General features: G+C 34.4%; 6 protein-coding genes and 2 non-coding genes across 8 annotated transcripts in view; 5 read left to right on the forward strand and 3 right to left on the reverse strand.

Moving 5' to 3' along the window:
- Positions 1–13,513: 13,513 nt before the first annotated feature.
- On the forward strand, positions 13,514–18,486 carry LOC113495452 (cytochrome P450 4d8-like). Its single transcript, XM_026874176.1, has 10 exons — positions 13,514–13,982; positions 14,409–14,498; positions 14,712–14,822; positions 15,236–15,421; positions 15,956–16,152; positions 16,339–16,399; positions 16,507–16,702; positions 17,043–17,194; positions 17,567–17,746; positions 18,236–18,486. The coding sequence occupies exons 1-10, from the start codon at positions 13,820–13,822 to the stop codon at positions 18,403–18,405; spliced, it is 1,506 nt and encodes a 501-aa protein (XP_026729977.1). The 5' UTR covers positions 13,514–13,819; the 3' UTR covers positions 18,406–18,486.
- Positions 18,487–19,639: 1,153 nt separating this feature from the next.
- LOC113495414 lies at positions 19,640–21,771 on the forward strand. The gene is made up of 2 exons (XM_026874120.1): positions 19,640–20,029; positions 20,881–21,771. The coding sequence occupies exons 1-2, from the start codon at positions 19,880–19,882 to the stop codon at positions 21,769–21,771; spliced, it is 1,041 nt and encodes a 346-aa protein (XP_026729921.1). The 5' UTR covers positions 19,640–19,879.
- Positions 21,772–27,928: 6,157 nt separating this feature from the next.
- LOC113495327 lies at positions 27,929–39,022 on the forward strand. Its single transcript, XM_026873999.1, has 7 exons — positions 27,929–28,111; positions 34,440–34,492; positions 35,149–36,349; positions 36,527–36,804; positions 37,548–37,953; positions 38,179–38,284; positions 38,639–39,022. Exons 1-7 carry the CDS (start codon positions 28,082–28,084, stop codon positions 38,815–38,817), a joined length of 2,253 nt encoding a protein of 750 aa, XP_026729800.1. The 5' UTR covers positions 27,929–28,081; the 3' UTR covers positions 38,818–39,022.
- Positions 39,023–45,025: 6,003 nt separating this feature from the next.
- Trnam-cau lies at positions 45,026–45,097 on the reverse strand. Its single transcript has one exon. It is a non-coding gene; the product is annotated as a tRNA-Met (tRNA).
- A 553-nt stretch (positions 45,098–45,650) lies between these two features.
- Positions 45,651–56,806, forward strand: LOC113495318. The gene is made up of 9 exons (XM_026873990.1): positions 45,651–45,735; positions 52,961–53,052; positions 53,336–53,397; positions 54,024–54,124; positions 54,760–54,839; positions 54,953–55,032; positions 55,544–55,706; positions 56,200–56,363; positions 56,477–56,806. The coding sequence occupies exons 1-9, from the start codon at positions 45,721–45,723 to the stop codon at positions 56,578–56,580; spliced, it is 861 nt and encodes a 286-aa protein (XP_026729791.1). The 5' UTR covers positions 45,651–45,720; the 3' UTR covers positions 56,581–56,806.
- Trnam-cau lies at positions 46,759–46,830 on the reverse strand. Its single transcript has one exon. It is a non-coding gene; the product is annotated as a tRNA-Met (tRNA).
- Positions 56,807–66,153: 9,347 nt separating the features above from the next.
- On the forward strand, positions 66,154–68,175 carry LOC113495319. The gene is made up of 2 exons (XM_026873991.1): positions 66,154–66,513; positions 67,626–68,175. Exons 1-2 carry the CDS (start codon positions 66,344–66,346, stop codon positions 68,053–68,055), a joined length of 600 nt encoding a protein of 199 aa, XP_026729792.1. The 5' UTR covers positions 66,154–66,343; the 3' UTR covers positions 68,056–68,175.
- An 883-nt stretch (positions 68,176–69,058) lies between these two features.
- LOC113495188 (RNA polymerase II degradation factor 1-like) overlaps positions 69,059–72,089 on the reverse strand; it is a 4,678-nt gene continuing 1,647 nt past the window's right edge. Inside the window, exons 2-7 of the mRNA XM_026873797.1 lie at positions 71,779–71,915; positions 71,328–71,435; positions 70,933–71,091; positions 70,216–70,412; positions 69,549–69,840; positions 69,059–69,250 (exon numbers count right to left, since the gene is read on the reverse strand). Of these exons, the coding sequence (XP_026729598.1) occupies positions 69,128–69,250; positions 69,549–69,840; positions 70,216–70,412; positions 70,933–71,091; positions 71,328–71,435; positions 71,779–71,915 (1,016 nt within the window). The 3' untranslated portion in view covers positions 69,059–69,127. The remainder of the gene's footprint in view (positions 69,251–69,548; positions 69,841–70,215; positions 70,413–70,932; positions 71,092–71,327; positions 71,436–71,778; positions 71,916–72,089) is intronic.

The raw sequence follows: 72,089 nt of genomic DNA on the forward strand, positions 1-72,089 counted from the left end.
ATAAGTGTAGATTTAATCACTTCACTGGTTCTAAGGTAAGCATCCAACGTATCTCTCCGATTACCGTGAAACAGGGAAAGTCCAAGAATGTTTCTCCAGGTAAAAAAGGGACAAGAGCTGATTGTTCAACTTCTAGAAGCAGACATCATTCAGGAAAAAGTTCTCTCTAGTCCAGACACAAAAAAAAACACATACCCAGGTTTGGTCTACTACAATAAAGACTGGTATTTTAGATGTCTCCTAATATTTACATAGTATATCCTATATCCCTTTAAACAAGGAATGGTGACAATGCAGGAATAATAGATGCAGCCATTATCCGATTATAAATATGATTTAGATAATTACCAGCCATAATGCTATAACACTATTCACAAAGTATTAACGCCAAAACCATTTTCATGAAAATAGCCTTTAAAACAATTGCTTTATGATCTATAATACTAGATCTCACATTAGCTACATATTATATTTAGTTGACTCGTTAAATATATAACATGGCTCGTTAAGTTTGAGATGCACTTAGTAAGAAAAGTTTTTATTATGATTGGTCAAAATGGTCCCTAGTGATGAAATGCTGACATAATATTTATTATGACTATATTTCAGTTACAGAGGACAGTCATTACGGCTTAAAGTATCGTTGTCTGTAACGATAAACGTGAAACACATTCCGCAACCACTTCAGACATACTGGCAAGCAGGCAGACACCCGAACTTGCTTGCAAGCAATAGTAATGATGGACGAAATTGAGTTTTATACTGGTTGTTTTTCATCTCTACTAATATTATAAATGCGAAAGTAACTCTGTCTGTCGGTCTGTCTTTCTGTCTGTCCGTCTGTTACGCTTTCACGTCTGAACCACTGAACTGATTTTAATGAAGTTTGGTACAGAGATTGAGCTGACCTTGAGAAAGAACATAGGATAGTTTTTAGCCCGGACTTTTGAAGGGTTCTCTTAAAAACACGATATAACTGACATCGACGCGAGCGAAGCCGCGGGTGAAAAACTAGTAGGAGATAAACCCCTTAACCGAGCCTCCGATTGATGTGGATATTTTAGGTTTTTGCTGTATAATAAATTAAAATATTCTGTTCGTTTTTTTTATCGTGTATATTCGTATCGAACTAATTAGTTTTGTCATAATGGGGGTGAAACGCAAGGTATCAAGTGATTTAATAGCAGATTTTGTTTATCCAGAGTTTTTTGTTACGCGGTAAACTGATATTTTCAGGTACTAAATCAATATTTTCCTATCAAAGTAATACAAACCGATCCAGTACGAATCAGACTCGTGACACTTCTTATCCGACAAATGAGCTATTGAAAAACGATAGGGTGACAAGTACTTGACAACTTTCACCTTAACAAATTTCAACTGTCTTTATCTACCTTTCTATCGCTATCACGATTCATCAGATACAACTTGACATACAAACAGATAGTGGTGCTTCAGTAATGAGGTTCTGTTTTTACCCAATGAAGAACGGACTTAATAATTTTCTACATAAGACCTAAAAAAATACTAAAATGTATAAATCCGTTATAACTTTTCAAACATTCCAAAATATAGAGATTGTACGCATCAATAATTCTTTTTACATGTTTAACACAATCCATTAGACAATTTTTGATGCCTAACGCCATACATGACGTGTGTAGGTAATGTTTTTGAATATTAACACGGATTTATCTTGTACCTGTCTAATGTGCCTGGATATTTTTTGCTTCAGCATATTTTGAGCCACAGATTTCTGTATAAAGGTATTTTTTTAAGCAAATACTCTTTTTCCGCAAGTCAACATAGTAGTACGGTTTGGAATTACTGGTATTAATAAGTGATCGATAACTCTCTAAATCGCACGCTCTTGCGCATGTTTTTGATATCGAAATGGTTAAAAGAATCCTTTTCGCTGCTACAACTTTATCTCATAACTAGCTGTTGCCCGCGACTTCGTTCCCGTGGGTAGAAGATATATGTTATGACCAGTAATTCCAGAGATTAGCGCGTTCAAACAAACAAACTCTTCAGCTTTATATATTAGTATAGATAAGTATAGAGTATAGATTTCATCTCTAAAATAACATGATGTGGTAACACTAAGGGGTTAAGGGAGCAACTTATACTGAGTATCGTTTTTTAATATCATACACCATAATAATCCACAGCCTCGACGCAACGCCAACTAGCAAAGTGAAACTTAGCAAAGCTTGAATTATGAATACTAGACAACTGAAAAGTACACTCGCATATTCCTGCATACGGTGTATAAGTAAATTACATCCAGACACAAATTATATCATTATGATTATAACACAAACACTTTGATGTATAACCGCTATCGCTAGTCTGACCAGTCTCATAATCATGGTGAACTAAATTTAATAAAACAAAAGAATATCGAAAATATTCCTGTTGTGTACCACACCTAATGCTTAATAACGTGAGTGCATTATATTCGCCACAATACTGATGTTTGCCAGTCTTTGGCCACTCGAAACATACGTCCAAACAGTTCGGCGCGGCTACGGCTAATGTTTTGTTAAGTCCGTTCTTGTAGTTCCCATTTAATTGTTTGAAAACTAATTGAAACGCGTTATTTGTGCCTACAATGTTTTATGTACACGTATGTAGAGTATGGACAGAAATGAAATGATTATTGAATGTTTCGTGAAATTTAAACGCTCGTTTATGCTAAGCTGTTAATTGGGGAAATAGAATATTGTAGGGCTGTTGCTAATAATTTTAGAGTTGAATTGTTTCACCTCTAAAACTGGTGTGATGGTGTTTTTTTTTCATTCGATAAATGCAAAGAACTACGTATGTCTATAAAAACAGCAAAGTGTTTGAGGCACATTGAGCGCGACGCGTCGCAAGTTCGATCCCCGCGTAGAACGAGCGTTTGTGTGGTCCACGACAAATTCTCCTGGGTCCCCTTGGTCTGGGTGTCTTTGTGTACCTAAATGACTTGAATGTTTGTGGAACCTCCCGCGACACACGGATTAAACCCTTCGTGGGAGACGTTTCTAGCAATAAAAAAAAAACAAAAGAAGTAGCATGCAGAAAGTACATAGTTGCTTACTACAAGAAAGATAATTTCGATTTATTTAGTTCAATTTCACTGCTAACTGTAGATCTGTTCCTATGAGGCTACGAATTGTATGAAAAGGACAACAAAACATTTAAAATTTTAGGAAGGCTATGAATTGTCGGCCTTCGTTAAGTTATAGAGTAACTAAAGTTTGTTCATAATTGATTTTGTCCTGTTTCAGTACATTCGAGAGCCAAATAATTTTGGTAAAATATTCGTTTTGAACAATGCTTTTATTATCATTTAAAGTGAAAGAGACAACAAAATAAATCAATAGTTATTGAAAATTGTGTTAAAGATGATAATAGATTGAAGGTGAATCCTTGGGGTTTATTATTATTACCGACAATAACACACCAGGGTACGGATACTTCTTAGGCACACTTTTGAAATCAAACAAAGAATTTAATACAAAGAAATTTTCCAATTTATTTGAAAAGCATTTATTGTATAAAGTGTAAATAAATAAATCTCATAAATCTCAAACATATTTCGGCTTTGTGGACGACCGAACACGTTGAAAAAAAATCCAATCCATTTTATCAGTTATATCAAAAATTCATTGTCTAATCCGAACCGACAAAAACCACACACTAAAGCATCGTAACGACAGTCCACAAATTTCATAACGCACAGGGAACATGCATATTTCAACAGCATTACATCAAGTGGTTTTTCATCCCTAGAAACTTTAACCGTTTCAAATTTCCGTGACCAAAGAGCGCCAAATTCCCGTCCGTTTTGGGACACAGCTCCATATTTTATTAGTTCACTGGTTTTGATTTAAATATTTTAGTACCCTAAAAATGGACTAGTTTTCTAAATGTTGAACATGTGTGGGGTGTTGCTTTGTTATTTTATATTTTTAAATTTTATATAGTTTTGAAATTTGAAGCTGTTTAACGAGAAAAATATTGGATTCTTGTCTCGTACGTAGCACAGCATTGTCATTTTGGACACAAGAGGAAAGCTACAGCTTACCTTATTGTATTTCACATCCCTACATACCCAATTCATTTTCTCTAATTTATTACAACTACTGTCCAATTGTCATACATATCAAAATTCAGTATTTAGATCTCCCTTTCATCTTACAGTGAGTTATCGTCTCCGAGATAGGTTCCTGATACTTCCGCCGCATTGTATCGTATGTCACAGCAGCTATTACTCCTGGATGCAAGGCAGTTCTCAGGTATTCGAGCCTGTATGTAGATAACTGTCGCTTCCGAGCGTTAGTATGCCGTATGTCAGGCTAGTGTTGGTACTGAAGTTACAGCAGGACATCAATCAAGACGCAATGATAAGGCTCCGATCTCCAAAATGGCAGGAACTTCGTAGTGCCTAACAATACATTAGTGTTCCACAGCAAGAGTAAACCGAAACCCTATTATTAAGGCACCGTTGGCTATCAGTCCGCCTAACCATGATAGACAGACTATGCAGTTGAAATTTTTACAGTTAATGTTTATGTAGCGGCTATAACAAAAAATTATGAAAACAAACGTGGAGGTTGAGCGGTGAGTATGGTTATAAATTGAATAGGTAATCAAAGTAAAGGGTATTTCATATCGGGAAATTTCATAATTTGTGAGTAAAATAAATTAAAGCACTTAACTTTCAAAATTCAAAACTATGATGGAAGTAAGTAGTCAGGTATCAAGAACTGTTGAAACCATTTCTGCAATTCTTGACATTCCATCTTCTTCAATAAATACCTGTATTTACAATCACAAACCACAGTCAGCTACAAACCAAAGTCCCTCAACTAAGACATCAGTGCAAGCAGACAGAAGCATTTAATTGGAGTTCCAACCGAGACGCCAGCACAACTCCCACGACATATTGACGTATAAACAGACTAATTTTAGACATGTTCTAGAATGTTAAGATACCCTTGGACTATTTATTGCATGAGTATTTTGGAAGTTACTAATACATTTCCGGTTGTGTCTCGCGATGATTTCAGTTGTCTTATACGTAAGGAGACTTGGTTGTGAATTTATTTAAAGCTAACGCTTAGCTGCTTTATGAATTGTACTATTTAATATTAATTTATACATTTAATGTATCTTTGTTTCCAATTTTTAGGTAAAAGGATTTACAAAGGTACGGTAAGGTACTTTCTGTAAGAGTAAAAGTTGTTGTCCAAGAAAGCATTTCAAGTAATTCGGATAACGATGTCTAGAACACTTAAGCAAGTAAAACCGAGTCACGTTTCCATTTTATATAAATTTTGTTGTTGCCACACTCCCAGAGGTGACAATTTACGTAATTCCCTCGTGCCCAATTAATTCATTGCGTGAACTGAATTGTTTGAAGATAAGAAACGACTGGAAATTTTAATTTTGGTTTTAAACTCTTGATTATGGAAGATAATTGCTTGGAGGTCGAGAAGGGTTGAATAAAGGAAAAGGAATCCGAAAAATATCTATTGCATAAATTATAAAGAATAAAATATAGTGTAACAGATCTAAGCGTTTGTGTTTAAGAATTGTAAAACAACATGCAAAAGAGAACAAAAGAGCAGAAATGCGAAAACAGAATTTCAAATTCTCCTTAGATAAGTATGTTTAGTTTAAACAGGTTTATTGGAAACCACACATTTACCGGGATAAACTCGACACAGTAGGGCTACGTATAGACAATAAAACCCTGTGGGCGAGTGTACGGAACCGTTGGGAAATCACTAATAAACGCTCTTGTGCGTTCTAGATAATAAGGTCAGTTGCAGGTTGGCGGTGCTAACGTTTTCAATTTCAGGTTTTTTATTGATTTGTATATTTTTTTTGACAACTACATCATCATTTGTGATAATAATATAATGTATTTAAAAATATATTTCGTCATTTTACCGACTTTAGTAGCTATGTGATAAGCTTTGCAATCTAGCCTATGTAATATGGACTTACGTTCTTTATTAGATAAATACTGTATGTATTTCATCCATTTTTGTCACGTCGTATCTATTATATGAGAAGTCGACAGAAATTACTAATAAAATCATCGATAGCTATTTATGTACAGATAACACTCAGCGGTAACTTATCCCTGATAATTATGGCATGATTCCCTCAAGATCAACCCTTGTAGTGGTTTAGGGGGAAACCCGTCTTCCGTAGATTTACGACCCATTACGTGAGCATGTAATACCAATTAGATGGAAATCATTTCGTGAAACGAATGAAAATGGAATAGTTTGGTGTAAAATTCTCGGTAACGGAATGAGCTAAATTAGGAATTGATTAATTCGGCAGAAATTTTCTCATGAGAGTAAGGATCCGAACGAAGTGTGTATTGGATCTGGAAACTTTCGTTTAGTGTTTAAACATCTTAATTAACGGGAAATCTAGATCCTGCACTCATTTATTGAAAATATATTATGTAGGCCTAAATAAAATAATTATTCAAAACTGCCAAACAAAGGGCATCGGAACGAGTTGGCGGTGTTTGCAACAATTTCGGTCTAGTGTTGGTGTGTCAAACTGGTAAATGAAGTTTGTTTGCCCGATGCGCATCGAAATGACGTCACGTCAAAGCGAATATTACATCCATGATACAATCATCCAGGGACTGGAATCACAGTTAACGTGCACATTTCTAGCAACAAAATTCATGTATTTTCAAAATATGTCAACAATTAGTAAAATTACAGCTCTTCAGTTTATTGAGTCAAATGGATGTGTTACCTAAATGTCAAAGGTTTCTTACTGTGTATGTGTTTTGGACATAATTTGAATTGTTTAGTATACGCCTGCGTCCAAACCGTTCTTTTGAAGACGTCCTAAAATATTTCCAAAAGATAGCATCTTACGGTTTTCTGAAATAATGCTGAATATTGTATTTACTTGTTACCTTCGGTATCATAACAGAAGATTTTTCGTGTATATGTGGGAATTACCCGAGTTTTCTATGTCACGAGGGAAACAATAAGGTTGTTGCCAATATCCGAGCCGAATACAATTTGTAATATTTGAAGAAAATAGTCAATGTGTCGTAAGAGTAAGGAGATAATAGCAAATGTATAAGAATTATAGTAGACAACGGGGAAGAGTAGAAAGTTTTTCTTGAACTTTCAGAATTTATGTGACTGAAGAATTTTCAAATAAGTTCCAATGTTAATTTATTGCTAAAAAGGATAAAGAAACATACAGACAAATAAAAAAATATGCTTTCATATAGGTATCTATAGGAAAGTCACTTCCCAGAAAAACGTTTTCCTCCAGCAAGTACCAACGAGTCCATACCAGAACAATGCAATTTAACAACGCAAATAAAAATGAATACAATTTCCATGAACCATTACCGTATTGCAAACAATGTAACATTAGCTTACATCGATCGCAGGTGCGGCGAACTTAAAACAAACACACGCCACAAACAGCCCATGAAAACTCCAATTACAGGGCAACAAAAATGGCTGCGAAAAGGCTTTTAACACTAACTACTGGTTTAAAGGAAATGAGATACAGTTACTGTGTTGCGAACTCAATTATGTGTGGAAAAAAGTTGGAACTATGTTTAAGGTTTTACCTCCTTCGTGCGTTATTTTTATGGTTATGGGTTCTTTAAGTGTGTTTGATGAAAAAAGAAACAATATCTTAGTATCATGAAAATATTTCTTGAAATTTCTACACATACCAAAACATTACACTAAGATTATCAATAATATTGTAAGCTAACGACTAAAGTAGAAAGGAAATGAACTTTATATTCTTCATAATTCTTTATTCCATTCTATATTAAAAAAAAACGTAATATAAAATAAACAGCAGTAACAATCTGAAAATTAAATTTCATTACCAATATTTCAGAGCATAAGTATTATCCTCGTAAAACCGGAAGACAAACAAGTACTTTTCAAGAACATTACTCAAAATATTAAACTCCATACATCAACTAAAGTAATTGTACCTACCTACACGTTCAAGTCATTTGCTTGTAAACAAGACGTTGACGAGTGTGTGACGAGTTTCCGCTAGGCTGAGCCCGTCTAAGTACGTACTTTAAAAGCTACTTTCAGTCACTGGGGCCCTATCATTTGAAATCAGGTGATTGGTGTTTGGTATGGGCTGGTAGCGACATTTTGGGCTAAATGAGATATCTTGGTACGAGTAGAAGTGTGTTTATATGCCTTATTTCCGTTTCTAGGATTTCTTGAAATAACATGAGAACTTAGAATGTCTAAAAAATCAAGAGGTAATTGTAACCTAAGCTATTTAAAAAAAAGCTATAAACATTTGTGCCAATGTCATCCAAATAAGTTCAATTTTTTTGATAACCAGTGAGATGTAGATCATTCAATCAGCATGAACTCATTATATATTTCTGAACTTTAATAGCGGTGTTGAAGAAAGTGGAAATTTTTGAAGAGAAAACATACAAGAGATGTGTTTTCTATATTTTAGTTTAGCCGTTACTGCCCCACTGCAGGGCAAAGGACTCCCTTAATTTTTGTCCACTCTGTCCAGTCTATTTCTTTGTCTCTGAAGAGCTTTTCTTATTGATTTCTTGGAAGGAACCCAGTGAGTATACACTTTGGCCCAGGAGTTATCGGGCAAGCGACAATCTTTTAATTAAAATATTTAAATTCCATTCTTATCCCTTGGACCAAGCGCCCCAACATCTGGCGTTACCTGCAATTTTGTCAATACAACAGCTCGTTTAAAGTTGAAGGCGACGCAACGTGGCGAAGAGATTACATCGACAACTATATTGACAGACTCATCTGGCCTGAACTTGTTGCTATATTATACAACTGGTACTAATATCAGTTTTGAGCGTCAAACCTTTTGCTGTTTCCTTATGACTGTAACATGTTAGTATGTCAAGCACCAACATGAACTGAAGACAAATGTAACTTTAAATACAATACAAATAGTAACAAAACCAGCTATTTAAAGTACATTAAATTTTAGGGAAGTACTCAAATCAAATTTGTTTGTTAACAAAAAAAGGAAATTTCGGGAAAACATTCGACCGGTAGCCTTATAGATAACACAACAAAAAATTAGCTTTAGTAGGTGGTTAAAGTAATGTTATCACAATGTCATACAAAAGACTCGTTGCTTCGTTTTCAATTTAAAGATATTATACACAACTAATATTATGTTCATTCAACACCCCTACTCCAACTTCAGCACAATAATTTAAAAAAAATAAAATGTCTCTTCAATGACTAAGAAGAGAAATTAATATTACCTCCACGTAATTATAACTACCGATCCATAAAATATCACCAAAATCAAGATCAAAGACTACCCTGAGTTTCCATAATAGGAGTCCAAAAACGGCAGTAATCCCCAATTATTTATAGTTATCCCCGTAAGCAATCACGACGAGGGATCTGAGGTATTATAGACCTCAGTAGAATGATGCTGAATTCTCTTAGATCTGCTCCGTAAATTAATTGTGTTTAGACTATTTCAGACTTTACTGCTTAGGGCTTAGTGTTGGTAGAGTTTAGAGTATATTCTCGACTTTTTTTAGTTTATTTAGATGTGTGAATACAAGAGATGCGACAGGATATAAGTGAAAAAAATGACAATCCTGATAACTTATAATTATAATTCTACTCCGACTGGTGCTTTGCGTATCTTAGCACGCAAAAGTCATTCTAAAGTCTTCTACTAAGTCATAGTAAAGACACTTACTTAGACAGCAAAATAAAAAAATACGAATCCAAATCTGCGGTCTCATTCAAATACATATAAGATAAGCTCAGTATTCATAACGTCATTTCATCGGAGTCAGCCAGCAGGAATATTCTTAAAGTTATTAAGTTTTCTTCCTCCGACTGCAGACCTCATTACTCTCCGAGCATCATTCTGTTTCATTTGCAAGAAAACCAGCGTAAGTCGTACTCCCCAGAGGCTAGACCAAATGTAAACTAAAGATAACTAACAATGGAACTACACGGTAAAATCAGACGACTAACATAACACACATACACAAAGACACTTGTTTGTAACGGTCCCTAAAGATCCGTGATTGCTGTGCTGTGATCACCAACTATAAATGCTATTCAACATCACAAAAATCGACCCTCTCCCTTTGTAATAAGAGTATTTAATATGCAGATGTAAAGGTGTGTTTCAATAAGCATCAGTTCACTATTCTAGGCACGCGTCCGCTCGCGACACGGGAAATAATGGGGGGGTGGTGGGGATGTAATGACCATCGGTCTTTAAAAGCCGGTGTAAATTCCCAGAGGAAATGCGCTGTTATTTAGGATACAGCCCTAAGTGTTGCCAGCTAGGAATGCCCAAATTACCTCAGACTTTGTAAGGTGAAAACCCTGTAAACGGACGCTTAGAAACTTGTTGTAATAGTGGGTCAGTTGGGCGGGACGGATGCGGCAAACACAATCCGATTGGCGAGCAAACTGTGGCTCTTACTGAAAACGGCCAACAAATTCACTTATAATGGACGGGCTTCTTTGGAAACGGAACACATCTTTCTGTTTACTAAAACAAGTGAAGGTTTGTTGTGAGGAAGTTAATGCAATGTTTTATTCGTTTATATTATTTTTTGGTTAAGTGGCATCAGGGAAACTTTGAACTGTCTAGCTATGACGTTTCATGAGATACAACCAGGTTGGCAGACAGACATTCGGATTGGCAATCTCAGTAACAACAGTTCACAGTAACCTTTTGGATGAGCAACTCTAAAAAATGACTCTTACATTTAGACACATAAATTGCTTAAGAAACAAAGCTTTAAAAATTACAGTATCTCGATTTCATATCTGGTTATTTCGCTTTCAAAAGATTCCAAAAAATCTTGCTTATCGTTATGCTGCTGCTAAGTTAATCACTCTCTGTTATTACATCCGTTTCCAAAATCTCACCGGAGGCTGTATCAAATGGGATATCGATGCTTCAAATCTCTTCGGCTATCGCTCGTATCAGACCTATTCTATTTCAGCTATCTAATCGCTCTGCCGGTTTGTTGATCTAACGCGTGATAGAAAGTCCTGCTTATAGCATTCTTGTAAAGTAATAAAACAATATTCTCTTAAAAAATAACATCCTGTGGTTTTTTTTAATCTTTAATCACTGTCCTTTTGTCTTTCATATCTAACGTTACAAGAAACGTTCCTTCTCGAAGGAAAGCTAAAAAGTTGATGTTCTTTTTTTTTAAGTTGTTTCTTTATACACTCAGAAAAGAATCATCTTGCAAAATACGGAATACGTTTGTGTGGCCAAAGACTGGATACAATATAAGAAGATAACATTTTTTTTTAAATACTCGCTCATAATTCACGAATTTTTAACCCTGTACCCACGGAGAGCTAATAAATTAACGTGCAGAAGAAAGCTAGGGGCTAACTTAACCTGCAATCTCCCTCACGGGACTAATAGGGAATTCATTATCCTTTGTTCCCCTAGCCCTTTCAGCCTTGGCCCTCAGCATTGGCGATAAGAGCACTTTGATATAAGTACCTCAAATTTTCTTATGGGGTCGACTTCCTGAGGTACTAAATAAGAAATATAGCTCTATTTAAATTACGGCGGACATTTTAAGACTCTAGTCATGCTTGGGTTTGGAGAGGGGCTGGACCTGATCTAAAGTGAAATGATAATGGATCCAGTTGACGTTAAAAAGCTAAATCTAATACACTATTTATCAGCTTGTTACCCATAAAATATCCAAGTCGATGTATGGACTCCTTGGTTCAAATTTCTGTCAGTCAAAATCGAAAAGCATTCAAACATTGAAGAGTGAAATATTGCTAAGAAAAAATTCTTCCAACAGTAAGTACCCATAATATCACGATCCATAAACATAACACTTAGAAATTAAGTTAGCTATTACGTACACTGTTTCACCGCCTTCACCTAATTTGGCCTAGACAATGTCTGCATACAAATGGACTACTTTCGTCAACACCTACGTAAAATCAAGACAATTTCTAAAGAGGATACCTTAAAACCCATGAAACATAATAATATACGTACCTCTAAATAAAATAACAGGAAATAGAATAGAAATCGAAAAATAAAATTTTAAGAAAAAAAAATAAAAAAATCGCGTCACTCATTGAAAGCGCCATCTATTATCTCGTAGGCAAACTACATAAACTGTAAGTACTGTGACCTCAAAGTAACGATATCTCAACTGGTTTTCCAAACCTCTTAACAGTTACATGTATTGAACAGATGTCACTGTTAACAGCAAAATGAAACAAAAACTATTTTGAGAAAAATGCATTTCGGATGGACGGCCAAATTAAAACCTCTTTTTTGCGTCTTGGGTTAACCATTAACTGTATCGGTGTGCTTAATATAATCTAGTATGCCCTCTAGGTATAGTGAGCCTTTTCCCTTCTCTCAGCATTATTAGCTCAGCATAAATATTTATAATATTCCATTCGGCGCCATTAAGGCAGGTATGTTTTTATGGTAATAATTTATGGTATTATACGCATACAAATTTTTCATAAGTATTGATAATTAGAATTTGTATATTTGGCCTTCATCTTTGTCACACACGAGTATTATTAGGTAGTCTATGAATTTTACGCATCGTTTTCTTTACCTCATGACATTGATTTGCCATCTAACTGGAATTGTATGTAGACATACTTTGAACATAATTTATGTACATACGATGTACGATTTTTCACAAAAATTTAAAGCAAATTTTTAATATGAAAGTACGTTTGATTTTTGAAAATATTCAACACGGTAGGTACCCAGCTATTACCGGAGTCAAATGTAATTTATCCAATAATTTATAATCAGCAGAATTTATTACTCTTCATCCACATTTAGCTGTTGCTGTCCTGTTATAATCCTGGCGTAGATACCCTATTATTTCATCGATCTCGACATGGATTTGACCTGATTCTTTACTTTTTCCTGAAAGGCATCCAGTGTATTTCCAACCAAATCTTTCAAGGCCAGCCGGTGAACACAAACGAAATGAAAATTCACAAATTCGTAGTTAATTATAATACTTATACAATTTTTTTTATAATGCATTGCTATGGCATTGAAGTTTTCATCCAAGCTTAGCTCTACTGTCAAGTACATAACTAACATTAATTTTATAAAATTATTATGCTCGGTCTACAATCTCGTCACGCAAGTTTTTTTTTTAATAATTCAAATGAACTAGTGACTAATTTGGTGGCCAAGTATTAAGATACCCAAAATCAAAAGTCATTTATTCAGGGTACTAAGTAGTACTTTTTGAAGGTCAGATTACATTTGACAGCACTCAGTTTCGCCCACCCTTCACCGCTTCCTAAGTGCTTTTGCTGTGAGAGAAGAAACGGCGCAACAAACTCCCCATCCATAATGTTATCCCCGTTTAAGAACACTATAATATTTATAACTTCGAAAATAAAAGGTTACCAAGAAAAGGTTAGGGACCTGTAGGTATGTGATATCATTAGAATTAGATAGTACTTGAGACTAGAATAAATAGTTTTTTTGTTTATTGACGGTTCATAAAATTACGGCAGCTTATAATTTCTCGCTACGCATATTTTGTGGCCGAGTTGTTATAGTGTGGTCCTAGCCTTATAATTTTGCTACAACATTATAGAATAACCAGTATTTTTTTATTATAAATCATTATCATAATTTATTCCTTGGTTACTCATTTGAAGAATTCAACATTGTTTTAGTCAGTCATATTTTGATTTGAAAACATGATACACGGGAAGGCAAAACTTAGAAAATTGTTAAAAACAAAATAGAGTATCTTCTTCCTTTAAACATGATTTGGCAATTGATTGTGGGTGTTGTTTTTCTTTACTGTTTGGTGTTACGATGGCGAGCAAGACATTTGATAAAGTTTTCTAAATTGTATAAGAACAGCATCAAGGCACTGCCGGTGTTGGGACACTCGTATTGCTTTATTGACTGTAAATCTGATAGTGGTAAGTTATATTATGTAAAGTGTATATTAGGTATTGCAACTGGAATATAGATTTCACATTCTGACTTTCATAATAGTTGCTCTAATTGAAGTTATTGTAAAACTGTTTTTGTATAGCTTTTGATTATCAAAGCATCAGGGAGTTCACTAGCAACTCTAAAATTTATACGTTGCGGTTGTCGAAGATAAACGCTGATTTTTTCATAGAAACACAGCTCACCATAACTAATATGTTTTCCTAATCAAAATGATAATAGCATCATTTTGATTAAAATACTTAATTTGTAATCATGAATAACTATTAAAATAGTTTAATTTGTAATCATGAATTGCCTTCTGATTCATAAAATCCATTATTACGATGTAAAACTGTAAGTACCATCCAAATAATACAGTAATGTACGAGTACTTTGTTAATGATTCCCAGATCGCTGGAATGTACTGGAAAGGTTTAGTCGAGAGGCACTCAAACAAGGAGGAGTGACCACGTCATGGAACTTGCACAGACTATACTGCAGTAAGTCATAACTTCTTATTTTTTATAACGACTTCCGCATCAAGGTATTCGATCCTTCAAAGTCGAGTTGCGCAACTCGAAAATAGCGTCCTCAATAAGACGAACAATACTGAAAAACTCTTTGTAAATATAGTAAGAAACAGCAAATTATTCAATTTTTTTGTTCTTGATATTAATATGATCTTCTTTAATTCTACACCAATAAATTTTCAGTTGTAGCAGACCCTGTAATAGCAGAATGTATTATGAAGAACTGTCTTGAAAAAGATGATTCTATGAAACTGAGTCTAGCTCTTGTTGGCAATGGCAGCGCTGTGGCTGATGGTAAGATAAACATATTATTGATATACGTTGAAGATTCATCTACAGATAATAAGATAATTTTTTGACGAGCAGGACAAATGAGGTTTTTATTCCGTTGTCTTCACAATATTTTCCCAAGATATCGGGGTTGGATTTCAATCTCAGGTCTTTTAGTAACAAATAATTGATATTCATGTATCTAGAGATTCTTGATGGCTACCTGGATAGCCAGACCACATTAAAATGGTGACAGGAGACAAATGGACAGTTAATAAAATAAGATATAGGAGAAAGGCATAAACAAAGGGTATTTATTTGTACCTGCCACTCCAGTTAATTCCTCTCCTTTTTCTCATTTTCATTAAAGCCAATTAGTTTTCAGTTAGTATCCTCAATATGGAATAAAATAGCATTTATAAAAAATCTTATTCCAGTTCCAATATGGCGACCTCGTCGCAAAGTCATGGTGCCAACCTTCAGTCACAAGAACCTGTTGAACTTCGAGGACATATTCTCCAGGCAGAGCATGATCATGATCGAACAGCTGAAGAAGGTCGCGGACTACGGAAGCCTGTCGTTGTCAAAGTATATAATGGCCTACGCTATGGATTCCGTTTGCGGTATGTATTAAAATAAGTTGCAAATTCAAAACGTTAACGTCTTATGTGCATGCGCTATTCGATATTGTCGGCATGCCTGCCGCTTGCTAGGCTTTCTCAGATTGATCTGGGTCTTTCGTGTATAGACCAGTCTAGTAAAGATACTGAATTTATTTACTCACTGTGAAAAGTCTACTTTGGCTGGACCTTAAAAATCAATTTTAATTTCAATGAGTAATTATAACGCTAAATTCTCAGGTTGTAGGTTTTAATTAAAATTGATTTGACTAAATAAAACTTATCATCAATTTGATGGCAACGACTTTGAAGTCTAAGAAGGTTACTATAAAAATGGCATTGTTTTAAATTTTAAACTATCAACTCTATATAATAGGAGGTACTGTGGTGATGATAAGGACATTGCATTGCGAAAAGATGTCTTACCATATTTACAGTGCAGTTGTACCTATGTGTCAAATTCATGAACTATCACCAAACACCTTTTTAGTTTCGAAGATTCATTTATTCAATATTCTATTTTCTGTTTGATTTTAGAAACTGCACTCGGGATCTCAGCAAATTCTCAACAGAATCCGAATGAGCGTGTCTTAGAAGCATTCATTGGTTCCTGCAAACTGCTATCGGAGCGGATTACAAAGCCTTGGTTACATTTCAACCCTATTTACAAGCTGACAAGCGACTACACACAGTTCATGGGCTATGTGGACACCGTTCTTGGTTTTATTGGAGATGTAATTATATATTTTCTTTATTTATTTAAGAAGAATTAAGAAATCGTCACATTCGTTCTGTTATACAAACATGAAAATACTTTTAGATTCCATAGCGCCTTTAATTAGTGTTATAGCAATTGGAAGCGTATCTTCGTATATTTTGAGATTTAGATGTCTTTTTAATGCTTTTTTGGACCATCCTAGGTTATTCAAACTAAAAGAGAGGAGATTGCTGAAAACAACAAACTCAAGATACAGGATGGAGGTATGAATTGTTTTGGTGCAGAATTATCTAATATTGATGCAAAATTGCTCTTCTAAAGCCTTCTAACATCGTACGCCTTTTTCTTATTGGGACATGTCTTCTTTCAGATGAAGACCGCTTCAAGACATTTTTGGAGCTGATGATCGAGTCCTCAGGGGGTGACAAAGGGTTCAACAATACGGAACTTCGAGAGGAGACAGTCGTGCTGTTCACAGCTGGCACTGACACTTCAACACTTGGCTCTTCTTTCACCTGCGTGCTGCTGGCAAGACATCCTCATATACAAGAAAAGGTTTATCAAGAGTGAGTATAATAATATGAAACTACTTTTAGATACTCAAAATAGGCATACTGAATGGATCTCAATATTTGTCTCATTTTAAGCTATCATTTAGTTCGTAGTGATTCATTAAAAAAACGAGAGAAGACTTTTTATTTTTCATTAAATCCTTGTGAACTTTAACAAAAAAAAAAGCACAAGTGCCAATCTTAATAAGTACTTAGTTCCTTAAACTTATCTCTTAGCAATCTTTCACTACGCCTATAAAAAACTAAACAGTTGTTACCTCTTTGCTCAAAAACCTTCCTCCAATCATAACCAGTTGTCCTTCTGAAATAAAATTCTTATGTTCGTCGTATACAGGTTGAAGGAAGTCTTCGGTGATACGGACAGAGCAGTCACAGCTGAGGATCTTCCCCGTTTGAAGTATCTGGAGGCTGTTATCAAGGAGACGTTACGTCTGTATCCACCAGCCCCGAATCTGCTAAGAAAAGTCGATAAGGACGTTATACTTCGTAAGTAGTCATCATTTCTCGATACTTTGACTATATTGTAGGTATAGCTCAAAGTAATTTCTGAGATGGACGTCAAGGATAGTCCGTGTAGATTAAGCAACCAAGTGCACTTTGGGAAAAACCTAAATATTTTGTAATTGTGGTTGTAAATTACGAATATGCATAAGTCATGACCTCGCAGAGTTTTCATTTCACGCAATCTTTTTTTTATCGGACATATGCCATTACATTGTGATTAATAGGAGTAGAGAGTTAACTTTCATTCTACTTACATATTTATTAATCCGATTTTCAAATATTTTACCCATATCTTCATAACCAGACTTCACAATCAACCATTACTTAATTACTAACATTTTTTTTCTTTCCCAGCATCAGGCGACACGCTTCCTGAAGGAACCGGTATATTCTTAAGTCTCTTCGCGACTCATCGAAACCCGAAGTATTGGGGTGACGACGCCGAACAGTTTCGACCTGAACGGTTTATTGATGCGCCCCTCAAGCATCCAGCCGCATTCCTGGCATTTAGTTATGGACCAAGGAATTGTATTGGTAAGTTTATTTTTATCCCTTTTTCAAACGACTCCCGCATTCTTTAATCTAGACTTTAATCCTTGTGTGAAACTGGGGGTTTTCAAACATGAAGTTAGTAGAATAGTTTATGAAGATTGCATGCCTTAATCAAAAAGTAGTATGATGTGTTATTACCATCGAATCACTAACTGATTAATATTTCGGCTTTATAGTACAGATAATGAAGGAGATTTTTGTAAACAAAGGTATTTCACTAGTCCAGATTTGTAAACTATGTTTGAATAGAGAATACATAACAGATAAAACTCATACGAGATCTTTTTTTGTTCCTTAACTCTACTTCATTTGTTTAATTATAAAAAAGGTTAACAATCTTGTTGTATCTTTTTATACAAACACGTAGAAAACTAAATATTTGATTAAGTAATCAAATAAAATTTGTCGCCTTTCATGTAAATAAAAATTATGTATAATCCCTAATTCATATAAATGTTCCTCCTCCTATAGGATACAGATACGCTATGATGTCGATGAAGACAGTACTAGCAACGCTGCTCCTCCGCTACCGAGTGCTGTCAGTCTCCAAACTCGATATCGGACAGCCAATAAGTTTGAAGTTTGACATCATGCTGAGAGCATCAGATGACTTCCAAGTTATACTGGAATCTAGATCATAAGAATATAGAATAAGGTTCAAATTTAATTGTAAGGTTTAGAAAGTTTTTCTTTGTTTACTATACTGCAGAGTAGAGCAGAGTTTATAAAATAATGTCCCATTGTAGTGGTTTCTTTTCTTATTTATATAAAAGCGTTTTTCCTTACCTATTACATTAATAATATTTTTTAACAAATACACACAACTGACTTTCAATTAAAAATGACTGACCCAAACTTGGGGAAATTTTTAATGGGACAAATGACCGTTCAAGAGAATCGGTTCACCTAGTCTCCTTTTTGAGTCGGTTGAAAAAATGGTCTATTTCAATCAGAAAAATAACCCGTCATTTATTAATTGAACTAAAGCAACTCTACCTTGATTACATAACAGAATAGCATAGGAAGAAATCTGCTATTTGATGTCCTAAAACAATAAAATAAAATCCATTATAAGAAATTATCTCCCCTTTATTTTTCCAATCTATAGCCCATATTTCCACAGCTCTGGAACATCAAAACAAATAGTTTTTGCATGCCTGGATAAGCCACACACCGCACGTAAGCGGTCATTAAGTTCGATAACACGTTAATAGGATCGTCGCTATTAAAATCCTGGGAATCAGGTTTGTTTAGTAATCAATTCTATCTTCGAAGTACAGTATTATACTCTTCACGAATAGGTGAATGAACGAGACGAAATAGAGTCGAAATGTAGTAAGGATTCTTAGTCATTAAGTCTCTTACCAAAAATGATATTCCATCACTAAACGTTGGAGACTTTTTAGAAAGACAAGTGGGAAGAATTGAGTCATAAATAACGGTTTAAGAGTTGAATGGAACCTCTTGACGGACTGAGTGGAATTTGGTTAAAAATCATTAAAAAATACTTAGGTAAGTAGGGATTTTATTCTTTTGTTACTGAATATCAATACTAAATATAGTAGAACCTCTTTTTACATCAACTTGTGAACCCCGCATCATAGACGCGTGAAGCAAGTAAAAAAAGTACAAAGCTACGTCTGCGCCCTAAAAAAGCCTATTCCTATACACATAAGGTTGATTTTCGAAATACTTATCTGTTCAAGTAAAATGGTAGAATAGCCACAGTTCCGGACATCAGAAGTCTAGTAGTTCCCGACAAGACAAGTTGCTATTTTATTCCGAACAGGGGTGCTAAAACTTTGTTCCTTTTCAATGTAATATTGAATGTTCTTCTATACAAAGTTCTACTGAAGGTTTGATAAGTGCCTTTTAAGGAATAAAATGTTTTAAGTTATGTCTTGTATAGCACTTCCTAGCATCTGCTAAAAGTGGACCGGTGAATAATGTAAAGCCTGGACAAAAGATAACTCGCATTTTTAATGTACGATAGAGTTACAGTTGACTTGAAATATATGCCTAAATTGTAAACTATAAACCAAGCTGATAAAGGACTTATGACTACAAGAACCACAAGTCCTTTCCTAAGTTCAAGTAACATCCACAACAAATAAAATGTATTTACTAAATGTATCCCTATCAAGCTTGATCACCCCTGTCTCAGTTCAGTCGAGTTCAGTCAACCCTCCGCGCGCTTCCCGGTCTCGTATCGCCACTCCTGCGCAACTAGTCGCACCGCAAACTTACCCAGGGAACGCTATCAAGGTGAGTCATTATTACCATTTATACATTTCAATCGTGTTCTTTTAAAACGTTAAAAATGCTTAAAAAATATTTTATTTAAATATCGAGTGCACCCTCAATCTATTAAAGGATTAATCTTGGTTTTTTTCGTGTTTGATATGTGTAAATGTCGTTTAAATATCAATACATGATCAACTATTTGTTTATCAATGTATTTGTACATAAACTTTACAACAATAAGTTCGGTGTTAAAATAACGAACAAGTTTAAGTATCTTGATCAAGTGGATAGCATCGATGCGAGCCTTTTGTGTAACAGAAAATAATACGTTTTGTGAAGTGTGCAAACCCGTAAAACATTTTAAAAACCGTGTAGGACTATATCTTTTCACGCCATGTATAGTGTATCAGGTCATAAACTCCAAATAATTTCCAAATATAGGTAACAATAAAATTAAACTAGTTATTTAACCACCTGAACACGTGACTAGAGGCTGCACTATTTACTCGGATTTAATTGATATGTCAAATTTTTTTCTTAAACATTAGTCCATCATCAACAATAAGCCAATCTTAGTTTATGTTTTCAAGGTCGTTGAACTGACACTTGCCTATTCGACAAGAAATCTCCAAGCTATCTACACTGTACTTCAAATTCATTAAATTCGCAACCACAAACAGGCTTCTAGAATAGTAGGCCAAATTACTTTTATACTCGATGGTAGTCGTATAATAACAAATCACATTACACTACACTATCAATTTAATTAACTTTTGTTATAGCGAATATCATTAATCAAGTAGAAAGTATAAAAAGTTGAAGACCGATAATGAGTATCTGGATGTACTAATAAGATTCATTTCTAATTTCAGATGCAGTGTTTCATCTGTGTCACGTACATGATTATTTTGTTCAGCACTAATCCAACGAGACCGCGAGAAATTGATACAACACATAAAGAACGCTCGCTGTTCCGAGATGTCATAGAATCTCTTAGAATCCACTCGCAACTACCTGAAGATATCAACCAGAATGATGAAAATAATCTATCCCAAAACTTCATTCGATTTGGATATGAAAACGAACCTTCCCATTTACCAAGTGACGCTGATTACATTCCAAGAAGAAACGACAGGATTGAAATGCCGACATTAAAATATCGATTCCCAAAAAGTTTGGATGTCAATTCAAGTGAAGAAATACAACCTAGAGAAGAAGTCGTCGTGTTTATTGATACAAACAAACACAAATCCACAACTCCAAAACCTAAAAAGAAACCTACAAGGCCTCAACTGAATAAAATCCATAACCAGAACCGAATTAAAGAAAACGAAGAAGAAGAAAACACGGATAATGAAACTGACGATTATAATCCGTCGCTGAGCAATACTATGGCTGGACAAAGTCATATCGGAAACAGAGAATCACAGACAGTACTAAAACCGACTGTCATTGTAAACATTCGAGGATCTGTCAACCACAGAGATAGCGACATAAGAATTGAAAGTCGAGATGAAGACGCCAAAGCAGTGCCACTACACAACATATTCAACATCAATCAAGAAATCAAGATTGAAAAAGAAGGAAACAAGAAAAAGCCAGCGAACGTAAAGCAAGAAATTCATACGGTACCGGAAAAAGCGAATGCCAAAGTTGAAGAAGACATGATGATGTGTGAAACTGCGACCACTAAGCAGGAACTGAATCAGAACCAGGAAAATCGTAAATTCGATAACGTGTTGCAAATACTGCTTTCCATTTAGATAAGTCACTATGTTTAAGTAGAGAAGTAATTTAACTAAACTAATTAGACTAAATTTGTGATACGACTCCTTTATTTTAAAGCAAGTTTTTGTACTAAGATTAATTAGATAAACTCTGCTGTATTCAATGAATAGATTGCAATCTTAAATATCATTGTAAATCACTATCCATATAATGATGATTCTTTAAATTGATAAACGTTATAGGTTAAAGCTTTTAGCATTATTATTAAAAACAGTTATCGTTTCATCTAAACACACGAATTGCCTTTCACTCCTATAATGCTTATACCTTAATTTTCAAAGATGACTTTATGGTGCTTATGATTTATTGATGTTTGCCTTATTTTGATTTAACGTTTCACTTGGATTATTATGAGACATTCGTGACATAGAAAAAAATATGGGCAATGGAAATCCTCCTCAATTTTTTATAAGTGGTGGCTTACCTAAATGAGTTCCGTTCGTGTTTTCAAGCAATTAAGTAGAGTCGATTCAGTTTTTCATTCAAAGCTTTTAGTAAATATACTATTTTGGACAATTTAATGATGTCTTAATTGTAATGTTCAAGTTTCCTTATAATGTTTTTCGTTATCTAATATTTCTTTAGAGGCTTATTTTTGTAAATTAATTGGTTGGTATTCAAAGAAATACTGACTAGCTTCTTCATAGAGAACAGCAAATTACGTCACCTACCTTTTATTACAGCACTTTTATAAGGTCATTTACCCGTACAGGTAAGTTTTAGAATAAGCTATCCACGTATAAGAATATCATTATTCTTTAATTGATCCTTTATTTTTTAACAAACAAATTCGAAAAAAATGGATTCTTTAACGTATTGTACACCAATCTAAAGTATCTTGGTATTAATAGGTTGTCGTTGTAGACTTGGATTTCAATAGTTTATTTACAAAAATCAAGCTAGTAACAAAAGCATAGCCCGAAAATGGTAACCTACGCGTTTGCAGTCCAAACGAATCGTCATTAATTAGGCCGAATTAGAACAACAACACAAAATCGAAAATAGGTCTCCTTGCCACTAATGGATCACCTAATTAATTTTGCTTTACGGCCTTCTTAACATCAATATAACGATATTAAAAACGTTTTATCAGAAATGACCATTTGTAGAGCACATTCAAGTAGCCATACTTGCTTGATAAAGCACCTTTATTTGTCAGAATTTATGGGTCTTCACCGTTACATGCCTACGCCCTGCTGTTCAAAATGTCACGATCTATTACAATATTAGCCTTTCTTGAGAGTTCCTTATTCTTTAATTAACTTAGCAATATTATGTGATGTATTTTTTGTTCGAATTTTAATTTTGATTGATTTTTATTTTATTCATTATTATTTTAAGTTTTAATTTGTTTGTTTGTTTTAATGACATGTTTTACTTATAAAATATGTTCTACAATTGAATACCAATTAATAATCTTAACTTATTGAAGGACTCTACTGCAATTAAATAGTAGAAGCAAATTCAACTTGTTTCTATGCAGTATTCATGACATTTCTTTTTTGCTTTTACAACACATGATTTGTTTCAATTTCAGTTTAATAGATTTTATAAAATAATTTAAGATTATTTTTTCTCGTTGCTTCCCATAAAATTGTATTTTACCCTTACACAACCAGCTTTAATCATATAAGACTTAGAACTCATCTAATGGCAGTTCAATTGCAATCTTTACTGGACAATTGTCATGCTTTCGGATCCGGATATAAATTCTTTAATTCCTTGACATTTATCTTATTTGTGCTCTTTGGTCCAACCTGCTCTATTTAATGACATACAAGGAATTAGACCGGTGTTTGACGGTAACCGGCCTTGCAAAGAGACTGGTGCAATTATATCAGGAAGATATACATATTACACACGCTTGTTGACATTTGAAGCCCGAAAATATATTACACCATACAACATCGGGTGAATGAACAAATGGTTTTTGAAACGAGATTTGAACAACATGTTATAAAGAGCAAAAGAGTCGATGTTAAGTCTAAATACCGATCGAGTAAGAGTTGTTCTTGAGAAATGAAGGGTTCGCACAAATAGGCTTAGAGATGGTCATCCATCAATCCGTTGTTTAACACCGATTTTTAATTTTTATTGTTTCTTAAAGCGGCAGCAGAACACCATCTGTTAAAATGTCAACTGTCTAGCTATACGGGTTATGAGGTACAGCCTGATGCTAGACGAACAGACAGACATAAAGCGGAGAATTAGTAATAGGGTTTGTTTTTTAAGTCTTCTCTAAAACATAGCCGTATCGTGATGGATCAAATGAGAATCATAAAAAAAAATATTGGCATAGAAAAAACCTACAAATTCGGGTCATAAAGTTGGCTTAATTAAAGAGGTTGTCAACATATATATAAATTAGTTTCTCAAATATTCAACATCATAAATATAGTTTTAGTTACGTAAAATTAACAACCCGATCTATTTATTTTTATAACTTCGAATGTTATAAACTGAACGGTATCGCTAATAAAACTACAATTAAGATGCGCCGTTATGACAATTAAAATTTGATGTATGGAGAATGAATGAATACTGATTAGGTAAGGACATTTTGACAACAAAATTACGTGTGATCTTTTTAAATTTTTAACGTATATTATAGGACTTAAAATTTTCTCGTTGCGTTTTTCCTAATAATGCTCAAATAACGTATGATAATAATTTATTATTGGGCATTATTTTTAGTCATAGTGAGGATTTAAGGACGTCAACCCAATATTACTTTTAATAGGCACTATTGAAATCCCACAGAAAAAAAATCTTCCTCAAAACATCCCCAAACTCCTTGAAGCTTTCGCCAGAGCCGTAGAGGTTATGAAGATTCTGCCTTATCCCTTCTGTGTCAACAATTTTCCACATTCAATTGCAATCTTGCAACTACTAAGTTGAGGCATAAATACTGCCTTGAAATTGCGAGTTCCAAACAAGGCTTCCATGACGATATAATAAGCAGAAAATCAAAAACAAAACCTCTCTTGAAATCACAACAATAACTCATTCATGATATGAAATTTCCACAATTAGTGTTATAAACACTAATTGTTTGAAAAAAAAAATATAATGTTTAGATATTACATTATCATTTTTTTCGAAATTAAGTAGGTAATAGGCTTCTCCTTAATCTGGCTTATGCAATAAAAATAGGAGAAAGAGTGGGTGATAAATTTGTTGATAGTCAAAAGCTAAAATGATGAATAAAATATTGTTGTCATTTAAAGGACTACTAAAAACTCCAATCATTACTTCCTTGAGCAAATCAAGATTATAACTGGATCTTGATATAATTAACGTCTCGATCAAAACGCCTCACGAGTTTCGGATGTGTGAACCCATTAGAATAACATTAAATGGGTTCCATGTCAAAAAATCATACATTTTTGGCTAATGACCAACTCTGTACTATGAACTCTTCAAGCAGATCATATGCTGTTGATGAAGCGAGAGGCAACTATACGCAATGTAGAGTGCCATCTCACTTTTGCAATGGTACCAATTCTGTTTCAGGAATTCATAGTACTGGTACTGATGTAATAAAGGATGATTTATTCGTAAGTTAAAGTACCAATTTATTTATAAGTGTATCAAGTATTAATGTTATTTATTTCCTTATTATATGATGACCTCTTAAAAACAAATCAAGTATTCACAGCTCTTTTTAAATTATTAAGTAATCTATCACAATATTTTCATAATAATTTGGCAACTTCTTACCTATGGTACTATAAATGCAATGTTATAATTCCAGAACGAAGCAAATGTCTGTCGTTGTTTAGGTTATTACTACAAAAGGTTCGATGACAAATGTCAGTTTTCGATGAAAGACACAAACACAACAGTGATATCTGCCAGAAGAGGTTGTAATTCAAAGTCTGTTAAATGCATCGACAGGATTTCCATGGTAGCTCTCGTGTCGATTTTATTAGCTGTTTTCTGCAGAAGGCCTAAGAATATGACGATAATTGGTAGCGAGATTACGCATCCGGCAAGGGGCATCAAATTAAGAACTTATGTCGGTCGGGTATAAGAAATGGAATAGCGATAATTGTGCAATTTTCGCCGTTAATTGTTGTTGCTTTGCAATTGAAAGATACGAAATCTAATACCGGTCATATATAACTAGTTTATGACGTCATCGTACTTGTGTTAATAGATGTTTAAAACCTGATGATGGACATCATTCAAATGTCAAACTTACCAAGAGTTTTTCTGTACACCGAGAGAATCGTGCTTCATAATTGGCTACACTTAATTAAACACCAACATTTTAAATAGTACAGTTTACAACAATTTATAATGATTACAATATAAACAAAAACTAGACGTTGATATTTGGGTCAATCATTATTTAAATTCCAAGGTCAAGTTCAACTATAGTTAATATAAAAGTGATTGTAATACGGTATTTACTTTAGTGATGGGTAGTGTATCGATATCGATGTTTTAATAACACACGGAAAAGAGTAAAAATTGTCTAATCGGAATTACAAGATTATTTTTCATCGATGTAGTGAACAGTTGGAAATAAAATATTTTTTTGGTAAAAAATGCAAATTAAAGACGGGTTCTTGAATAATCAAAAATATTCGCATTGGAAGTAGGCATTCTCGAAAGAACCTTCATTACTTTAGTGTCTGTATTTCCATTGTCTAGAAAATACACAATGAATTTTCTTTAAAGAAAGGGGCTGATGTTCCACCGGCTGTATCTTAACTTCCGACGACAACGTTCTAAATAAACATTACAATTACAGTGGCAACCTAAATGTGTAGAAGTGTCCGCTTTCCATACGCACGTCCGAGATGAGAATCTTGTTTTATTTTCTTCGTTAAAACTCTACTAAGGAAATTGTATGATATGGACGGTAAAATATATTGTGGTCTGGAAAGGGTACCTATACCCGGGTATAAGGAGTATTTAATGGGACTTCTCCAACGCACATGCCTGTAAGCAACTCCTGAAAATTTCTACAATAAAACCAACGAATACGTGTCTCAGAGAAAAACTTTTCTTGTACTCAAAAAGTAAATAAGTATTTTAACACATTTTTTTTCAATTCTGCTCATAAATTCATGTGCAGAGACCCGGTCCTCATAGGCGTACGCTTCTACACAAATCCAAGAGATAGATGCCTTGTTGAGAACATGAATCTAAAATGTGATAAGGCATGGGATGTACAAGGGATTTTTCAAACCCTTTTGGAACAGATATAAAGAAAGCAAAGAAAATATTAGGTTACTGTTTTCTAAAATGCTATGTGAACCAGTTCCTTCTCCAGCTCATACTTCTTATTTTCGGGAAAAATCTATTAACTGATAAATTTCTTATTTCATTACAAGTTGATGCATGAAGAACATTTTTTACTTTTAAACCATTTTTTATCAACATCTCATTAAAAGTCATATCAAAGTAATGGCGTTTTATAGGCTGATACTAAATAACTAATAAAACTTTATTAATTGACTAGTCTATGGCAAATAAATGTTCAAATTTAATTGATCCGATCTGTTTTTCAAAGTGTAGATAATAAATAACTATCGATAAAATAAATAAGTAAATTAGTCGCGAATTAATCACTATTAAAAACGTATTTGTTTTAATAAAACATCAATTCTTGTTTTGTGAAAAAAAGAAACTGGGTTTGAACGTCATACAAAAATATAGGTCTACAATAAAAATAATATAAACACGTTGACTTGACCGATCTCAAGGATGTCTTTGTCACAATCTCTAGGAATTATAAATGATAAACATGTTTTCTTAATTTGATAAATCATACTTTCACAATGTGCATCCCTGTTTTAGAGGTTACTACTATTGAAACTCGATCGCCTCTCATCACTTATTGAAAACCAGTGCTACTTAATTTCTAACATGTATTTTGAAGCCATTACATAATACTATAATAACGATATACACTGAAAAAACATGTATTATAAGATGCTTGTACTACTCGTACAAACGTAGTCATCACATTAACAATTTCTAATTAGTAACGGCTTTAAACTATAAAATAAAACACTTACTGCCTCACAAATCATCTAAAGCGTCACAATTCACTTTAAACAATCATTCTCACTTCACTTGCTTCACTCACTACTGTTACCATCGAGACACGAGCTCATAGTAAATCCATTTTCATCGCTTAGCAAAAAGCTTGCGTTTCGGTTCAAGCTCCGAACTCGCCAGTGGACCGCGAGAGTGACCGCACGCATTCTATATTCAAATTGTAACAACTTTAATCTGTTAGAATATTATCGTGAATAAGCATAAAGCAAGATGTCACGTCATTGTTTATTTGGAATTTTGGTAAGTATTTTATTATTTTTTTCTTTTTTTTTTAATTAGGATTTTGGTTTAGGATTCTTCTGATTAGTTTACTTTTAAAATAAAAGTGCTCTATCAGTGTGTAATGTATGTTCGAATTATCCGTCATAAGAAAGCACAGTCTTGTTTGACGTGTGATAAAATAGGTTTTTTTAATGTTATTAGGTTGGTCCATATTTTTTTCAGTTTCTTAATAAGCAGTAAAAAATGGTATCAAATATACAAAGTATCTAATTACAAGTCGCTTATGTTTGATGCATTTTTATCGAAATTGTTTTTGACATTAAAATTTGATCTTTACAAAAACTAGTTGTGCTAATTATATAGAATATTTTTAATAATAAAGTGGTTTCATATACTTAGTATGAAATATTTTAATCCAACGTGATTACATTGCAAATTGAATGAAGGAACTGTTAATCAAGAGCTTTTATAAATACATGAAAATAAGAATGGCTTTATATTCAATAGCCCATGCATAAAAGAAAATAACAAACATTGACCACCTCTCATGCTCACTTACAAGATAAAGGATTTACCTTCTAAAATTTGGGGGAACTCGATAAGGATTATCTCATAACAATTATCTTTGTTCTCATTTTGTAGGACCTTACAATGATCACTGAATAAGACAAAAAAAACAAAATAGGAAGAATTGAAAATCATTTTCTGGAGGCCTATTACCTTAACACTAAGTTACACAAAAAACTTAATTTAAAAACATGGAATAAGTTTAACACAAAAAACCTTTTGGAATTCTTTACTTGTCCGCAGTGCTTACCTATAAAGTGCTGTCTAAAAATAGCTACTGTAATGTATACAATATGCCTAGACTCCCAACTATCATAGTAGGTTGTGTTACAAACTATTTTTTGATCTTAAAATATGGAATATGCATTTGCGAGCAAAAAAAGAGGTAGCCGAACAACACACACTTAACATAACGTATTTTTTATTTAACTTAAGGTATCATAGTATAAAAATAACTAGTATTAATGCAAGTCCTATGAATAGTTATACTAAACTTAATCTGTGTTTATGCATCCCCTTTTCCGGTGTCAAAATACTTTTTATCACCAGTTCAAATTATATATCTACTTATGTGCTTAGGAGCGCAAACAAAAACGATGCAATTACAAAGATCCATCCATCTACGTATTTTTTTTTAAACAGAATAGGCAAATGATTTTGAGTAAGGTTTAAATGTCTCGAGACCCCTAAATACATTTGGCTGTATAATAACGTGCAAATGACCACAGAGTATGAAGCAAATAGAGTAGTTAGAGAAATCAATGAAAGCTCTTTAAGTAAGTAACGGTGTTATGTTGAGTCTTGTACATAAGTATGGATGCACGCATAGCGTTGTTTACAGAAAATATTAGTTCTCCGCTTTATGTAAAGAAAAATGCTCCACTTTAATATACATGACAAACTATGTAAACTTACGCAACCTACTACGTGACTGTTTCTTATGACTGAACATTTTTGGACTCATGTTCCAACAAATTTGGAGATAGAAAAAAGTGTATCATACGTTGTCCATTCACTAAAAACAATTGGGCTGAATGTGATTATGTTGATGGCAATATTTAGGCTTAATGTAAAAATAACGCTCTTATGAACTTCTTTGTACAATGTACATTGTACAATCGGACTTAGAACATATACGGCTAGACAGAAGACAAATAGTCCAGTAGTAAGGTAGTGTAGTAGAAGAAATTGTGCCGAAATCAAACCTAAACCATGTAGTGTACTCACATGCAATATGCAATACTGTCGAAATGCACCATTTCTACCGAGACCGTATAAAAATTTGATGCCGTAAACCGAACCCTTGTACTTCGTATCAAAGCGCCGCTTACTACCAGCGTCAACTTAATGCAAATTAAATTCACTAAAACTCCAATTACTTCAATATCTACAAATTGAACCATTTATAATGAAATCCAAAAAGTATTTCACATCCCGTTCAACTAGTACAAAACCAAAACGGGTTCAAATTAATATATAACTAGACAAGTTTCTTTTAAGCCAGTATGCGACATTTTTTATACTTTTCTACTTATTGGTTGACGAGCATCACTGTGTCGTCTACATTTTGCGTCAAGTTTTTTGTCAATCAAGGACAGGTCCCGTCACTAAATTACAGTTGAAAAACTAGACTTGCAGGAAGAGCTCCCATCTCCATATAGAACGGAATTATAGTTAAAAAGTAATCATTCTGGTATATTTTTGACACAATCCTTCCTTCTTATACATCTCTGAGTTCTATACGATCGTGACCGAACAAAGACACGCATACTCTCTATGTGTTAAAAATCAAAGACTTTATAAAAAACTTTATATGATCACAAAAATCCTATTGTTTCAAGTATTTTACGTGCTCTTTTATAAGTCACAAAGTCAACGTTTGTACAAGTCCCAAAATATATTTGTGCAGGCCATTAACACAAAAGCAATAACGACTGTAAGCCAACTTCAGCAAATAACCAAAAAAGTCTGAGTATCCAACCACATTGCTTCAATTCTTCTGTATTTCCTTCAAACAGTTACCTTAGTCCCTTAACCAAATATACTTAGCTTATGAACCTACCATAAAGACAGCTTGCTTGAGATTCTAAAACAATCTAAAAATAATTTATCCAAAAGAACTATAGAATTGTTTTTTAACACCTGCTTCCTAAAACAAGATCGTTAGGCATAGAATGAGAGATACTCCAATATTGAATTCAGACAAAATTCTTAGAACAGACAAGTCAAGTCGGATGTTAAATTCTGTTCTCACAATAAACAAACACTTTCCAAGAATTGTCTCATAACATGAGTGCAGTCTAACAACGTATCATAAACATTGCGTGTTTATATCCGACCTCATTGACACAAGCCATAGTTTTCGACTTTCCAGTTGGCAATAGTAGTTTTCTAAATGGTCATGTTTATTTTGCTAATGATGGTAATTTGTCAGGAAGATGTCAGTTTATTGAAAATCGGTTAATGGAACCAATATATTATGAGATTACGAACCTACGCTAGGTTATTTTAAAAAGTAAATATAAAATCAATCTGCCCACCGCAGTAAAAAAGAATGAAGTGAATAATTCTGAAACAAATCGAGTAATATTTGATGATGATAAAATGTAACTGCCTCTCACAATATAACATAGAACTGAGCATCGTTATAATTCTAAAAATCTACAGGAAGATATTTTAAATTCATTAATGGTTACGGTATCAAAGCAGAATAAAACAATTTAGATTGAGCAATAAAACTAACCTGACGTGCTGACAAGCCGACACGTAAGATCTAAGATTAGCTACTAAATTGATATGCAAGATTGCCAGCTTAGCTGTGACCGATTGCCCTTCACGCTCATAAATCAAGTATCGTCATCAAGTTTAGGAAGAATTTGTTCTATTAGAACAGCTTTTATAAGTCCCAAATTGTATTAATGAGTAGCCTCATGGGAAACTAAATTGGGGTCAATATTTGGAGCATCTTCGTATTTTTACGGCTCATTGACTGAATAATAATATATTCCATTCAAAGATTGGACTCGCTGATCTCAAATGGATGCAGACAAGTTTTGAAGAATTTGATTTCAATCAATCAAAATGCACTTTCATTAGTAGCTATAATAACTGTATCAAATTGTTTTAACTCGTTTATCTCGTCTAGCAGGTTGTTGATTAATTATCTTAAATTGTTATTAGATCGTCTCATATTGTGGATTGAATTTTGAGCTCTGCAAAAACTGAGTTTTGCAAAAAAAAATATTATTAGCATTCTGTCCGACAAAGTCATTAATTAAATCACATCTATTCCATTCTTGGGGTGCATGTAACCCAATTCCATTTGCTGGTATAATACCCGTAATATCTTGTCTATTCAGTTTGTATCACGCCTTTAAAACTAGCAAACGGACTTTCTACACAATATCACAACTCAAAAAGATTTACATTTCTGACCTTTTTGTAGACCTTTTTCCATAAGTGGAAAAGTAAGCGGGATTAACGATAAGCTTCCAAGTTTGTACGTGTACTTAACCCGTTGCCTTTCTTAGCGTAACAAAGAGATGCCACATGATTGTGTCTGTTGGAAAGTGTTGTACTTCATGATACCTTGGTACTTGAGTAGATTTTGTTTTAAGGCTATCTCGTATAGCGTGTGATGTTTTATGAGAGTTTCTTCTTTTCTAAATTTTATTGAGACTTGATTACTTATTGAAATCAATGATCACAGCCTATTGTGTTTAATACTGGTATAAGTAATTTCCTTTGCAAAAATATCCCGGTCTCCTTTTTCCGTGTAGTCTGACTAAGCTATCTCTTTTGGGTCGCCGTTTTACCAGGTACATTGAACATGCTTTTTATGTCATCATTTAGTGTCAGGTACAAGTTTAAGTTCAATTTCAAACATAATACCATTAACGAGGTTGAGGTCAAAGCTCTACGTATTCTATTATAAATTGACTTTCTACTGATGTTTTTAGTTTCTCTTCTCTTGCGATTATTAAATATGGTTGGATACCAAGAGAGCTTCATTACCGCAACAATTTGCGGAACTTTTTTTAGCCTTATAAACTGTGACACTAAGACTTTTAATAATTGTACTGCATTATATGGAAATGAATAGGTATTTAAAGGACATAACATAATGAATGCCTCATCAATATTATTGGAAAACATTAAATGAAGACATCAATTCAAAATACTAATAAGAAAACAAGATAAATTAAAGAAAGTAACAACATCTCAATACACAATCACCAAGTGTTAGTAGCCTAATTTTTTGTGTCCAAAGAATTGGCAATATGTACAAATAAGTAAAACTAACGGTATCGACGCCAAACGCCAGCACAATAAGCGTACGTGACCCAGAGAGTGCCTTCTAAGGTGAATGGAAGGTTTAACTTCATCGCTTAGATCACCAGATGTTTAAAGAAGTATCTAAAACTGTACTTATAACAAACAGAGTCAACACAAATAGAAATATTTTTAAAGCATTATCTAACATAACTTTTAGAAGATAATCACAATAATATCTATTTATGGATTTCTTGTTCGGTTAGACACCTAGATAGCTATCGCAAATGCATTTAAGACTATGTGTAGCAGTAACAGTTCCTAAGTTAGATCGTGACAATTTCTATGTTTTCTCAAGTCTGCTCAGACCACCCACTTTTTGGACCTAGCATAGCATTTCTCGGGCCGTTCGCCAAAATAGCATCTCCAGCGACACAGTTACCTTTATCGACATCGCATTCGTATTTGTTTTTTTTCCGTTACATTTTATGCGTTTCGTCAGATTCAGTCTTCTCTTTAGTGCCTCCAAATTTGGTTTCTAATAAATAATGTGACCTGTCCTATTCGTCTTCTTGTTCACTATGTTTATTATTTTGAACTTGACCCATAAATACATGTAAATTGTGAAGTTTCTTGGTTCTAATAACCACGACATTGGCCTTCTTATTTCACAAGAGAATGATAATAATGTCGAGAATTTCCATGAGTAATATGAGAAAAATAAAAGTACAAGCCATTACAGGGCTCATAAAGATTTAGTCTGACTTCGACTTATTCCATTCCCTGTCAGCTCTCCGCATATGAATTTCATATTACCTTTGCAGAATACGCAGTCAAGACACCAGGCCTATAAATTCTAGGATCTCATCTTCAGAAACGACACAAGTTAATTTTAAAACTGCTTCTGCAATTGTTTCTGAACGTTCGAAACCGGTACTTGGTCGACCAGTTTCGCTTCACTTCAAAATCAATTCACTTTCTTTTAGTCTGGATTAGAAATGATCGATAAATAAGAGAGACAAAATGCATATTCATTTCCAGAATTTTATCAACAAACCCATCAAATCAAGTATTGAAATTTTCTAGGTTAGACATAAAACACAGTGTCATTATAGTTGAAGTATCATTAAGTATTATGTTTATGGCTTTCTGATGCATGACTTTCACTAGAAAGTCGGATGTTATTGAAAATAGAGCGTTGGTCTGAATTTATTCACTTTGGTACTTTAATGATCTGTTGCTAACTACTCGTTACTTTGCTCAAGTAGAGAGTTACTGTTATTTTTAACGAACGACAAGTGCCGACGAGTTTACGTCAACTACTTTACGAACCTATACCACTTGAGGTCTGCCCTAGATTATTTATGAAGGAGATAAAAATGCAAAATAAACTATAGAATTAATTAATTGAGATAGAGAGGAATAAACCATTGATAATAAATAAGAGATGCGTATGAATAATCAGTAGTCGTAAACACAATTGTAACGGACAATATTAATGTTTCAGATGCTGTTCGCGTTCTGTTCACTGGAGGTATCGTCTCGACCGTCGAATAACGAGTAAGTTTCAATTCGAAATAAATATAATAAATTGTAGATATACCCAATACATTGTTAATAATTTTAACGTTCCGGTAATATAAATAATTGATTAAATATATGATACTTGACAAAAACTAATAATGAGTAATTGTTCGATACTGATGTCATTGCTGTCTTCATCTGGGAATAGGAGAATGAATAAAATTTGAATATCGGAAAATAAAAAAGCATGCACTTTCAACATAACAACGTAAAAAATATACATATATTGCTAAAGCCAGAAAAAAATTTTTCATGAATTACTTTAAGTAAAATACTAAAATCAATGATATCAGTTTCAAATGTATTTAAACGCGTAACATGATCTTTAAAACCACTTAAATATTCGCTACGGTTTTTTTAAAGCTAATATAACAAAATAGCGGTGACGTCAGTAGACTCATGCACTTTTAGAAGCCGCACAACTAACTATAGTAATGAGCTTTTAAACATCTGTGAAAAGCAACATGGGATCTGCAGTAGTTCAGGTATGGTTCATTTTAAATACTATGCTATAAGCTCAAACACCGCTTAACAATACACGCTAAAACAATAATGCTTTTGGACCATGGTACCAAGAATACCAATAAATATAAGTATTGACAGATACTAAGGAACCATGATGTACTTTTCAGGTTGACGCCACCTAATGAAATAATAACAGAAGCTCCACACAAGGAAGAACGAACGCTAGTATATGACAAAACAATAACAAAAGACGAACCAACGATCAAAGATATAATGCAAAAAATAAAAGCTATAAACGATGCTTTAGAAAAACCGAATAAACGAAACCCATTCCAATGGAATGCGCCACCACAAACAGCAAGTGGTTATATTCTTGACCAAGAAATCTTAAAAAAACTTCAACAAGTGATAGCTTCGGGTAAACTAAATTCATTCCCAAACAACGTACAGCAACAAGAGAGGAACACAATCAACAATGAAAACCTTGAAGACGTTAGATATTCAAGACAGTTATCACCTTATGGACCCCAATCACAAATGGCTGTAGTACCTTTGTCATATCTGATGAATATGCCTGTCCTAGTCATGCCACCGATGAACAACATGTACGGTTACGGAAACCCTATGGAGTACTCGACCAAAATTCAAACTAGGCAAGAAGGACCTACATCGCCCTTTCCAACATTTCCGTCACTGCCATCATTCCAGTGGCCCTTTGCTCCATTATTTCCAATTCTAATTAGAGATCCACTACTAAGTATCATGAATGGGGGTGGTTGGAACAATTTTATAGAATACGGACAGAGTGCTGATGTATGCCGCAAACAAAAATCAGGCGAGGAAAATGATGATGATAAGAATGAAGTTGGACTTGAAAAAGCACAAAACACTTTACACCCAAATGTTGAAACAAGATCTAGGCAGAAGAGAGCAGTTAAAAAACGAACTGTCAACCATGCCACTCAAATTCAAAATATTGATTCGAAATTAAACAAGTTCTTCACAGTCAAACCTACTACTACCAAGCCACCTAAAGCAGAGCCCTTAAAACAAAACACGAAAACCAATTTATTCAATGAAGGTGACGTCAAGTTTCCCGTATTTGACTTCTTTACTAACAAAAACAGACAGCCCACCGGACCTGGTTTCTTCATAAACAGACTAAAAGTCAGAAGAGGCGGTGTTGCGATAGCCGGTCCCGGAGGAGTTGCGACGGCAGGCAGAGGGGGTACTGCCATTGTGGGTCCCGGAGGCTTAGCGTACACTCAACCCGGAGGACTCGCTGTAGCTGGACCAGCCGCAAGAATCGTAGCTCTTTCTCCTGATGCTGACCTTAATTCCATCGCCAACCGTCTACATGAACAAAGTATTATAAATGGTTCTATTTCTCATTTATTACAAGCTATACCTGAAGGGAAAATTGTTGCTACTGGTCCTATTATTTATTTCCACCCTAATAAGCGATAATTATCATTTCTTACTAACCCTCATTTTTCATTTTTCATTCTTTCTCATTAACTTGACTCTTTCTCACTCATTAGATACTACCGTGGATGGGGACGAGACAGAGAATGGAGCAGATTCCGACATCAGTCAGATCAATACAGATATGATGGACAGAACTTTGAAGAAGGGACCTTAAACTTGGATGATTCTACGTTCACACTGTTTATAAAGCCTATAGCTCACGCTTTAAGTTCTAGAGGGGCTGCCCTGGCAAATCCTATATCACAAGTTGTAATTGCCAGGGATCAATCTGGAACTATCTTCCATGCGCCGATAGCCACAGCCGTGGCTGGCCCTGGCGGTGTGGCCCATGCTCAATCAGACCTCTATCTATATGAATACATTAATTAATCATGATTTCATACATTACTGTCATAGATTCATCTTCTTCTTTAAATCTCGGAAATCAATTTTGACTGTTTACTTAAAATTCATTTCCGAATTAAATTAAAAAGGAATGTTTATATGAATTACCGTTGATTGACAATAAATAAATGTTAATATTATGTTTACAAATGTTTGTTTTATTTTAAATCGAGCGATACCGTTATTTGGTAATGTCATGGTCAATTGATTATTGTAATGCGAAAGTAAATGTCAGTTACGAATGCCAAAATCCATTTCCATAGTGATTAGAATGTCACATTTGATTTAGCGACGATATTACAATTACTTCAGACGTCGGAAATGTTATTTTTGTCATTTTTGATAAACAGACTACAATTACTCAAGACGATAGATAATGTATTACTATTAACTACTCGAAGTATGTCAAAAACAGAATAATACACTGTGTTTTGAAATGCTCCTTTCTTAAATGTAAACTTAAGTTGTACTTATGTATTTCATATTCAAAATTATAAAAAAATAATTCAGCAATACCCAACTAAAATAAAGCGTTAATGGAAATAGGAAAGATACATCAATAATATCGTACCTTTAGCTAAACGTGCCTATCAAGTGAATAAAGTAATTTAAGAGCAATAATAGATGCACTAATTTGATTTACTGAAGGAAACTAGATAATTAGCCTTACAAATAACTTTTTTTCCCTTAGCGTATCAGTCCAATACATACCATTCTATGGCGGAGGAAAGGGCCAATACTTGGAACTAAGAAAAGATGCACTTGGAAGGGTGATGAGTGAAAAAATAGTTTCAGAAGAAAACATTAGTAGTGACAATATAGTTAAAAACAGCGATGAAAATCTTCTAGCAAAAGTTATGACCGCAAATTTGCAAAAGCTTAGAAACCTCTCTACAAATCTTCTGAGGCTACACAATCTTGGACGTAAGACTGGATCATTAGGGAATAAGGAGAAAACTAGGTACAAGAGCCAACTGGCATCTTTGGGAGAAGCAGCATCCAATATCATTAAACTAATAGAAGAAGTGGATGATATCGATGCACTGTTCAAGAGGAATGCCACTATCCGTACCAGAGATGAAGAAGAGGATGATGATTACGTAAGTAATAACGAGTTTTATTTCACTTATAACATTACCCAATAACCAATTATCCCTTTTCTAGAAACTTACTTAATGTTTATCAGACCCTATATTCTAAAGAGGTCTTAATTAAGTAAGATGAGCAAATTACATTGAATTGATATGAAACTATATAAAGTTTGTTTCGAAAATAAGTTAAAATTTGTTTTGCCATAATCTCATAGTGATTTTCGTCTTTTTCAGGTTGCTGAAGAGGGTGTTGGTATCGATGCCTCGACTGACGAAGAAGACGATGACCCCGGACAAGGTTTTTTAGAAAAGGGAATCGTAGCTGAAGCAAAACCAGTTGGTAAGTCATATTCATAAAAATAACCAGAAGAGTCAATATGTATTTTGCTTTCAACGCCAGTGCTGCCCACTTTACAATACAACCACAACTAAGTCAAACGCAAAGTTCTTGTTAAGAAATCTAGATGTCGTTGTTGGCTCTTACATTTGCTTTGAGTATATTCTTTGTATGTTAATAGATGTCGCTACTTTACCTACTCTACTGATATGTACACGAGAAGTCTTATACTAAATTGTTACTTTCTCTAATACTAAGTTATAAACATAAGCAGTTATCATCAGATTTCAGTTTCTTAAAAATTATTTATAATAAAGTTCTATTCAGTAATAAGGTCTTTGTCTACGTCAATTTTAGGTCTTGCAGTGGTCGGAGAGTATGGCTTAGCGGCATCCAGGCCATTCGCGACAGCAGTGGCAGCATCAGGAGTGGCTCTAGCTAGACCTGTAGCTACGGCCATCGCTGGAATAAACCCATCAGAGTTGGGCATTAACTACCAGATCAACCATCAACCAGCAGGCAAGAGGAAAAACTGATCGGCTGATAAAGAATCATTTGGCTACTGAATTCGAATTAGTCATAATAGTTACCTATTTAATTTAAGAGTCTAATTTAGTTCATGATCATGAATAGAAATTCAAAACTTAGCCATGTCATTTACCCAGCCTTTTTTAGCTACGGAACTTATTTAATGATATAGTGGTTTCTTAGGTTTACGCGAATGTTAGACATTGAAATGAAACTTCTTTTACGGATTTTTTCGCGGTTTAATTTTAGTTTTTAGTTCCCGACGTTTCGAAACCTTTGCAGGTATCACGGTCACGAACCGAAACCGCGAAAAAATCCGTAAAAGTACTTTCATTTCAATGTTATTTAATGATAGTTTAGTCTTAACCACTTATATCACCTTATACTATTTGTTGGTAATGTAATCCCAATTGCCAATGGCTTGTTAGTTACGCTAGCTGAAACATTACAGTTATTACTTGATCTGCTAGAATTATGTGCCAATATAATATCTTTAAACTTAGACTTATGAGTTGATGGACTCGGCGCCTTAACTTTTTTGCCTTTTATTCGAGGATCGCCAGATGAGTGCTGTGTATCAATACAGCGTCAGACTGGGAAATTCTCATTAAGGGTAAAAGCCTACAAACAATAATAGTAGGTCTATTATAAATAAGGAACGTTTTGCCATAATGTGTGAATCAGTGTGATAGAATGTCTTTTAAAGACAAAAAAGAGTGTATTTATTTTTAATTTATAACCCTAATAAAATGTGCAATGCCATTGTGGTTTTATTTATAATCTTAAAAAGTATCTTTATTTTAGAAACAGGTATACGAGACACCAAATTCTCTAATTTTCCGTAGCAAAGGGGACAACACCATTTAATATTATTTACTAACTTTTCAAAGTACCTACCTCAATATTGGAGTATAAAAAATATTCTTAAAATTTAAAAAAGCTTCATTCCTTTAATAAAAACTTTTCTTTAAAATAAATACTTAGTACCGAATTAGAAATACGAATAAACTATTGCTGCGACAATCTTCAAACTGCAAACTTTACATACAGTTATCTAAACCTCATACTGAAAATTCCCAAAATTGGACTGCGGGGTTCGAATAAAAAGGTTCTCAGTATTTTAGCCGAGTAAGATAGCCATGTTTATCATTTTATTGGACCACTTCCACCTGCACACTTTACTATGCATTACGCAGAAGTGTGATAACATCGCACTATTTATATTATCTCGAGGACGTGATCCGAAACGTATTAGGTGCGTCGTGACTTCTTGGAGATTGCTGTCTGAATTATATTTTGCCTGATCATTATGCCTTAGGCTTGGATTTTGAGAGTGGATATTTTATTTAAAGGATTGGACAGTTCTTTTTTACGGCGCGCAATGTGAAATCCTAATTGGTAAAGAAAAGACATTGTGCGGAGCCTTGGAGAGCATGCGTGGTGAATGTCATGGCTTTGTCGAAGGCAAAGACCGACTCTTTTACATAGTCCAAGATTACATAAGAAGTTAAAATGGCCTATTAAATCGTAGATAAGCTTAAAGTCTAAAGATAAATAGAGATGGCTGAACTTCCTTAGGTAAATGGTACCTTTTCCATCCCATCGCCTCTATACAAAACCTCCTTGTATTTGAATAAGTTAATGATATTGCTCATAATGTGTGAACGACAGACAATACCTACTTACTTTCCAACAATTACCATATTACAGGGACATTGCTTACAACCAAAAGATTAGCAGGAAATAATATGCATACAATAAAGACTGACTCATGTTGTCGTACACTACAGGTACAGATGTGATTGCACTAACCTCCATGCAGGAAAACCCACCCTTTTTAGTTTCTGATAATCAAATGTTGTACCGTGTTTTTAGTCTTTATTTGGCTTAGTCATTTTATTAGTTTGAATTTCAAGAAATTTTAACCTAACCAATAATATGAAACAAACAACTAAGTATTTAAAAAATATACTAAAACTATTGGTGAAGTGGGTTTAAGTTATGTCACATGAGGTTTCAATACACTTTATTATCTTTTTTTTGTTAACGTGATAAAAGGTGAAAATAAAAATTATAATATTTATTTAAAATCTCTTCGGTGAGCTTTTTATTAATCAAATACTCATTGGAAAATTGTGTACCTACATTAAAATGATCAATGAGTAAGTCCAAATCATTTATACAAGCATTTTCTTCTAGTTTTCAGGTAAAAATATTTTTTTTACTCCTACTTACAAGTACAATTTCTTTCTTTATAATTTATTTCATGATTTTGTGGTCATTAAACTTTAATGTCATCCCAACTTAAACGAATATTCTATTGGACTCTTCTTTACGTAACCTTGCCCTAAGCTATCTTGGGAACTGCTTTTTATCTAACCAAATTCAGCTAAATCTGAATTTTACTAGGAATTTGACTTAAAGTAAGGACAGGTAAGTAAAACATTATCTATAGAACACACAATATATGTTTATAAATAACCCACGCATAGTTTAAACACTAGATCTATATTGAGTGCGTAGTAAAATGAATTAATAAGCTGTTTATTAAAGAAACTAATTCCAATACCACGTGCTGTGAAATTTACATTTTTATATGGATATATAATAGTACTCATGTATTATACTTAACAATATGTCTTTAAGTTATTACATGGAGTTTTTAGGTAAGTGACGTAAACGTTAGTATCTTATTAATTGAGTATATGCTCTTAAATTCAGTTATAATGTAGCTGAATCATCGATATTGCAAAATACAAGCTATTGTTGCCCTCTGGGTTTGACTATCAGAAACCCGGTGTATCGCGGTGTAGTGTACAGTAACATTTCCAAACAGCAAAAATAAACCTTTAAGAAAAGTTGAGTGAAACAAAAGACATAACTTTAAATGAATGTACGGTAAATTAAATATCAATATTGACGTTGAGTCAACACTACAGTTTTAAAGAAAGGCTGCTTTACAAAGAAAATATGTATAATATATATATGCAACCTCTTGTACCTAGCACTTACTTATCATCATTGTAAATTTAGCCTAGTTGCTTCATGTAAAAGCGAGACAACACTATGCAGAGTGCTGTCTCACCATCACTCCTGCTTTAAGTTCTTATAGAATAGCAGATGTCCTGGCAGAGTTTGTAGATGAAATAAACGTTTGGCCCAGTATGTAACTAATTATATAATTCCTTGTCGTAGTTAGAGGACCGCGTGCAATTAAGAAGGTAAATCATTTAGTTTCAAGTCGATGTTTACATACGACTGCGTCTATAGTATGTATTCTAGGACTGTCGTGCTCGCCGTTTAAAAGGTGGCCCGCTTCTCCTGCTTTTGAGAGATAAATAGCGATCTAAGTATAGATTTTTTGCCACGCAATCAAATGGCAATGGAACATTGAACTGTATTCTACTTTATAAGAGCGTAATACATCAGGTTCTATTAATAATATTGCAACAGTCTAATTTTCAGATGTGTTGATAATTACGAGTGAGAGAAAGAAATACTTATTATTAAAATTTCCTGGCGCAAATCAAAAATTATTAGTTATAAAACTGTTTACTTACACAGAAGTAGCATTTATGGTAGACGAGATAATATTAAATACCAAAATAATGAAAACATTGACCCCAAATACTTTAAAATGACATAACAAAACAATTTCTACTCCATACATTTGGTTGCTCCATACAACACATTTATAGACTAGAATTTTCAAGCGTCTTCATTATGAAAGGAACAATGAAATACGTGGAGTTGACATCTTTCTTTTGCAAAAATATTCCCACGGACATTGCTTGTTATTTGTGAAACACGTAAATTTTATTTGATGTGATATTTTTCTATTTGACAATCAGATTCAGTAATATTGAGCGTTTTGTGTGCATTGTAAATGTTATGTAAGCTGTTCCGTTCTGACTTTGTTTGTTCAAATGATTAAATGATGCTTTGTAGTACCAATTACAGTTCACTTTTACGATGTTATACAATTGAACTTCTTTTACTATTAATTATTTCTGAATATTACAATTATAATTTTATAATTACAGCTAAAAAATAAGGCTGACACGGGGAAAATTTGAAGTCCGGGTATCCGGGTAGTACCAGGATTCTACTAAGGAATTTGGCTTAATGTATCTAGACTTCAGAATTATTTTGACCTATAAATAAATGTAGAAGAATACATACATAAAGAAAACACATACAGAAGATACATATAGATACATCCTTTTATTTCCTGAAATAATTTTGCAATGACGCTTCTATTGGTTTATTGCCAAGTACAACTCATGCGCCGCCAAGGAGACGTTACTTGTACATAAACTTCGCCACTTATCTAGCTATCAATCAATGTTTCCTACTCCGTGTCAATAGGCTGATGATGTATGGAAGATGTATGGGCTATAAAGGCTTTTGTTGGGGATTCAATCATCTATTAGTGCTTAACTTGTTAGGGATCGCCAAGAAGTAAAGGATTCAATAAATATATACATTATGTTATCAGCTGAATTGGTTTACATCAATTGCAACGCACAATTTTCTGTTCCTAATTCCACGCTGTATTTTCAGAGATCAAAAGATTTATTAAGAAAATGGGTAAAAGGTTCGCCCGTCCGTCTGTCATCGCATTAAGTGATAGCTAGACCTCTGAAATTTTCTATTGCCGCTGAAACAATACAAGCAGCTAATACTTAAAGCAAAGATCGAAGAAAAGTAAAGATGGTTACAGTCATAAATCTGATGGGTAACCATACCAACAATTTGTTTTACTATTATTGCAGAACCCTCAGCGTCGTGTCCGATTCGTACATTATTTATTTACCTAAAACTGGAGTATTTGCAAAATAATCTAGTTTCAACATCAGAAGTTGTTTTCTATGACAGAATAGACTAGTTATTTACAACACTTTGACCTAGGATGCACAACTGTAGATTCATCTTAAGTTATTGAGATAACAAATAAACAACTTATTGCGAAACTTGTTGGTGTTTCATTCAAGGTATTTTTGCATTTAAAACCTTTACAGGGAAAAATACCGTTGTTCATCAAATGAAGATTAACATCCATTTCATAATTATCTTCTTCTTTTCGCGGTGCCCCTTCAATTAGTAAAGATTAGCTATCAGATTTTTGTTCTCCTCCTTATCGGTAGTTCAGTGGTACAGTTCTTCTACGCCGGCCATCTTCCTAAAAAAAGACTTTTGCCTGGGGCCAAATTTTCTTTACTCAACCTTTTTAATTTGACTAATTATCTTATAAAGGGGCATGTGTTTTCTTTCTCTTCGATACCTCCTCAATTTGTCACTAGTTTTCCGATAAAAGTCAATATTGATACAAGGGTAGATAAGATTAAAACTAAATGTAACTGTTACTTTTTACAAGAATAAGCATTTCTGATAAGACTTAAATATAATGTTAAAAGAGGGACCACCTACATGTCAAAGACCGTACCCTTCAGTGCTCCAAAGGGATCGAAAAAGTATCAAGTGTGATTCTGCCTCACTACATTGAGGGCTCTTAAGCTAATGTAAAAATCTAGAACCTATCTAATTTACGACTGTGACAATTGTTGCTTAACTTCTATTGTGTCACCGCTATTTTCTCTAAAGCGACTAACACAGTTCGTGAGATACCGATTGGTTGATACCGGCGGGACAGACACACAGATAGTGGAGCCTTGATAATAAGGTTCCAATGTAACCCTTTAGGTACATAACCCTAAAATGCTAAGTATGTACCTGCATCTTCCCTTCCATAGTATGTCCAGTATAGTTAAAGTTCCAGTTTTATTCTTATAACATTATAATACCATCTCCTCAAACATTGACTTAACACGAAACCCTCTCTTCATATCCCGCGTGAGTAATTAGCATAACGGTAAGTTATACACAAATACAGTAAATATATATAAACAAATAGTTTCCTTGTATTGTCCGCAATTGTCATCGGTTATTGGCCTAAAGGCTGTGTCAATAGTTTGCTCTCAGTACAGTAGCGAGAAACTCTATCAGTCATGGGCAAGCTACTTGAAGTATTTAAAATTTTTCTTTTTATGTTTTTTTGTAAAGTTTTTCATGCAATATCTTAAAAGAGGCAAAACGAAGGTATGATTAAAAGAAAAGGGAAATTCGGATTCATAATCAATTGATAAACAGTTTTGAACTGAACCCAAGTCAAGTAGCAAAGGATCTTAATCTAGTAATATTTTCAAAAGATTATACTAGCAGAGCGTGGTTTCGATCCACGGACCTCTGGGTTATGGGCCCAGCACGCTTCCACTGCGCCACTCTGCTCATGTTCACTCTATTTGAAATACTTATTCGGGTGATTCCAATTATTACTAACTACCATTATGAAAATGCAAAAGTACGATGTAATGAAAATAGAGCACATTTAAATACATACAATGATATCACTCCTAAATCTTTCAAATACTTTCATCATAGCCACCTACATAAAATCACCTTTTAAATTTATTTCTCACCAACCAAAAAATACCGCAAACATATTTGTTGTTATTGCGACAACAGAAACAACTCATGTATGAAAAGTTTAACTATCTGGCTATCACCGTTCATCAGATACAACTGGTGGTGACAGACGGACAGACAGCGTACCCAGAGTCATAAGGTTCCATTTTTCCCCTTTGGGTACTGAACTTCAAAAAATACTAATTCAAAAAATTTATACTTACGGAAAAATAGAGCAATACAAGTTATTATCAAAAACGATTTCGTATCCTTTCTTCTAGAATTCAGGATATATGATATAAAATCCTATCTTCCTAGATGTGCCTTTATAGGTAGCAGTGTAGCGTCATACACGCAATCGTCACGTCTCATATAAGTGAGCGGCCGGCGACTCCTGCGCATTGTTCAACCGTACTGAGTGGTGCGCGGGTCAAGTGTTGTGGAAAATGGCTTTTCATTTCGTAAGTATTTTCGAACAACTTTTTTTTTTAACTTGATTTTTTTTTTAATAATGGAAAGTAGGAAAATTTGTATTCATACCGTAAAATTGTATCTTGAGTGTAACTTTTCTCTCTTGATTTTGTAATCTACATACTGTTTGTGTTTTTGATTTTGTTACTATTTATGTTGGACTCTTTGCGTAAAAGGAAAATTTATCACTTTTTGAAAAAAATATAGACAAGCATTCGTTATACGAAGTTATCCAATGCTCTTTGTATTACAGTTTAATGTATTAAATAATGCATCGGGAATACGTTGAAAACATTATAGAATTACGTTTACTAGGCTAAAACAATCATAAACTCAGTTCGAAAGTATTTTTGCGTTTCCTCTCTTTAAAGATCGAATCTCCATACCCTCTGCGCAAAGACATACATATTTGTCACGTTAAAAACATCCAATTACAGGCAAAGGTATCACCCTTTTCTACCCGGTCTTTATCTTACGGCTACCACTCCATTGTTCCCGAATATTAAAAACTCACTAATTACATAATTTACCGTTTCAATATCCTTTTAAGATATTTTTGACTAATAAAATAACGAACAAACGTAAATATTGTCCGTTTGTATGAGTAAGAAGTAAAACTGCCCAATAATAATTAATATTTCGTATTACCGATTTATAACTTCGATATTAGAGTTTTCCGTTTTCATAATAATGATTGGCGTATTACTTGTTAATAGTTATTGCTAGTTAACAGTTACATTAGGATTATTATTGCTTTAGCACGTAATTACCTGTATATTTCGGTCCATTAGCTATATTGTTTTCGTTTAAAACAATTACAGTTCCTACTTCAAAAAATATTTCGACAATATTATTTCAAAAAAACTGTCTGGTTAAAAAACTACAGTTACATATTTATTTTATTGATATATTTTTAACAGAATATCTACCAAAAAACCAAATTAATACAACAGTAGTGTACATTTTTGTATTTTTATACATAAATGCAAAAGGGAGGTGTTTGGCAGAAGACTTAGCAGAGCGTGGTTTCGATCCACGGACCTCTGGGTTATGGGCCCAGCACGCTTCCACTGCGCCACTCTGCTACATTCACTCTATGTGAAATACTAAATCTAGTTACGTAAGCTCTATTTACTAAGTAAATTATAGTCTTTATACACATTAGAATAATAATTAAATCACTTATTTTCTATTTATTTTTACTAAAATAAAATAAATAAAGACAATAGTTTGTGTTAGATAATATTTTTACTACTAAGCTATTTTTCGGGTTACTGGTTTACTTACCTATATAATTTCAGGTATAAAGATTCTCCGATAAAGATTTAAAATTACAACACATTTATCATCAAACACATAAACATTTACCTAGCCACAACAAGAACTTCCGTCAAAAGCAGGTCGCCTGAGAGTAGTATATAGTCAGCGGCGCGCATCCCCATCTGTCCTCATACATAATTACGTCGAAATTACACTTTTAGAGCTTGCGTTACATGTTGCAATAAAAGGAATCGTTCAGACACTTACTTACCATCATGCCTCGTGGTTAAGTGCGTGTGACAGTTTCATTGTCCATTCTCGCAATAATTTCGCAACTGTGACCCGTGTTAGGGAAAAACGTAGTATCTTGATGGGTAAAACTGGTTGGACGAATTTTGGAGGCCGAGTATGGCGTTGAAGATTCTACTTGCTTTTTGCGAGTAAATTGTATCAAGGTCTTGTAGCTATAAAAACCTGCGTGCTGTTTCTAACAAGGCCGGAAGATGATTTTTGATGTTTAAAATAAATTTGAAAATCGGTTTTTAGTTTTGTTTTGTTCTAGATTAGTTTGACTTAAGTCATTAAAGATCTTTATAACAATAATAATTGCAATATTTTTTTAAGTCTTCTTTTTAATTATAGTACTCCCACTTTAGGCTGTAGCGGTGGGTTTCGTATATCAAACAAATGCTTTTCATACGCGGGGATCGAACCCGCGACACGTCGCGCTCAATGGAACTGGCTTAGTGACCTCAACCACTCTTCTATCTGTACAGTAATGTAAATAACTTGAATAGCAATGTCCAGTAATCTGTCACAAAACAATAGCTATCAGACAATGCTCCGATACAATTTGCTTGTATGAGCCAAGGTTGGTTCCCGTCATGGAACAAAAACAAGCAGAGGAAATGCTTCTATGATATCAGACTTTGTACTCTTTTGATAAATATGTCTTTTCGATTCTGGCATGCAACTATGATACCAGAAAAGTGACCAAAATGGTTTATGGGGATTTCACTATTGCGGAATATATAAATAAATATGTTTGTTAAATTTATGACGGAAAAGAGAATAAAATTAATAATTACATTGGGGTTGGTTAAAAATAACTGATTTGACATTAAAAAATATCTCACTCTCCTAATTGTGCCACGCGCGTAGTTTTCCACTTCCATCACTTCTCTATGTTCCATGCTTCCCGTAGTTTAACCAAGTGTAGGACGAAGGTGAACGATCCCTTTATGTGTCATTCAAGCGAAATACCGACAAGGTCAAGGGCGGTCTCGTTTATGTTTCTGTTTAAACTATATAAGGCTTGTCTTATCTTTGTGAGTTGTGTAAATATAAGGTTCGGATATTTTCGACTTTTATGTTAGTAAGTAGGAGTACCTATATACAAGAAAAAGAAAAAATAAGCTAATAAAAAAAGAAGCTTTTTTTTGTTTTGGAATCAAAGTACTCGCAAGGCACTCGAATCAGAACTCGAAGGTGTTTTTAGCCGAGCTTGTATGACCGCTTTCAAACTTCAGCATCATGTTGCATTATCAAGCAAAATACATACGATGTCACAACTGCTCAATCAGAAACCAGGAAGAGCATATCATTTAACTTGCAAGATTTGATTACAGACCAACAGACAGATAGACAACGCAACGTGGCAAACTAAATCAAAGCTTGTAGTACCTAAACCTTCTAATGGTTTTGATTTTATAATTTACTGGACTAAATTATTTAATGCTTCTTTTCTAAAGTTTTCACAAATTATCATTTCATTTACACAAAGACCACTTATTGCCGAGTATTTGTGAATTACACAAATGTTTGTCTCATGTGGGGATCAAACTCGCTAAGACCCGCACAGTGGTCATTATAGCATTGTTCAAACCACTGTGCAGTAAAATTATAAATGTTAAATAGTAATCATAGTTACTGTAATAAGTAATATGATTATCAGTTTTTTATATTCATTTTTCTAAATGGAAATAGGTGCTAACTAACAGTAGTCTATAAGAAGCTTAGAAGTCTAAAATAACCGTAATTATTATTGTCGACTTCTTTCAAAAACCTATTTATATTTTAATGATTGTGTCTTTTAAAGTAACTTTTCTTGTAGATTATTAGATAATGGATAAACTGTGTTTTGGTTTTAATCTGATTCCACATGGTATTGCTTTGGTTTGAAATCGCATCGAAACTTGACAAAATCGCCTTTTAGCATGACACATTTAAATGTTTGTTTTTTTTTTTAAACCTTGATGTATCCATATCTTTACTTTACACATTTTAGGTTCCAATTATAAATTAACAAACTTTTTTAAATATTTGTCGCGGTACTATTTCAGGATGTTTTTTTTAAAGCAATTCTTGTAAGCCTGGTACATTACCTTTTTATAAATGTTATATAATCAATTTTTTTTAATATTTTAGCGTTTTAAAGCAAAAGTTTTTTTTTTAATGTCATCCTGATAGACCTGTTCACAAATATCCAGTCCAGTAATTCCTTTGCTCCCAACACTGACAAGGCCACATCACGTATGTGACAAATTCCGTTTACGATTCCAATGGCCACGGTATGATATAGTAAGTGGGTGAAGGTTCGTACGACGATCACATACTAATGTGACAGCTACTTACTTGCGGGCTTCCTTCCGTTACGTGATGTCAAATTACGCGAATTATAAGATGAAGGGATTCAAAATTGGTAGGTTTATTTGATTATATTGTAATTCACTTGTGCTTACAATTGTATATAATACCGGGTTGTGATTGTACTACTGAGTGGAGACTTCTTTCTGTCTTTGCGTCGGCTAAAACATCTACTACGTATTGAACATCTACTACGTATTGAACAGCAACAAGACGTATCATTGCGTTTCGTGAAATAGGAAAAAGGTCTAGTTTTATATGTAGGTTTATCTCAATTTAAAAAACATGACCAAAAACACGAATATGTAATCTTCTTCTAAATTCCATATCGTATGGATCATTCTGAACTATTATCATTACTGATATGACGGTTATCATTGATACATCTATTAGTAACAATTATTTAACTATCTCAAGTATGCATTTAGAACGTTAGGAATCGCTGTGACTCTATTCACCTGTGGCAATTATTTATACCATTTACGCTAATACAAACTCAGGTATCTATGTTTTCTATAAAAATAAATTACAATTCTTCATTTTATGTGATTTAACTCTTCACCAACGGCTTTTCAGTATCGTACTGGGATTGCCCGAATAGTTCCAAACGAATAACGGTCTCCAATCAGATTATCTGATGATGATTTGAAACTAATGAATCGATCACTCTCGTAGTGAATCCATCTTACAAAATTAGAAGGACAAAGCACCACAATGCGCCTAAAAGGAACAAATGACAAATATCAACTACAGAATGGACAAGCAAAACATACAAAAGCGCTTTTCTAGTATTTTTTTAAGGATGATTCATAATTAAAAGATGTAAAGTAAAATCTCAAGATTAAAGACTCCGGTGAGGCCCGAAACTAGTAGGGCAATCCTAAGAAATACGCGTGAATAAGCCGTTGAATATTTTGAGTAAGAAGAGAATTGGAACAGTTAAACGGATTAATTTACCAAAATCAAAACTCAATTAAATGCATAACTAATACTCGCATGACCTGTATTATGCAGGAGTATACGTGTACACATAGTATGTTCACGAAATGATATAAATCAGGGAGAAATCATGTTGTTTCCCCGTCCGTTGCAGTGGAACCATTAAATAATAAGCTAGCAATGCAAATAGTTAGTGCATGAAATCAAACACATAATAACAATACGTAATCAGCATCTTTCCTTTTTGGTTGTGCGTGTAGTTACGTTACTATTTCAATGTGTATTACGTAATTTTTGGTAGTGTAAAAAATATGGTTTTCTGTTAACAATGTGCGCGACGTGTCCCGAATTTGATCTAAGGGTAGGTAAGTGTTTGTGTGATCCACGAATGTTTGATCTGAGTGTAGACTGACCGTGACACACAGATTAATCTTCTCAGTGCAGGAGTCGGTTATTTAAAAGGGCAAAAAAAGACACTCTATTTTGTATGCATTTAGTTTATTTCATTCTTTGTGTTTCACATAGTTATCATTTATTGGGAACTCGACCCATCTATCGTTTAACGCACTTCGCAATCTAGTGTCATTTTCTGCTGGAGTAATATTTTTGGTACTTAATGTGGTGTTTTTCCATACACAATGAAAAACTCTTCCTTTCTGTCTCATTATTTAATATTTTCATAACATTCCAAAAACCTGAACGATTGTCAGGTGTCGGGCAACTCAAAACATTTATAAATGTTCGAAAAACACGTCGTGTTGAAGTTTGGCAAACACATAACATGGAGTTTCCGCGTTTCCTTTCATATTTATAATAATATTAAGTATAGTGATACCTGTACTCTTGAGGTATTCGACATGAATGAATATTTGTGAGTAACACACTTTTAGAGGCTAACTGGAACCAATCGAACTTGTTGATTTACGCCCAATATTTTTACGTGACTTAGGTACAAATGCTGTTTTTAGAATGAAAGTAGTCTAAATGATATGAAAAACAAACCAAGAAAATAAGTTAATATAAGTATAATATCCAGAGTGGATGAAGCTGTGAACAAAAGCAATAGCATGAGTAAAGAGGAAAAATCGTAAACATTTTGGAAAAAAAAAATCTTAAAAATTCCAGTCTCGCCAACTCCAACTCACTTCCACTTCGGAACAAGCATTAAAATAGAAAAAAAAGGTTAGATCAATTTAAAAAAAACTTTGTCAACAAACAATATTGCAGTTTCTATTCCTAGGCTCATAAAAATTACCGATGACTTAGACTCGTAATTACACAAAACATAAACCTCGTAACACACTTAGAACTAATAAAAATCTAGACAACAACCAGCATGTCAAGCAGATGAGTCGTCCTTTGTCCATTACAACTGACGTTACATCGGTAATTAAAAATAAACAGCACACGCAATTGTTGTTGAACTCTATCGATAAACACCATAGGAATCCGACCCTTAGCAAGTAATCACAATACATTTGCAATCATAAATATTCATTTGGTTAAGTAATTTTCTAGCTTCACTTGATGGCTTTGTTTGATGAATGACTAAAAATATGGAAACATACAAGAAAAAATGCCTTAATAATGTAAATTTTATGAAAATACCAATGATCTGAAATGAAATTGGTACTAATATTATAAATATATGTAGTGATACATTGATAGTTTGTAAGTATGGATGATTATTTGTTACTCTCGTACGCAAAATTACTGAACGTATTTTTAGGATTTTTAAACAGACTATTTTTTTTGTAAAAAGTTGATGTTAATATCTTAGAACATACATACTAAGGTCAGGAAAAAATAACTTACAAATCATAATGAACTGGACGCAGACAAAAGCTGACAACAACAACAAAAAAGAATAAAAATAAGTACAAAAAGTATGGTCATCTGATTCCCATTCAAATAAACCATTAGGAGGCGTCAACGCATAACGAGTTGAATCTCGAAGTGTCAAACGAAACGTCATTATAATTCAGTCCGTCTGTCTAACTATCCTTCACACAGGTCACACCTTGAGGCCGAGTAATGCATGTTATTATGATAGACTCGTCACTCGCAAAATTTGACTCATTAATGTATCGGGAATTATGTTTGGACATTTTCCTTCTATGTTCTGATTGTTTGTTTCCTTGAATATGGTGTTTTAGATGCAGGTAATTAATATGTGGTTTGTATGTTCAGAACTTGAGTAAAAGTGATCTTTTGTATCAAAAAGTTCGTGACGTATTTGAGTTGAATCTATGATGAACATTGTAACGTTAATGAATAATATTTCGCGGTTCGTGTTCTATCTGAAGTTTACTTTTTTGCTAATTTTTTATTTGAGTATGTTAATTCACATCATGTTTCTATTATTTTCAGTATATGTTGGCATTAGTGTTCGCGGCAGTGACTGCCGCCCCTCCTGCCCCGCAGCGCTACCAACAGCAGCCTGCCTTACACCAAATCAACCCGTTAGTATTCTTCTAAGGCTTTATCATGACTCATCAAGTTTTTAACTTTATTTTTGAAAGGTTAACATTAATAAAGTAGGCTCATAGGTTTCCGACGTGGTTTCCATGAGGATCCCTTTAACACATCCTTGAGGAATTACTCACTGAGCCAAGTTTCTTTTATAATATCAAGTAATTTATTGCCTGAAAATGAACACATGTTTCTCTGAAACAAATGGAAAAAGCCCTTTTCAAAAATAACTTATCACCATAAAAGCAATATTTAATAGCTCTCCTTTTTCAGGTTGGATTACTATTTGGAACAATCAGTAGATAACTACTACAGACCATCGGAACAGAAACAAGGTTAGTAAACAAATCACAGACAGTCGAAAATGCCTTTTATGTAACTCGTTACATCACAGTGTGACATTATAAATATGACTGTTTATTATTTGCTACTTATAGAGTGTCCAAAGTTATTTTAACTGTTAAAATAAGTAGCTTTTCTCATCGAATAAAAGCCGTGATGTGCGTGACTAGCAAAGACAGATCATCTGACAGCTGAGGAGATACAATTTTACTGAAGTTTTTACGTGTCTCTACATTGATTTCAATTCACTCATAAAACGGTGGAGGAAAACTCTACAGTAACATGCCGTTGTGTAAATCACACACAAGTACGTGTGCATCGTAGTTAGAATGTAGAATATTTTTATAACGTCATCGACAATTACTGACTGGCAATGCGGTCTTTCCAAACAGGTTCGATCACAAACACGGGAAGCCTACTATTTAAAAATTACAGAAGAAAATGCATTATCACAAACTAATGACGTACCACCAACGTAGTACTTACACGAATGTTTTGTTCTCTTTCTTCACGGTTCTTAAAAACTAAAGTTAAAAAGGATAGGTACTATTCATTCAAATTGTTCCACAGTACCACTATTCCGGAGTAACTTGGCTTAAAAACATTATGACTATTTCAGCCAGTGCAAATGGGGCTCCATCTCGCTTGGAGTCTTTGGAGCCAGACAGTGAAGTAGAACTGGTGCCAGGAGTGCAACAGCCACAGCAGCCACCGCAGCAGGTAATGTTGGAAACATTTCTTCTTTAGACCATGACTAACGGAGAAATTACATTTATTGAATGGAAATGCTGGATATCAATTGAGGACACAGACTAAAAGTAAATTGCGCCTTTCAGAATGAAATAGCAACAAGTTGTGTGCCGATGAATGTGAGAGGCGCCTAAGAGACTTCATAGTATTTTTCGAATCTTAGGATTATTTACCAACCTAACTGGGCAGCGGGATTGCCCGAATGGGTTACCGCGGCGTAGTACACGAGGAAGGAATATGGGTGGGGTATAGTCCGCAGACGTTTAAAACTCCATTCCACTCAGACTAAAACGTCATTCGATGATTGCTGATCCGAACAAAATAAGGATTAAATTGAAATTAAACTACTTTTACGGATTTTTTCGCGGTTTAATTTTAGATTTTAGTTCCCGACGTTTCGAAACCTTTGCAGGTATCATGGTCACGGGCAGACTGAGATAGCGTTCGTCGTGACAGAAGAACATCTATCAACTAAAATCTAAAATTAAACCGCGAAAAAATCCGTAAAAGTAGTTTCATTTCAATGTCTAACATTCGCGTAAACCTAAGAAAAAGGATTAAATTCCAAAACGGTGGAGATTTAGTTAAACCATATTTGTTTTCAGAATCCAGTAGCTCCCAACGTGCCTGGTCTTGTTCCTGGACAAAGAGTGTTCATAGTGCACATGCCAGTGCCTGGATACAGGTAATGGTGCTTAATTTCAAATAAAAATCTCTACCAACTGATGTTCGATATGAGAAGTGGTTAATATTGTTCGGATATTTTAGGTAATTCATTTCACACATCTTTGTTTCTAGTCCTGGAAGTATTGGAGGATACCAGCCTGTGTACATTGTGGCTGCAGCTCCTCAAGGAAACAATAGATTCCCTGGCAATGGTATGTCCAGACGATCCTTTATACTATTTTTATTGTTTAATACCTCTATTGTTTTATTCCTAAGTTCACCCGATGTTGGGTTGACTTATGGGATAGGAACACTAATAGGTTACCACTCAGGTTACCACTCACCGGAGATATTTTACTCTACACGATGTTGTCAAGAACGACAATTTGATAATTTTTCCACAAAAATGTTAATATGTCATCGAAGTGTCGTTTTAGAAAACCTTCGATAGACAGATGTCAGCTTATGTGTTTTAGAAAGTACCGGGCTGACAAGTGTATTTGTGTATAGCTGAGTTAAATATCGACACTCTTATTAAATATAATTTAAATATTGTTGTGGTGGTTTTGCGTCCCTTTATACTGTATGCACGAGTTGCAGGTTCCATCCCAACGCATTTAAAAACACAGTATAACTTTCCAAAATTTAAATGCCCTTTCTTAATTTAAGAAGCCACGGACAACATGCGACATATGGTATTTTATGTTTATCCTTTTTCGACAGGCTACCAAAACACAGTTCTTCTAGACCCGTCAGGCCAGGGCGTGGTGTCACCATTTGTAGGATACCCGAGAGGTCTGGTGCAGCCTCAGCTATTAGGCGCACCGCTGGCGTACCCCAACAGGCCTTACGACCTCGTCTACCAAGACCCTGGACTCGCTAATGGGTAAGCTAGTACGGAGTATGACCAAAAATAATATATGTCGATACCTGACGGGGATTCTTCGAAACCGCCCAAAAAAAACGGATAGTGTGTCATCACAAAAAACATGTTGGGTCAAAGTTAGTCTAAATTAGTAACAACTTTGAAAATGTGAAATTAATTTAAGTAAATTAACATCAAAACCTGAACAAAAGACGTAGCTTTCGCATATTCTTAAACGACAAGTATGAAACAATCAATTTTACCTAGACAGACGTTTCCAATAAAATTGTTTTCAATTATCTATGAATGGAGTGGAAACAACGATTTATTGCCCAAACATTCAAGATTTAACGGTTTAAACTTTCAGTTTTAAAAGAAATATTTAATGGTGATAACTATGAACTTTCTATTTTCTTCAGCTTCATTTACTTTAGTGTGTTTTGTCAATTTCTGATACTAACATAATTACACCAGACTACAGATTTCTAAATATACACTTTTTTATTTATTCAAGAGCTGGACAGCCTCTTCAGGGAGACGCGGGTAGAGGACCCATCCATTTCTCCCAAACAGTCGGCCTCCAAGGACCAATCAACCCTGCTGCCTACCAAGGACCCCCCGCCCATCTTGCCCATCTCGCCCAACCAGGACCAGCACAAAACAATAGAGTCGCTAATGGTAAAATCCATTATAATTAAAAATAAACTCTCCTTAATAAAATAATGAATCAAATATCTTGAAGGTCCTTAAAATATGTGATGTTATTGATAATAGAATGATGATCGTTCCAGTTGCTCCAGCCCAGTTAAAACAAAGTCAAGGAGGCGAAGACACCAAAGAAGCAGTTGAAGCCAAACCAAACAGACCACAAGCACTGACACGAAACAAGGCATAGTGATAATCGACACAAATTAGTTTTACTTTGTTAAATCGATTTACAATCGGATACCATCGAACAAATAATCGATTCGAAAAGAATTAAATTGTTTTAGTTTTAAAATACCTAATGCAAATTATGACAGTTTTACATTTGTAAGTTAGTTACCAAATCATAAAAGCAATGCAACATAGTTATCTACTTATATTTATTATGAAAAATAAAATAAATGTTTGATACGTAAGTAATTTTTATCAATAATCGCACCCAATCCACTTTGTACAGACATCCCTAATACCTACATGTACCTATACACATGTATTTATTAAATGAACTCCTACGTCCCATCACTAAGCTCTCTTAATTCTATAACCCGTTCTCCCTCACTTAAGCAAATACAGATTTCCAGTAAATTCCTTAGGAAATCAGCGCTAACAACCGTACAACAGATATGGAGCGACATCGCCCTACTAACACCAGGACCGGTCGCTTTCCAGTGTAATAAATTATCTTGAATCGCGAATTACGCTGCTATCTATCAGATTAGTGACTGGTAACACAAGTAAAATTGCCCGAGATTTATTATCAGCACCACTCTCCTAACTGGGTGAAAAACGGATACATTAAATTGTCAACTTCATTGAATCGCACGCAACAAGATTTAGTGTTGGATTCAGACTTTCAATATTCCAAGCGCGTGCATGTTAATTAGTGGTCGTTCATCAATCTCCAATAAGCTTGCAGACTGCAAGCTATAATTTTTGGTCCTTCAGTCCAATAACGGGATTATTAAATATGGTGTTTAATAACTCTATCCATACGAAGTCCTTCTTACATCCGATCAGGAAAGTCATCATTCAAAGAATTTGAAACAGTCGTAAATCTGGTCCTTAGGTACAAGAACCGATAGTATTTATGTCAGTACCACATATTTCCTAAGCTTGTATTTAAGTGACTAAGCTGCCGCCTGCGCAGCTGTCCAGTTCACTGTAATGCATAAAATAATAAATGTAAGTATAGAGTATTTTAGACGATTTTCTAAAATGTTAAAGATAAAATTAAATGACAATTATGAGGAAAATTATCGAACAAATAGCTCGTTTGAAAATAAAACTGCCAAATAATGTTTTCGACATTCAGCACGTTCTCTCAACAATAGCAGAATCTTCGATTCCTAAAAACACCAACAAAGAAGAAACTGTTTTCAAAACCAGAACGAACTTTCCATATTCACCCGAAAACGAAAGTGTCGAAAAACTCGTTAGTGCCGAAACTTGACGGTCAGGAATCCATATATTATCCATAAAAAAGGCATTTATAGCCAACACTTCCTGAAGTGAAATTGTCGCTATTAGCAATATTAATACTTCCTTGTGGTATCTAAGTTTTATCTGCAAAACTGCTACCGTTAGCACTTAAGCTGCATTTTATCGTCTCTAACGGAGCCTCATCCTGTGGTGGCGTCCAATCCTATAAAGTATAACGTAGACCAACAAGCTTCTACATCCCTTGAATTACAACTGCGCCCTTCTACCTTTCCAAATACAGTTCAATTTTCATTACCAATTACTTTTATGACAGCAAAACCAAAATTGCAACTTCCAAGAATGGTTACCAGTTTATGATCTCCAAAGGAATCGGACGTATAATTATGGCCAATTGGAAATGTGATTGGACATAAATAACGGATAATTGACTCGAGATGGACGTGGACGATTTAATTCAATTAAATTGTAATGTAGTTTCAATTATAATGTGTTCTATCATCAGTCTTTCGTGAGCTGTTTTTGCTTTACGTGTGAGAAATGATTTATGGAACGCAATACTTAAGTTTTTTTTGGGAGTGACAATATTGCATCTTCTGCTATACTTATCTTGTAGTTAGTTCGATAATGTTTCAGATTTGAGATGATTGATGATATAAATAATTGTACTTTGACTGAATCACAAATGAAAACCTACCTACATGTTTTTTTGAAAATGAATAAATCCAGTATCTTTTCTTCGTACCACAAAGATTCACACACGTTAACAACGTTAATAAGCATGAAACGTGTCTAATCAAAATACGCATTAACCTCGCCAAAATAAAAGCTACAATTTGTTCTAGCTAATTGAGCATCGAAATTTCTATCATTATCTACAAATAAAAGTCGAGAACAATAGCAAAAAGCCCACAAACCGCATTTTGTTTATTTTCGTTGACCTGCATTGTAGTGGCCTTGATACTGCATCATTATATTACTATCAATCACATGCAAGAGTTGATTATGATTGATGTCTGTAAATATGATTTAAAACTACATGTGCATTAATGTGCATAGTACACAACTTTTTTACATTCAAAACTAGTCCTTAAAGCTTTAGAATAAGATCCACTACAGTCGCACCGCATTGACATCATCACACAAACGTCTTTTTATTTACATTTTAATGGTTGAATGAAAACCATTCGAGATTGAACTATCGCTGTGTACGCGGACACTTCAGTCGAAACAAATGTTGTGAGCAACACGCATCAACGCAGATCATCAAATTTTGGGCATCAGATAATGATGACTCACTAGAATTAAGATGGAATCGCTTTCCAAAGGAAAGGTGTCGAGAGATCGTTGCAATTATCAGGCGTTCGGTACGATGCGAGGCAATTATGATCTTTTTGCCGTGGACCCGTTATCTTGGCTTAGATGCGCGGCAAAAACGCAACTGGCGCAGTGTGGAGTCTTTCGTCGCCGTGGGCGCACGCTACCGCCTCGCGAACTCACTGTAACACTATGTCACCCCGGGCTCTGTTCGTACTCGTCGCTATAGCCTGCGCCACACAGGCAGCGGCCCGGCCGGTCAAGAAAACCCTCAACTTCAACATGTTTGTGCTACGGCCGAAAGAAGGAGCGAGCGACAGATTCCTGCTGTCTACAGACGGAGTATCCAGGTTTGGGCCAATACTGGAGATGTTCGTCCAGCGCTTCCAAGGTTTGATGTCAGTGAAGCTGCCGCAGGAGCAGGCTAACGGCGCCTCAACCGGCATGTCTTCAAGAGTGGTGCCTATGGGGAACAACGCTGAGAATGAAGTTGACGGAATGCAAGAACCAAAAATGCCTGGTATCGTGGTGCGGCCCTCACGTACTAAGCCAGGTACTTACGAAGTTGAAATAGACATGGTGGTTGACGACGGCCAGCCCGATGACAAGCCGAAGTAAGAAGACCAAGTTTTAGTGGTTTCGACCAAAAAAGCGTAAAAACCGTTTCCATGGAAACAGTAAATAGGTACGACAATATTGTAAAGCGTTCTACTTACAGTTACATAAATAATATTTTCTTAATAATATTAGTGATGTAGCGTGTTGTTAATGTTTTTCTACGAGTAATCGATTTGTTGATTGTCAAAACATCGCCACTTCTGTATATTTGGTTCGGTAGTATTAGTTTTGTGATATAAGTTCTGCATTTATTAATTTAATATAGTCGTTAAGTAAAAGTCGTAATATTATTTATTGTGTTTATTCTTGCCATATCATTAAGGTTTAGATATCGTAATAAATTATTTTACTAAATTATACTTATCTTTCGACTCTCCTTTTCAGCTAGTCGAGTCTGGCCTAGCTATGAAATTTTTATAGTTTATTATTACTTTTCACGTACTTTTTTTTTCTTGTATATATTATTTTACTTTTAATTAGATTGCTTTACAGGCTGGATGCATTTTCCCATTAAATTTAAAGTTCTCATTGCCAGATGTAGATTGATTTAGTGCTTAATTTAAATGTCAGTGATGTGTGTACTATGATAGCTTGGTAATTCTGTCAAAATCTTGCTGGACATCGGCAATTAAACTGAAAAAAGGTTTCATTTCTTGTTGACCATGCAGAATAATTACACAATTTGTTAACTTTTTACAAATCACTAAAACCATTGCCATGTTTAAGGTTACCCTTATGTTAACACTTGAAATAAACTTGTGTATTTGCAGTCTTAATAGGCAGAAGAAAATAAGTTTTAGAAACAACACCCATCAAAATCACCGTACCAACGACTGTTTTTACAGAAAATAAAATCCTTAATAATTTTAGCTACCTTGCTATTGAGATACAGCCTGATGATAGCTGTAAAGACAGACGGCGGTGACTTATTAACATTCCTCGTTTTTATTGGGCCATAGATCAGCTGATAGTAATTTTGTATTCAAGGACCAAACTTTGCTCTTGGTTTTTCCAGAAAGGAAAAACTTATTATTCAAACACGTTATTGAGATATGATTGATTGATGATTTTGATGATTAGAGTTTTATTTAAACACACTTACTATGGGAGCATGGAAATCGAAAAATTTACATTTGAAACTTGTATCAAATATACACAACCTAACAAACAATAAAGCTTATAAACTCACAAGCCCTGTAACAGTTAGCAATAAATAACAAAACAGCATCGCTGCGGTTACAGATAAGCAACGCAATAACCGCAATGCTTTAACGGGAGGAGCAGTTACAAAGAAAACCAAATAACTCGGGAACCGTGGTTACGAAGGAGGTTATGTATTACATTGTTAAAAGAGGTCTGTATCAAAGTTCTGTCATCTAAACTAATATATAAAGCTGAAGAGTTTGTTTGTTTAAACGCGCTAATCTCAGGAACTGGTTCAAATTGAAAAAATATTTTTGTATTGAATAGACTATTCAATATTCATCAAGGAAGGTTTTAGGCTATATACCATCACCCTGCGACTAAAAGGAGCGAAGATACAATGGAAAATGTGGAAAACACAGGGCAGGTATAAATCATTACTACTACTGATATCGCGGACGAAGTTGCGGGCAACAGCTAGTAGCATAAATAGGTTATGACATCGTCACTAGAGTCTAGTGGTTAGAGGCCCTGACTGCTATACCGAAGGTTGTGGGTTCGATTCCCATCCCATAATTGAGTGTCTAAGTGTCATTAATCTTGATTAGTTTAAGACTAGATAGACTTGTGTGAAGTTTTGAAATATTATTATGAGTAATGTGGTAAAAAGGGTTTTGAGAATAGAAAAATAATAATAATAAAATCTGAAATCAAAACAAAAGAAAACTCTCATCATGAGCATTAGATTCCGTTTTTTTACATTTCGGTATTTTAAAGCTTCAGTTTCATGATTATAGTTTTTATAAGAATGACGGGATTTATGTTCCCGTGGGATCATTTTTAATGTAAACGGTAAATAATAACGCAGACCATTCACAGCTAACAAATTACTTTTTGACTAGTCAGAAAAGCCCTTATAAATATTTTCTTTATATACTAGATTATAGCTCCAGCAATATCTCAAACCTCATATAGAGTTAAAGGCCCAAACCAATAAAATTTAATATCTAAGTATTACACAACGTCATCCCGGATATCAAGAGCTAATATCGCAGTTTCCAGTGCCGGCCAGTAATTACTCGGAGTAAGTACGATGGAAAAGGAAGGGCCACATTATGATAATATCGAGATAAGCTAATGCTTCACGTATTAACGGTACTTGAGGTTACTTAACATCGGTCAAGTGAAGGCCTGTAGGAAATAGTTTTAATGAAATTATATTGAAAGTATAGAGGAGATATTTCGAATGTGATTTTTCTTTTTAGTGATTATGACGAAAGGAATATTTACAATTTTAATATTTCATATTAATGCAGTAAGCTTATTGCAGGCGAAAGCCTGCGAGTGAGGTGGAGCAAATTCCATCTTTATCTCGCCATATATTTTTTTAAGAATTGATTCTTGTGAATAAATGTTCGCCGCTTCGTCGTAATTAAAATGAAGCCAGATTACCGTTTATTTCTTTAGAAAAGTATTTATATTTGGATACAAAAGCTTACTTATTTTTATTGTACCTTCAGAATACGCACTTTTATCTTTAACTCAATTCCTATAACCAGTGCCACTTACAGTGATGCAAAGATTCTAACTATTCTTTCTTGCAAGCTTTTAGCGTACCTAAAGACAATATAGTAACAATGTTTTATGTGCCCAAAAACACCAAACTTTCGATTTCGATTTTCATTTTAAGGAACTCGAAAGTAAGTAGGAATAAAGGAAGTCAAATCAAAAGTTTTTATTTAAAGTATGCTGTTTATCAGACACTTAAAAAAATCCAAAATCCAGTCATAGAAGAGCAAAGAAACAATCAACTAAAAATATCTATTTAGCTAACCAACACACTATACAGTATTTGGTCCCTCTCGTTAAAACAACATTTGCATTGCACCAGTAACGTATAATCGCTTATGTAATACCAGGAATAATACACGAACAGTAAGAAGCAACTGCACATAACGGACTCTAGGTATCTGAGAATACGCACCCGACGCTGCACGCACGCATCATGCATTATAATTTCTTGCATAGCAAACGTCAAGTCTTGGACAATTTATGAAGAGATATGTGAACTTTTTGGTTTGTCTTGTACATACCGAGAAATAGTTACAGACAAGTAGAAATCCGATATCAATATTTTTTTGACAACGAAATTGATTTTTGTTTGCTATGCCACTTAGTTTTTCATATCTTGCATTGAACTCTATAACTAACTCTTGCTTATCTTATGTTTCTAGCTTCCAGCTACCCGAGAAGTAAATTTCCATTGAAAATCAATTAAGTCTGTGCACATTAGAAATCATACCACTCCACTGTAATCTACCCGTTTATATCTCTTCCGATGCCTCATATAAAATATTAATAAAAAATGCACACTTAGCAGAATGGAGAGTCACTACGCTAGATGCACTGTGAGCGACTTGTCGCGAGTTCAATCCCCGCACAGGACCAAAATTTGAGGGATTCTGAAATACTTGTTTAGAGTCGGGAATTATTTATGCCTGGGACTTGAATGTTTGAGAAATCACCACACAAAAAATCCTTTTGATCCTTCACGAAAAAACTCGCTATAGACTCTACCAAGCATCGTACACAAAATGCGTATGTACTAATTGAAAAGCTCCCAATCAATAATCGCATTACAAATAATGATAGAAACGCTTTATACGGACGTATCATTAGGCTCAATAAACTTGCATCAGAGACTCAACTCATTACTGTCTACCTTTATTTGTTCGGCAACATGATCATCATGGAACCCGTTCCTGAGCCTACAATTAGTTACCAGATCATTATCGAGTTACTAGCGCCATCTAGTTTAGTAGAATTAAACTTGTGTAATAATTTCGTAAGAGGATGTTTTTTCTTTATAGGTTAAAATATGAGCATTACATGAAGAAGTTATGTATTTGATTGTTTGTTGCAATTAAACTAAGGGCATTCAAGTGTTTTTCTTTTTTTATATTTCGTTGGTAGTCAAATGAAATTGCTCGTTGATTACCTTCAAGTACGCCAACAAAATATCCACTTTTCAACTAGCCATAATACTGTACTATAAACGAAAAAATCTTCGCCTAATATACCTCTAGTTCTACCTCTAACTCTTCATAATCTGCATAATCGAAAACTATGTTGGAGTCACTTGTATTCAGCATCATTTACAGTATGGAGCAACTCCCTACCTGATCAGAAGATTTGAGCATTGATCACCACTAACTCGCTGGGTGTTGGGTATTCCATGTCCCATTATTTGGATCCATGCTTGATGTTTGAGGATGTTTTCCTTCACCGATCTCGTAAAGAAAGTACAAGCTCAAACCATTTTCTATCTCAAAGATACAGCTTTTGTAGAGGAAGTTATGAAGAGGGCAACAAACTAAAATCCGATCAGGCATAAGAAGTTTTGCATAGCACCTATTCAAAAATTACCATTCTTCACTAATTACAAATTACCATAATTATTCCGTTTGAAAATTATAGTCAATTATACTATTTGTCACTTGTATAACTGTTTTCTTAAGTTGTAATGAAATGTAACGGTACTACAATGATTACATACACATTTGTAATTAGTACCTATTAATTTCAAAACTAAGTACTCATAATATACTTAATGTAATAAATGTTAATGCTCATGTGATTGTATGAAATCCTATTAAGAACAGTAGTGATGGTCTGTTGGAAGATAGAAACATCCATAAGAGAATATGTTGTAAGTATTTGAAATATTGCTAAAGATAAGGAATCGATTAAAATGTATACGGAGTGTTGCAAAAATACTTGGTTATTATATTAGATATCTCTTTATTTTTTTCACTATTTAAATGTAATATTTCACTAATTCACGAGATATTTTCCTTCACCTTTTGCAAACACACTTGTATGCCTAAAGTATTAGTGGGATCCCGCATCCGAACCAAAATACACACATTAACCATAGTATATTTTATATTGTCTCTTAATCGACATGTTGAAACTTTTCTTGTAGTTCAAAATATTTTATTCGAATCGTTATCCTACAAGTTTTTTTTATCTAGGCCACTCTGTCTTTGCTGTGCAAAGGAAATCCAAAAATCCTTCCACGATTCTCTGTTCTGAGATACATGGAACCAGCCCGTCTCGCCTCAATCAACAATTTCATATCATAACTTGACACCGTAACAACTACTTAATATCCAAATCAGGGTGCTATCCATCTTAATTTTTAGCAACTAAGTACCAGTGTCAGAGAAGATCAGGTCGTCAGAGGGGAGACGTCTTCTAAATCAATCTCCTTAACGACGGGCAAAGACGTACAAATCACACCTGAACGTGCCTTCTGAATACTGAGGAACTAGTTTCGACGATAAATGGTAACCCATTCACGGACCAACAGTGCTGAGTGATGAATAACTCTTGCGTTACTAGGCACGAGCGTCTCTATAACATAATATCCTCATTCAAATGTTTTTGAATTTAAATTTAAATAAGGATAAATATTATTATGTCTAACTGCTGCTTAGTCGGAAGACACCATTGTCTGGCTCAAAACAAAAAGAAAAAATTATACAATGACTCCTAGTAGATACTCGCGGAATTTATTTAACCCTTTCTTTCCCCAAGTCGGGTCTACACGTCCAAAAGTTGTTACACTTAAATCGAATTGCAAACTTCTTTATTGATTTGGAGTGCGATTACTATTCTTACCGTAGTTCGTAATTCTTTTATATAACTTTCACGTAGATCGCATGTTTTTCAACTTGACAGCTGCGTAAAGTAAGACTTCTTATCGGTTCCTGGATTATTTTGTCTGAAGTAACGGGAATCTGATCGGATAAAATTTGCACAGTGAATTTAAATTTGTGGTAACCATTTTTATGCAGTGATTGCGACAAAATTTATACATCATCGAGAAGACTACTAGAGGTTTTACTGGCATTAAAGGACTCTACAATTAAATAAATCGTGTTAGTAAAATTAACCTGCTTACTAGTGAAAATGAGAAGGGAAAGGGTTCATTCTACTGGAACGAAAACAAAATGATAATTGGTATTATAATTATTAACGCACCTTTTATAACAATGAACCCCAAAAAAGAAAGCAATGGCCGCAAGGTCAGGGCTTACAGTCAGTAGGTCGCTGTCACAGAATGAATAATAACAGCCGGCAGAACGCACAAACATACATACACATCCTTACCGCAAGACAAACGGACGTTACCGCACTTCCTTGTCTAATAATTAAAAAGAAAAATTTGAAATAAAATTTCGAATTTCTTGTGCTGTGGGGCTTAGAAATAGTGCATTCATCCTGTATCAAATCGATAAGGAATCACGCGTGACATAGATATTTGAAGAAAACTTGATAACAGACATTCAACCTCTTAGTCTTCTGACCAAGAAGACTACTGAGAACATCGGAGATAAGTAAACAAATCATATAGAAAACGATATTGTGACGTCATGAAGAACTGTGTGAAGATGAGTTACAAGGTGGTAGTAGTGTTGTACTTACAAATCGCTGCGATGTTTAGTGCTCCAGTACAGCTGCAAGTCATGCCAATGCAGTACGGGATGCAGCCTCAACTGCCTTTCCTGAAGAACATGGTGCCAAATATGCAAGCTCCTTCTGCGTAAGTACTCTCTTGGAAAATTCAAATGAAAGTTTCTTTTGTGAACAATTTTAAGAAACGAACTATGTTAATTTGAAACTATTGAATTTCAAACAAATAATGCAATAATCGCTAAGCTGTTGGCGCAACTTCGTCTACGTTGACATGAAGATACTATTTTTTTAATCGAAGTTGTAGTTTTAGGGGACTCGCATCTTCTCACTCGCATTTTTGTAACATATTTAATTACTTTGCGCTTAACAATAATAGCGTGATTATATATAGGTATCACATAGCCTTTTTCATTAAATAGACAGTCTAAAGTCGTTTTTTTTATCGATCCTGAGATAAAGGCGTTCAAACTAACCAACAGACGCTTCAGCTTTATAATACATATAAGTATATTACAAAGCTAAAGAAGAGTTTTGTTCATGTATAGATTAAAATAAATACTCTGTTCGGTCGTAAGTCTTGCAATAAATTCACTTTTGTAGTCTTCAAAGATACCTGGGGTTAGAGCTAAAAACTAATATTTGTTGTTGTACTGTTAGTCTATTTTTTCAATGAAACTGTACTAACAAGTCGAGAGGCGCGGTTTCTTAGATTACACACAAACACATTCCACAATTTGTCACACTATAAGGCCTACGTTAAGAATGTTTAAGCAGGAAAAAATGTACCCAAAAAATTCCATCTCATTACCCCTTTAAAAATGTTGTTTGTCTAATTATGTTCATGCTAAAGTACGGTACGAATAGTTAGTCAACCATTTAAAACAATTTTTATTATAAGTTCATTTATAAAAAAATAAGGAGCACTAAAAGAGAATGTCATCTAGTTTTTCAATTTCGAGAAGGTGAAGCTTCAATTTATATAAAAACTTTGTCTTGTTTGCCTAAAGTACGGTAATATTAATAGGAGTTACTTCTGTACAAGAGCAAGATGTGAACATGAATCGATGAATGGAGAGATGATAATAATAACAGCTTTAATTAATTTAATGTCCAAGTTTGCAGCAAATATCTAAATAATTAAACTCGTAAGAGGTAGTTATCCGGCCATGTGATCTATTCTTCTACTCTTAGTATTAAAATTAAAGCATTAAGAATAACAATATCCTTACTATCTTTCAGATATCCACAACAGCCATTAATGTTCCTTCTGCCAAACGCCGCACCCAAATCAGATGCAGACACCAGATATGTAAACCTAAACGAACCAGAGAATAACAGTCTCAAAATAAACGCTGGCCATATAGATGAAGGCAAAGACGCCGTAGTCATTGATGCTATTCCAAAAGCTACGGAAGCTGAAACACGAAATGCAGTCGTATACCTTCCGGATGAAGGTAGATTTTCGATCGGCCAAATTATTTCGTACATTCCTTTTTTACCTATTGAAGTGAATGTACCTGATACCATATCCTGGATTACTAGCATTCTGACTGGAGGATGGTTCAGGCCTCAAAACCCACCAGCTAGTGTTGGTAATGTCAAGCGGCTCTCTAATGCTCCCGTTCCTGTCATAGTGGTACCGTACCCAGCACCAATGCCACAGGTTTGATTCAATGGAACGATTGGAGCGAGGAAGACTGATTGTAAATTATTGTAATGTAAGTTTATCAAGAGGTAGCTAGCTGGTTTTATTGGTATCGTGTTGTCAATAAATGTAGTATTTATTTCAGTGATTTGTTTTCTTTACGATTCTATGGTAATAGAAAGAATATTAGAAATCTTATTTAATTTTTTCTTAGTTGTCTTGACCAATGAGTGTCATATTTAATTAACTAATATTGAATATCGTTTACTCGTCTAAACTGCAAGCACGAAATTAAGAGGTATAGGGATGTAGAAAAAGAATTCATGTATGCAAAATGGTTTATTATTAAGAAATAATCATTACAAATTGCTGTTTTACTGAGGCCTTAAATAATTAAACATATAATTAAACATTATATATTTTACATTAAACCTAAGACGTTATGGTAACAAATCTTAACTTTAAAAAGGCTGAGTTCAAGAGTCTAACCAGAGGTGACAGAATTGGTATTAATTGATTTAATTTTATAAAAATATGGTTACACTTTCAAACTGCAACCAAGCTGCTAAAATTTTCATTAATCCAAAGTAGTTATAAAAATATTTGAACAAACAAAACTACAAATCATTAATATTACTTTCAAAACTAAACCTACTTCGGACTAAAAGGCGGTGCAATAAACTCGCTCCTAAAATGGCAACACTTACAATACAAGCCGATAATCTAACGACAAAACATTTAGTACACCCGTAATTATGTCACGGATGTCATACAAACTGCCTCATTAGACTATCAGCAAGCTAAGGGGCAATAAAACTAATATCTTGATGGCCGATTTTGGTTTCAACCCATTGAACTATTAATAGGCGAAACACATAGAAAGACTAGAAAGTTTTGTATCAGTTACGGTCTAAAATGGTCTGCACTTTTACTGGTAAAGTGAATAAAAACGAAATTGATGCTCATTGCACTCGAAATTCTAAACCAAAATGTTGAGTTGTGGTTTAGGTCTCATCAAAACTTCTGGCCGTAACACACTTTTGGACAAAACATTAGTATCAAATAAAGTTTTGCTCAGAAGTGTCAGTTGGGTTGCTTATTGGCCGTTAACGCCAACGGTGTCGTGGTCAACTGGGTAGCCGTCAGCATTCAAGTCCTTCTTGGGGACGATGATGGAGACCGGGTAGGTGAAGCTGTAGAAGAATCCGTGAGGGGGACCCTGGAAACAAGATATTCAAGATTAATGACAAATATCATAATTTTTTTGAACTATTCTTCAGTCGTTGGTTAACTTAAGACCCCTTAAGATAAATAGGGCACTTCTTATCGAAAGTATGAAGTCTTAACGTAGGGTCACTGTGCAGCAACATCCAACCCTTCGAAAGTCGGTACCTTTAAAGTGCCGCAAGATGACAAAAAACTTGTACTGAGATTATTTTCCGAGAATAAGCTTTAAAATGATCATACATTGATATGAGAACTCTTTTATTTTTAAAATGAAATACAACAACACTTACGGTTGGTTCTGGCTCTTCATATTTGCCTTCCTCAGTTTCCTGCTGACCGTACTGTTTCTGTTGACCGTACTGCTGCTGCTGCTGCTGTTGACCATATTGTGGCTGCTGCTGCTGCTGACCATACTGCTGTTGTTGACCGAACTGTTGTTGCTGGCCGTACTGTTGGCCTCCCTGGTTGTAGGCACCGCTTTGAGCTTGCGCGTAAGCGAGGTTCTTGCCTTCACGAGGCTGTTCCGCAGACACTACGACTCCGTTCAATTCAGAAGCCTGGGCCTCGTAGGGCTGGTACTGGCTGAAAAAAGAAAATAGTTCGTAAATATTGATGTCATTGAGCTATACTAATTAATTTGCGAATATGTGTACCGTTATTTGACCAATGAAGATGCAGAAAATATATTGCGACGAATTCAGAAAATACTTAGGACTGCTTAATAAATTCACATCCATACACACATTCAACAAGTTTAATAAATTCTTAAATGATGTTTAGAGGATATGGCAGTAATAGCCAATTAAAAACTGATTTCACTGTTACAGAGCATACAAATAGTTACGATTGTTACGAATAGCAAATTTTCAATTTATGAAAATGACACTTCAAGTAATTCCATAAATGTTATTGATCTAATTCGGTCCGAATGGGAACTAAGATCACAATAAGTCTTACTTGTAGTTATTGTTGTAGTTTCCTGCCGGTGGTGGAACGGTAGGGGCTTTGGAGTTGGCTTCAGCTGCCTCTTTCCATGCCTTCTCGAAAGCAAGACGAGCTTCCCTAAGGGCGGGAGTCTCTTCAGCGGGCTTCAGCTCAACCTTAGGGATGTTGTCTTCTTGGTGGAAGCCTTCGCTGTCAGCCCAGTAACGGACCTTGAAACAATTAATTTGATAAGTTACCAGGAGTTGTTTGCAACGAGACTAATGAAAATGGCAAAAATAAAGGGCAAACCAAATCGATTTTGAAAATTACCAACTGCCTAAGAAACTCACACGAATTTTTTTTTGGCTAGTCCATGTTCATATGAATGAAGCCTATAAATAACAACGCTAAAGAAAAAAACAAGCATTGGAAATGCCATCCGATACCAATATTTGGGTGTTATATTTCAAGGTGCTAACTAGTGCTATTTCGTGTCAGACATAATATTTGTTTTATCTAGATGCAAATATGATGATTTTAGACGATGCGTATATTTCTAGACTTGTCAAATATTGACTACCGCAAAATTTGGGCATAACGAGAAAATTAATCAGCTCTAAATATAATCTTGAACTACACTTCTTATATGGTTAGTCGTGAACAGTAAAATAATATTATCGTCCTTGCACTATTCAGTAAAATCAGTATAAAGATTTTTTTATCAAGTTCACTTCTTTAAGAGACCCGTACCTTGATAAGATCGTTGCTGCTTCCAGCCTTGTAGACATAGGATCCAGACACAAGACCGGAGCCCTCACGGTTTTCAACCTTCGAGGATTCGGGAGTTTCGTATCCATAGGCGTATTGACCTAGACCGTCCTGGCCGTGGTACTGGGCGGCGTTGTAGACCTAAAAAATTAGATAATAACAGGTTATTAGAAGGAAAAATAACTTTGAATAAATCTGTTGAACTGGGTGCTACTAAAGTGAAGTCTATTTTGGATGACGATATAGATATTCAAGTCCATTTTGATCAAAGATTTGGATTATCACAACACGTTTATACAATAAACTCGCACAATTTTCTACTTTTTTAGAACTTTCTGGAACTGTTTTATACGAATATTTGTGGATTAAGGACCTACCTCTTCAACGTAGTCGTCTGTGTTCTGGATCTCCTGTCCATTCTTCCAGTAGTGGCCGAGGGTAGGGCCAGCGTCAGCTGCACGAAACCTAGGGTCATCGTAACGGACCTGGAAATAAAGAAAAGTAAGATCCTTTTACTAATATGTTTCATCAACCAAACCCTGTCTTTTGCTAAGTCCTGTCAAACCCACATGACCCAAATACCTGCCTATCAGTATACAGTATCATGAGTATTAATATATTGGAAAATTCTCGTGTGTATTTTGATAATTTTAATTTCGTTAAAGATCTATGCAGTCAAAACCGACTGGTACTTTTTTTTTTTAACCAATTATCGTTGTTTTCAAATAAAGTGCTACGTTTAAATCTGATTCTTAGTTGCTTCTTCAAGCTACATATTATTGGCCTTTAAAAAGGTTCCATTTTCTTAATAATTGGGTTTAGGCTTACTAGTGGCAGGACAGCGGTGCGTCCAGACAGCGATGGTGAGGTGAAGGGCAGTGACTTGAGGTACTGCTGCGCCTCCTCAGGCGTGATGTCGTTCTGAAGATGAAGTTGTTTTGGGGCGCGCTTGACGCGATCGCCACCTGTAAAACAGAAAAAAATTATTAGTTTTTATGTTTTTTAGTGCAATTTATTTTAGAATTATAGCGAGTTTAATTTTTGGTTTTCGGTTGCCCTAAATTGTGAAGATAAGGGACTACCTATGAAAATTGAAGAAGGCTCTTAAATTATCTCCATGATTAAGTTTGCGTCACTTT

Source organism: Trichoplusia ni, chromosome 6, assembly GCF_003590095.1.
Source record: "Trichoplusia ni isolate ovarian cell line Hi5 chromosome 6, tn1, whole genome shotgun sequence".
NCBI classification, from domain to species: Eukaryota; Metazoa; Arthropoda; class Insecta; order Lepidoptera; family Noctuidae; genus Trichoplusia; species Trichoplusia ni.

Bases quoted from the DNA above. Each gene is read 5' to 3' on its own strand.
- LOC113495319 (XM_026873991.1), top strand. From the start codon at position 66,344: ATGAAGAACTGTGTGAAGATGAGTTACAAGGTGGTAGTAGTGTTGTAC. The intron at 66,514-67,625 runs GTAAGTACTCTC...ACTATCTTTCAG, and splicing joins AATATGCAAGCTCCTTCTGC to ATATCCACAACAGCCATTAA.
- LOC113495452 (XM_026874176.1), top strand. From the start codon at position 13,820: ATGATTTGGCAATTGATTGTGGGTGTTGTTTTTCTTTACTGTTTGGTG. The intron at 16,153-16,338 runs GTAATTATATAT...GGACCATCCTAG, and splicing joins TTCTTGGTTTTATTGGAGAT to GTTATTCAAACTAAAAGAGA. The intron at 17,747-18,235 runs GTAAGTTTATTT...CTCCTCCTATAG, and splicing joins TGGACCAAGGAATTGTATTG to GATACAGATACGCTATGATG.
- LOC113495327 (XM_026873999.1), top strand. From the start codon at position 28,082: ATGTCACGTCATTGTTTATTTGGAATTTTG. The intron at 36,350-36,526 runs ATTATAAATGGT...CTCATTAGATAC, and splicing joins ACCGTCTACATGAACAAAGT to TACCGTGGATGGGGACGAGA. The intron at 38,285-38,638 runs GTAAGTCATATT...CGTCAATTTTAG, and splicing joins AGCTGAAGCAAAACCAGTTG to GTCTTGCAGTGGTCGGAGAG.
- LOC113495318 (XM_026873990.1), top strand. The intron at 54,125-54,759 runs GTAATGTTGGAA...ATTTGTTTTCAG, and splicing joins CACAGCAGCCACCGCAGCAG to AATCCAGTAGCTCCCAACGT. The intron at 54,840-54,952 runs GTAATGGTGCTT...CTTTGTTTCTAG, and splicing joins ATGCCAGTGCCTGGATACAG to TCCTGGAAGTATTGGAGGAT.
- LOC113495414 (XM_026874120.1), top strand. From the start codon at position 19,880: ATGTATTTACTAAATGTATCCCTATCAAGCTTGATCACCCCTGTCTCA. The intron at 20,030-20,880 runs GTGAGTCATTAT...TTCTAATTTCAG, and splicing joins ACCCAGGGAACGCTATCAAG to ATGCAGTGTTTCATCTGTGT.